Raw genomic sequence first — 72089 nt, 5'->3', positions numbered from 1 at the left:
GGGGTGATGAGTCCCGGAGATATTCATCTTGGTGTTGTTCGTCAAGGTTTTGGGCTCAATAGAGAGCCAAATGGTAATCATGGAAGACTGACATGTTAGGCGTCTCGGTGTAGTTCAAACCCTCCCCATCCCAGATTTCCTGGATGTGGTTATGTGTGGAATGTATGCGAAGTGTATGGGTTAAAAGCCGGTCAGCCTTATCCCCAAGCTCATAGTATGTTTGGCCATCATAGAAGAGTTTCTTGGCCGCTTCTTTCATCAATAGATGTTCTATATCACACCTGAGGCTCCGAAGTGCCTCAAGGTCCTACGTGATTCTCCTTCTTTATGTCTAGATTCCCCCTGCTGGAGTTGGATTTAGAGTTCTTGTTTGCAGAGCTTGGCCACCTTTTCAAAATAACCACCTTTGCTGCGTTCCATAGAGTCACTGGGGTCACCTCATCCGTGTCATTTTCAGCTAATTAGTTTTTGAACGTATCTTTTATGTGATCCCAAAGAGTCAGATAACGAAATTCTACCTTGTTCATAACCCAGGTTGTGGAGCACTGGGGCTTATGTCCATTCACACTGGAGCGTGATCAGGAAGGACATTAACATCGATCGCGGCATCAATTTTGGCAAGGAAGTAGTGATCGAGAGACCAAAAAGTAATCAATGCAGGAGTATGTCTTGTGAACGCTAGAATAGAATGTGTAGTTTTGTTAGCTTGGGTGAAGGTGACGCCAAGCATCGACTAAAGAGAGGTCAAGCAGACCCTAGGTTAGGGCTGAGGGTGGGGGGTCACTTTGCTGAGTATAGGATCGATCGATTCTAGGATCAAGTGGGAGATTGAGATCCCCACCCAAAAAGATATCTTCTCTTGTAAAAAGGAGACCCTCTAGAAGAAATTGACTATAACGCTTCCCTCTCACTGTTAGGTTCATATGCAGAGAAAATAGTTACAGGGATGCGGCTCAGGATTCCCCTATACCCACCAGCTGGCCATCTCCGTCTCTATGGGTGCTGTCTAGTTTGAAGAAAAGGCTCCGTCTGAGGAGTGTTGATATCCCTTTAGTCTTGCTGGAGTAGGAAGAGTGGTATTGGGTAGGATACCAAAAAGAATGTAAGCGCCTAGTGCCGTCTCGAAGCAAATGGGTTTCTTGTAGGAGGACGTGAGCCACTTTACGCTGACACAGCCAATTTGTCAGCACCGTACGCTTAATTGGGGTATTAAGGCCCTGGACATTCAAGTTGATAATGTGTAGGGTCATCATAGGCAGATGAGTGGTGTAGGTCCAACATCTTGGAAAGTAATTGGAACTGTGTGCATCCTCCCTCCATCTCCCAAAAAAGATACAGCGTGAGTGTGTCAGCAAATGTAAAAAAAACTATGAAATTAGCATTAAGGAACTAATGAAGAACACAAAATATAACAATTGAGGTGTCCTGCCAGGCCCCAGAGGAACAAGAGGGCCGGCAAGAAACCCCTAACCAAGTAGAATTTAGGTAACATGTAGTTGTAGGACATTAGTCCAGGAGATAAGGGGGCAGCTCCCTAAGTGTCACAGGCTCCCCTCTTACCCCATTCACTTATGTACAGTCATATTTGGGGTGAATCAAGGTTGACCAAAACAGTCGCCCCCTGGTGCTGCGCCTCCAGGCAGCCGTAAGAACAGCAACCAAATGCTACCAAGAGAGTTCAATGTGGGGTGCCGTCATTCGAAGAGGCTCCTCCAAGTTAGGAACCTTGGGAGGACAATCATTTTCATTACGGAGATTCTGCTCATCAATGATAGAGGGAGCTTGACCCATGTAGCTATGTCCTCCTCCACTCTACTTAGAGCTTTAACATAATTCTCCGTCATCACAATAGTATGGTCCGTATCTACTTGGATGCCTAAGTATCGGACAGACTCCGTGGTCCACTGTAGAGGGAATTCTATAGTCACTGGACCAGTAACTGACGTTAGTGGAAATATCAAGGATTTGGTCCAGTTGATCTTGATGCCAGATAATTGTCCAAAGCTGACCACCTCCTCTAGCACAGGGGTAAGGTGTCTCTCAGGCTCCCGAATATACAATAGCATGCAGTCAGCATAGGCCGATGCTATCAGTTGATAGTCTTGGAATCTCAATCCCCTGTGCCCATGATACTCCCTTAAGGCACATAAGAGGGGCTCAGCAACCAAGTCGTATAGCAGAGGGGACAGAGGCCAGCCAATGCGGGTACCGCAAGAGATGAAAATTGTCGGCGTGACTAAATTTCCCATTCCAATTCTAGCAACCGGGTCTTTATAAAGCATCTGCACTAATTGGATAAAGATCTCACCTGCTCTTATGCTTCCCAGCACTGCCTCCATAAATGCCTATTCTCCCGAATCAAACGCCTTCACAGCATCTAAGAAAATAGCAGCAGCTTTTATTTCTGGGTGTAAAAAGCTACCGTTAAGCCATCAACGCCAGGGGCAGATTCCGCCCTCATTGTTTTTAATGCAACACAGATTTCTCTAGGGTCCAGAGGGGTCATAAGGTGTTCCCTGTGAGCATCAGTTAGCCAAGTCATCTGAACACCCGCCAAATATTCCGCAGTTGCTGTGTAATTTTGTATTATCAGAGATCTATATAGATCAGCATAATACTCGGCAAATCTACCAGCAATCCCGACCGCGTCATGCACCAGATTGCTGTCACTATCTTTAATTTCTATGATGGAATTGGCTTCCTGTTTTGTGCGTTATAAACGAGCGAGCACAGCACCCGGGCATTCACCCTCACCATGGGGCATATCAACAACAACCGGCGATAATTATCGCTCAGCGCTCTTAGCGTGAGGATAATTATCGCCGGCTAGCGTGAATGTTTATCGCTGAGATAGCGTGCTATTAGCAACGCTTATCTCAATAGCGATAAAAATCTACACGCTAACAGGCTAACGTGAGATTATCGCTGGAAACCCAGCGATAATCACACGTTACCTTGTTGATAGGGACAGGCAAACTTAGCCATGATATCCTCCTTCCATAGGATATCATGGCTAAGTCTGAAAATTAGCAGACGTAAAAAAGCAGCGTTAACCGCGGTTAGCGCTGCTTTTTTTGTCTCCAACAGGGTTAGCGACATTCTTGATAATAGGAGAAATGTCGCTTAGCGACATTTCTCCTATTATTTTACTCTGGAACGCCCCCTTTGCATCTCATTAGAGATGCAAGGGGAAGCGTAGAGTAAAAGGGTGCTAACATGCAAATTTGCGTGTTAGCACCCTGTTGTTGATAGGGTGCTAGTTTTATCTCTGCTTTTTTGGCTTTTAAAGCCAAAAAAGCAGAGATAAAGCCCTTGTTGATATGCCCCTAGATGTGCTCGCAGTAGCGTATTTACCCAAGTGTTTAACCTCGCTGTCCTCTGCTTCGTGGTATTCCTCCAGAGTTTGCTTGATGCCCTCTAGCAGCTTAGTATCTCCTGATTTAAGGTGAGCCTGTTCCAGCTGTGCTATTTCTTTTTCTAACCTAGAAAGCCTGTCTTGGATTGAACGCTTCAAAATGCCCACTCCCCGAATATACATTTTAAACCCCTCCCAGGCAGTTGAGAACAAGGAGACTGACCCTATATTGTTGGTGAAGTACTGTTCGATGACTGTGAAATTGAAAATTTTAAAAAGGGGTGCTAGTGTTATGTAGATAAAAGCAAGATTAATCTGTTATAAATCTTATTGACCTTAGCTTAAAACTATGTTCTGCAGAAATAAAGATCTGGCTATATCATCGTGGTTGAGTTTCAGAGGCATTGAGGGAATACGCTGAGAATTGTAAGTGGTGGTGATATGTGGAGAGTGAATGCATGAAATGTGAATTATGTCCTCTTTCAACCATGATATGAACAAGAAGTTGATGAAAATGTCTAGTTTTAAGGCACACAGCATGGCTACTGTGGGCAAATGTTGCGATGCAGTTTTGGCTGTACATTGCTAATTCAATTTATTCTACTGAGAAACCGATACGGTGTGTTTTAGGTCATCACGCATACTCACACCTACAAAATGAAGCAGCTTCTACAACCGCATCATCACGCTTTTTTTGCACCTGTTTTTACTGTTGGCAGTCCTGCACCGCATCTTGCAGATGCTGTACAGCATCACGAAAAGGCATTGTTAAAGCTAAAGTGCCCTCAAAGCCAGAACTCTTGGCTTTGTAAAAGCCTGTTTATGGCTCTATTTGCAACACTTCACAACTGAAGTACGTTCCGTTGCAAATGATTAAGACCAGTTTAACTATGAAAAACAGCACTGTATGTTCTATATTGATAGGCTACAAATAACTGTAACTCTCATCCACTAACAACACCTTCAATGGAACACCTGTCCATATATGCCACCAAAGATTATGGGGATTTCTTAACCCCTCCTAACCTTATTCCCCAAACCTTTAACCCTGCACCCCAAGATGTTATAACTACACCCTGAATCCTAAACCTTAACATGATGCCCTTATCCATAGACCTAACAGCCAACCACTAACCTCATAGTCTTAATTACGGTGACTGCCTCTCTCCAGATCATTTCGGATCTGGTCTCCAGACCCAAACTTTTGTCTGATATCTAAATAGAGTTTGGGTGTTGAAGTGTTGTTTTGAGTCAATTGAACTAATTATATTAACACTTGGACAAAAAGATTTGTAGGTGAAAAGTTCAGGATATGAAACAGTGTGTGTAATGATCTGGAGTGACATGGTCCTCTTACTTTTAACTCTTACACCCTTCATCCGACAATCCATACTATTGAATCCTTTACACCATGCCTTTAAACCCTTAGGGGCAGATTTATGTTGCACTTGCGCCACTTTTGCGCCGCCGTTGCGTCACTTTTGTGACGCAGCAGCGGTGCAAATTCTGTGCCATGGTGCGGGGTATTTACAACGTGACGCATCTGGGAGATGCGTCACGTTGTAAAGCCCTGCGCCACATGTAGGCGTTTCAGGGCAGGTGGGGGCGTTCCGGCGCAGGAACGCCTCCTAAAAGTGGCTGAGTGAAATCTACAAGATTTCACTCAGTCACTTTTGAGCCCATGCTGCGTCAAAACCCTGCGCCTGCTTGAATCAGGCGTAAGGATTGACGCAGCATTGTGCAGATAGGGCCCCCCAGAGAATTGCTGGAGCTGCGTCGCGCTTGCGACGCAACTCCAGCAATGCGCCACTTTTACGGCACAGATGCGTGACGCATCTGTGCCGTTTTTGCCCCATGGTGCGCCGCATTATAAATGCGGCGCATTCATGATGGCGGAGCTGGGGCGCAAAATAACTGGCGCATCCCTGCAGATATGCAGGGATGCGCCAGTTATTATAAATCTGCCCCATAGTCCTTAAGCCTTTACCCCATACCATTACCTTCTATACCCTTCACTCTCAAACCCTATAATTTGTTCTTTTTACCCAGTCATCCCTTGGTTGGGGGGGTTGTTGGGGCACATTGCCAGTGCCCGCCCCCAGGGCCAGTGTTCATCTGTGGGCCACATCATTCTTGTTGATATCCAGAGTCCAGAAGAGGGACTCCAATGTCCCAGTGTCCTTTTGGGGGCAGTTTTGAAGTTAGTAGCCCCGGAATGGGGCTTCCAGGACATGGTGGGCCAATTCTCCTGGTACACAACACCGCTGCACCGCAGAAGAGAGGGCAGCTGCACAACAGGGGGCATCTTTAATCTTAGAGTCCCGGAAGAGGGGCTCCATTTTCCCCAGGCGCGGTGGCGCCAAAGGCTAACCTGCACGGCTGATGGCACTTATAATTTGTGCAGCTTTCCCTCAATGACTGCATTGCTGTTAATGTTTTATGCCCCCTACTAATGTGACTTAAGCTGATGTGGTATGCCTAATGTCACGCTTGTAGGCGAATGTTGATGCTTATTGATAATGCCTCATGCGTTAAGCCCCATTGTAATATGACTATGCCTGATGCCTTACACTGATGGTTTTTGTGCATAATATGCCTCTGTGCCCACATGGTTAAGCCGTTAAGAAGCTGATGGTCAGGCCTGCTGTTAGGCCAGGCTGTTTTAGGTTTATGCCTGACCTACTGTGCTTTTATGCCTGAGCTGACGCCTTCGTGCTGTTAATGTTTTCAGGCTAGGGAGGTTCGGCCTTCTGACTTGAGGCCTAATGCATTTCTACATGCAGTGTAATCCTGCAATGATGTTCATGCTTTTATGCTAATGAGAAATGCCCTAATGATGCCTAAAGACGTTCTTGTTTAAGTAGGTCTACCAACATCCTCCAGGTCTCACAGCGCTGGGATGCCCAAGGGTAGCCATGCGCTATATAAGAAAGTATTCATTCATTCATTCATGCCTAATGCCATGAAGTATGCCTAACATGTCTTTACACTGATGATATTGCATTTATGCCTCATCTGTTTTACTGCATAAGGTGGCTGCAGGCTAATGCTATGCGTAATGTGTTTCAAAACCTATGGAGATGCCCCATGCAAGTATGCCTCATGTCATGGGATTCATGCTTCCTTCTAATGTGATGACGTTTATGTTTATGCCTAATGCATTGATTCAGGATAATGCTTTTTCCCTAATGCCTGCATGGCTGGTTTTATGTTTAGGCCTAATGCTTTCATGCCTAATGGGTTCATGCTAACCAGGTGCCACATGCTAATGTGTTATATGCGTAATACTAATGTGGTGAAGCTTTATGTTCACGCCTAATGCATATTGCAATGTTACTACGTGCATGGTCTACCAGTACTTACTGGCTGATATATATTTATTATTGCTGGTCTTGCATTTACCCTAATTGTACTGGTGATGGTTCTGGCAGCAGCCCGATTGGCCCTGCCCTGTAAATAATTCCCCTGGATACTGCTACCTGGTGCCAGTTGGCACAGTGTTACAACTGTGATTGCCTTATGACGTGTTCTGCATAATACATATGCTGTCTTTTTCACCTAATCTGGTGTGGTCTCTTTTTGTAGTGCGCCTAGTGTGTCGCCTGTGAGTGTGCTGCGCAGATGCTTACACAATGCCTCCGAGTTTGGCCTACCCGCTCCGCACCACGCTACCGCATTTCTAACAAATGCTATGACAGAATACCACCAACTCGTCAGATCCACCAGAAGAACCTTCATCTGGAACAAAATCCTCGCTAACTCCAGCAACTCAAAGGAACTCTTCAGCATCATCCAGGAATTCGACAACTTAAACAAACAGACTCCAGAAACCACTCCTTGCTCCAGCAACGACAGCCAGCTGACCATCGCCGCCTGGACCCCGGTCATCACTGAAGATACAGCCACGACCATAAAGAGCACTCTCTCAGTAGCCCCCACAGACCCCTGCCCGCCGCACATCTTCCACAGAGCTGCCACCATTGTGCCCGAGGTACGATGCACCATCAATGCCACCTTCAAATACGGCACTTTCCCCGATGCTGGAAACACACAAAAGTCAAGACCAAAATCACAAGAAGATAATCAGCGCCCGGCTGACCGACTTCATCAAGGAGACCGCTATCCTCGACCCTTCCCAATCCGGATTCCGCAGCCACCCCAGCACCGAGACTGCTCTCCTCGTCGCCACAGATGACATCAGCACACTCCTCGAACAAGAACACACCCCACCCTCATCTTTCTAGACTTTTCCGCAGCCTTTTGACACCGTCTCCCACCGGACTATCACCGCCAGACTCCATGACACCAGCATACTGGGAACTGTCCTCAATTGGATCTGCTCCTTCCTTACCAGCAGAACCCAAAGAATCAGACTCCCGCCCTTCCTCTCCGAACCCACAGCGATCAACTGTGGAGTACCCCAAGGATCATCATTCAGTCCCATGCTCTTTAACATCTACATGGCCCCTCTTGCCGCCATCATCAGACAACATGGACTCAGCATAGTATCCTACGCCAACAACACCCAGCTCATCCTCTCCCCCATGAAGGAACCTGACGCCACCAGACTCAGCTTCCAGGAAGGAATGAAAGACGCTGCATCCTGGATGAGCAGCAGCTGTGTGAAGCTCAACCCAGAGAAGACAGAAGTCCTCGTCCTCGGGCCCAACCCTGCAACCTGGGACAACACCTGATGGCCCACCGCAACCCCCCACCCCCACAGACCATGCCCAAAAACTTGCCATCTTACTCGACTCCTCCCTCATCATGAACCACCAGATCAACGCCGTCGCCTCCACCTGCTTCAACACCCTCCGTATTCTTCACAAGACCTTCAAATGGATACCCTCTGAATCCAGAAAGACCGTCACCCAATCATTCATAACTAGCAGACTGGACTACGGAAAAGCCCTGTATGCCGGAATCAACAAATCCCTGCTAAGCAAAGTCCAGGCCATCCAGAACACCGCGGCCAGACTCGTCCTCGGCATCCCACGGCTTGAACACATCACCCAACACCTGCGAGACCTCCACTGGCTCCCAGTCGAGAAGAGATTAACTTTCAAGCTACTCATCCACGCATACAAATCCCTCCACAACACCGGACCCAAGTACCTCAACGACAGAGTCTCCTTCCATGTACCCATGAGAAACCTTTGCTCCGCCGACTTCGCCCTTGCCAAAACCCCATGCATTCGCAGAACAAGAGCAGGTGGAAGAGCCTTTTCCTACATTGTGGCAAAGACCTGGAACAAGCTCCCGATCAACATCAGACGCTCCCACACTCAACACACCTTCAGGAAAAGCCTCAAGACCTGGCTCTTCGGCTGACTTGGAGCTGTCCCTCCTCCCCCAGCGCCATGAGACCCTCACAGGTGAGTACCGCACTTCAAAATTCCCTAATTGATTGATTGATTAACTGATGTGTTTCACTTTTTGAAGACCTGCATGAAACTACCTTGATAAAGTTTGCAATTGTCAATTACCACAAAGGTTTACAGAATACCTACTCAATATCCACTGTTTTATCTGCACAGATGAAGTATGTTTTGTGTTCAATATTGTGTACAGAATTCAGAATGGATTTGGAGATGTCCTTGCTGTAAGAGTGATTCAGAGTGGGGCACCATTGCGGATATGATTCTTGGCAATATGCAAACTGAAAGAGAGGTTGAGAGATGAAGCATAAAGAGGTGACACTATAGGTTTAAATGGATTGGGTCCTTGGTTTAGTCTAAGTAGTTAAAAACTCAAAAGGGCGATGTCTGTACATACAGTACTTACATCCATTTTATCAGGTTAGAGGCTCAAAAGAAGAAAGCATTTTTATTATTAATGTCCTTCAAACTGCATTGTAACCAGGGAGACCATTTGTGATGACAAAGTGTCATTGTTATTTCTCTTTGGAAAGTTAAATTCCTCCTAAATAAACTGCTGCTATAAATTCTTCCAGCCCACTAACAAGCAGGGGATCATGCATTCCACACACTCAAGAAGAATATATTGTTGTTTACCTACATAATGGAATGTTCAATGGTAGGATCATGTCCATCACAACTCTAGAATAGAGCACCTTGGGGCTGTCAGCTACCCAGGAGGGTGAATGACAGGCGTGAAGAGCTAAACACATATGCACTTTTTCGGCTGGATGAATTATTCATACAGAACAGCACCTCCTCATTTGTTGCAATGAGGAAAATGTACATCAGCACAACAGCTTGCTTTTTCCGCACATCTGAAAATCTGTCAAGGGTGAGATAACCATCCACCCTATGGTGTAGGTAAATGCCAGCTTTTTATATGACATATTGCTTTCCAACCCGGAAGCCTCCAGACGCATGCCTCGTGAGCTCCCACAGCATTGCCTCAACATTTCTGCACCTGCAGAGCAGTTCTGTTGGTAGATCACTTCACAAACCAGTAATCGCCAATAAGGTTATGGTCAGATTTATTAAACTATGATGCAACTGAACACAGCAAGGGAAGGTGCTGTACTGCATTATGCCAAAGGAAGCGAGCCTTTTTTCTCTATTAAGATATGGTGCATTTCTGCTGTCTCATAGCACTGGCCCACTTCTGGCTGCACAGTGATACTAGAGTTGTGGTCGGAATAGTTTTTGACTAGGAACGGGTACCTTCCTGCACAAGATCTATTTTTCATCACCTTATTCCTTTTTGTATGTGTACTGCAGAATGCTCGAGCAGGTGACTGTGGGCCTCATGTAGGAAGCCAAATACCGGTCGGTAACGGCCGATTTTCGGTAATTATACCGTTACCGACCGGTATTTTGGCTTTTGAGATGTAGGGGGAGAATTTCATGATTCGGTATTTACCGAATCGGTAAAATTACCGAATCGGTAATATTACCGATTTGGTAAATTTACCGATTCGGTAAATACCGAATCATGAAATGAGATGTAGGGGGAGTGTGTGGTGGGTGTGGGGATTCGTTATTTACCACCAACTAAAGGTTGGTGGTAAATGACGAATAGGTGACAAAAAGCATTTTTGTGCACGTTTAAGTGTGCAATGTGGCAGACATACATGCCCTTAGGGCATGTATGTGCGCCACATGTGCACACATGGCCGAATCAGGGGTGCAACAGGGTGTCAATGTGACACCCTGCCACCCTTGCATGTGCTCCCCCATTACCGAATCGGTATTTACCGATTCGGTAATGAGGCATACCTTCCCATCAATGGGAAGATATGCCTCATTACCGAATCGGTAAATACCGATTCGGTAATTACCGAATTTTTCCGAATCTGTAATATTTACCGACTCAGTACCTACATTGCATTTACCACTTCATAAATACCGAATCGGTATGATTTGGTATTTATGAAGTGGTAAATGCCAGCCCACCTACATAAGGCCCATAGTGAGGTAAGGGTAGGCAGCTGGCTATGGTCCTAAAGGCGGGTGTCAGATTGCAACATAGGGCCTCAAAAATGGCCTTGTTGATAGGGGAAAGAAAGCTCCCAAACAGCAATATTTCATTTTGTCTAGGATAGCCTTTGAATTTTCCTTTGATCCTATGTAACTATCTGATGCACTCTAAGGTTACTAGGAAGTTTGTTAACTCATTTCAACACACATACACATTAGCAAGAACAAGACTATATGTCCCATACTTAGAGAACTCTCTTGGGCTGCCACACTCTCTTGTACACACTAACATAATTTCTACTTGCACTCAGTCTGTTCTGCCAGTTGGGTAACCTTTCAGGTGATGACTGAAAAGTAAGTTTTTAGTAATAAAATACTTTATTGTATTACTCATATGATTACAATAAAAATACAAGCATTTAAAAGAAGAGACAATTTCAATAATTAAAACTTACTATAAAAGTCAGTACACACTTCCTAATACAATATTTACATAAGATCACACAATGGTTTCCATTCATTGTCTATCCGTCAACCATTGTATAACTGTATTCTTTAAATCAAGTTATGTCATTTACCAAATTAAAGCGCAATGTGCTGTTTTGATAACATGTATCCATCCGATTTGTCATAGAGGATTGCGTACATGCGTTTCCCTGATGTGTATGCAATGTATAACCCTTCCCCTACAAGAGTTACACATGCTATTTAGTCATTCCTCTATATTATAAACATTTTCTGCTCGATCTATGATTTCAAGATTTGCTGAAGTGCTAATATGCCTAATCGGCAAATTCCTTCACTCTTTGTCTATAGATTGTGATCTTTTATATCACTTTAATTCTTCCACCAATTATTTAGGGTGCTAAAGTTCAGGGATATACGATACATATTTTTCTCGAGATTATACAGTTTTTTATTATTTTCAATTCAGTAGCATTAAAAAATCAGTATTATTTCCTGGTATAAAAGCTGTTGAAGCAATTAATACCTTATAGGCATGATCTAAAAATGTTATCATCCCTTTTATTGCACTGTCCTCTTTGAGCCTAAAATTTTATCAAACGGCCTCTCCAGTTGTTGTTATTATAGCATTGTTAAACAAGGAGCGTAAATATGTTCTCCGTATGGGCAGCAGCTTAGGACAGATACATATCAAATGTTCAAGTGTTTCCTCAAAAGTGCCACAAAGTCGACATATTTGTATACCTTTAAGTGCCTGGTGCCATTTCCCTTCAAACTCCCCAATCTGCATATAAAATAACCTAAATCTTAGAAATGTCCTTTTTATATAACCAGGTAGATTCCATTCTAAATATTCTTGACTCTGTATGGTATATGTGTCGATTATTAAATCCGTATGTGTGTATTTTCCAGCTTGTAGAAGATCTAGATTCCACTGCTTTATAGTTAACGTATTGCGTATTAGATTTTTCTGCACAGATCCGGCCATTCGCCCCATCTCCTGTATATCAGGCAAACCATAAGATACCAATTCCATCATTATGCGATACAGTTCTATGTCTCTGAATTTGTCTCTCCCTAACTCTTCAAATATTAGATATTTCAATATGAAAGGATCAAAAATTAACTTGGTGCCAGAAGATCTCATAAAAGCTACATTTCAAGTGTGTGACCTCTCAGACTGTTTCGGATCTATGATGCAAAATAAATTAACTCCAGCAACAATGCAAGCTGCTTTCCCAAACGCCCATCTAGCCTTTTCTGAAGGGTTCCAGGCCAGGCCACCTCCTACATAGAGTTCTCAAATGTAGATTAATTTTTCCTTTTCATTGTAACCTTTGCAGACACGTCGTAGCTGTCTCAAAAAATGTTTTTTTTCTAAAAAACACTTCATGATTCCATCAATTAAGTTGCCATTGTCTCTGTCCATGAAGTTGGCAGATGAAATTCACATGCACAGTCAACCATCCACTTCTAAAATGCCTCTTTCATAGTCTCCATCACATGCACATCTGTCATGCCATGCAAGAGACATTTTGCCATGGGCGTCCCATTTGTCAAGTATTATCAATGAGTATGCCAGTTCAGGAATTTTGTCACAGTTGTCCATTAGGCAAATACATGTGCCAACATTTTGCAATGAGTGCCTCTGTGAGCCAAGAATTACCTTCAATATGCCAGGGTCAGTGGTAGACTCACAGACATACACTGCATTCTCATTCACACTCACCTTCACTCACTCACACTAATTCTCATGCACTCATCCTCACTCATTCATTCTCACTCACTATTATTTGTTCTCACTCTTACTCTCATTCCCTCATTCTCTTACTCTCACTCCCTCGTCACTTATTCTCACTCATTTACTCTCTCTCATTTACACTCACTCACTCACACTCAAACCCTTGCACTCATGCACTAATGTTCACTTGGTCTCACTTTTTCTCATTCACTCACAAGCTGATATGGCCGGCATGTTTCATTAGAACGCATTATGGGTAGATAGTTAAATCAGAATTTAGTTGAAGTAAATCTGTGGTTGGGAATATAAGCTGTATATGATAAATTTGAAAATTACAAACACAGTAGTTTACGATGATAGTAACAAGTATAACAGATGTACCATAAAAAGCAACACATTTGGATGACATTATAATACATAGAAAAGGGGGAGGTGTACAAGGAAAGAAAAAAATGAGGAGACCAAAAATAAAAAACAAAATTGACATTATTGTATATTCTTAAAGTAAATGCAAGATTAACAACTATATGTGTGCTGTTTATTCCATGAAGTTTTACAGCAAACCATGTCAGCAGTATCATTGTGTTGAAAGGGTGAGAGATACAGATCTTTGCAGAAATTCTATTGGTGGTGTGCCTGTGTACAGCAAGGTGAGAAGCCAAAAATGTGAGGAAAGTGCTTAGAGATAGGTAGGTATATACAAAGGAGTGTGGAAATATACCTTTTTAGGGGTACACTGATGCAGGGTCACCCTTTTGTCCACGGGTCCAGAGACCAACAAAATAGAAATCAGCACTGAAGTTGGAAATAAATAACACGTTTATTAATCACTCATGAGTGGGACCATGTCCACACAACACTCTCAAGTGCTGCCTGGAGGTAGACCATTGAATTCACAGAACATAGGTCTTATATACAGGTTTTGTGAAGTGTAAGCATGTGAACAGAAATAGGAAGAACACGTTTTAGAAATAGTTATCAGCAAACAAGGACAGATGAAAAACCACATGGTCAGCAAAGTGGGAGGGGGAGCAGGAATGCTCATGGCAGCAGTAAATGATTGACAGTTAACATCTGAGACCAGGTGTTCTGGCAGCTACAAAATCTCAGCACGTACATTGCTTTTAGCTGGGTCAGGAAGGCAACTAAAATAGATAGCACAGGCAGAAAAAGACGAGCAGCAGAGGACTGGAGAATTACGAAGGAAACTTAAATGGACACCACAGCCAAAATGGCTGTCGCTTATGCCAAGTAAAATATTACACGTTTTCTACAAGAGAGTCCATTTCGTCCCTTTTCATAGTTTGGTAATACGTCTTCGATGGCCAGACAGTTCTAGGTATCACCATGCTAGAAGATTGTCTTTTCCTTATTCCTCAATACTAACAGGGATATCGTGGAGTAGGCTACCACTGAGCTAATACGTACCTATCTCTAAGCACTTTCCACAAATTTAGTTTTTTTCCTTGATGATATTGTGGTTGTCAATATGTTTCCTACGGTATCTTGTGAAGACAGTATTAAAACAAGATATTCCAGTTCGCCACCGAACTTCGAGAGTCCAGATGCACTTGCCGTCGCAGCAAAAAGGCCTGGAGGAACACCAAATCCACAGAAGCCCACAACAACTTCAGAGCCACCACCAATGCCCACCACCAACTCATCAGAAAAACGAGGAAAAATGCGATTGAAGACAGAATCTCCACTCATGCACACAACAGCAAAGAACTCTTCAACATCATCAAGGAGTTTGCCCAACCCACTAGCGAGTCCACCTCCCTCACAAGACCTCTGTGACAAACTCAGCACCTTTTTCCACCACAAAATCAAGAGCATCTACGACAACTTCGATGAAGACAACCAACACACTAAACCCTCACCAACCACCCCCGACACCCTGAAGCCAGTGATCGACAACTGGACAGCCCTCCCCACCGAAGACACACTGAAGACGATGAAGTAAATCCACTCCGGGTCCCCCATGGACCCTAGCCCCCACCACATTTTCAACAGAGCCGCCGACACCATCGCACCCATGCTCTGCCACACCATCAACCGCTCCCTGGCAACCGCCTTGTTCCCTGACGACTGGAAACACGCTGAGATCAACTCCCTCCTGAAGAAACCCTCGGCGGACCCCACTGACCTCAAAAACGACAGACCCATCTCCCTGCTCCCGTTCCCAGTGAAAGTCATAGAGAAAGCCATCAACAGCCAACTCGCCACATTCATCAAAGAGCACAACATCCTCGACTCCTCCCAATCCGGCTTCAGAAAAAACCACAGTACGGAAGCCGCCCTCCTCGCCGCAACAGATGACATCCGTACCTTACTGGACAAAGGAGAAACAGCAGCCCTCATCCTCCTCGACCTCTCTGCAGCGTTCGGCACAGTCTCTCACCGCACCCTAATATGCAGACTCCATGACGCAGGGATCCAAGACAAGGCCCTCAACTGGATCCGCTCCTTCCTCTCCGGCAGAACGCAGCAGGTCAGACTCCCCCCTTTCCTCGTGGACACTACACCTACCACCTGCGGAGTCCGCCAGGGGTCCTCCCTCAGCCTTACGCTCTTCAACGTCTACATGGCTCCGCTTGCCCCCATCGTCAGAACCTACGGACTCAACATTGTGTCATACGCAGACGACACCCAACTCATACTCTCCCTATCCAACGAACCTGACACCGCCAGACACAACTTTCGAAAAGGCTTGGTAGCCGTCGCCAAATGGATGAAAAACAGCTGCCTACAACTAAACACCAACAAAACGGAAGTACTCATCATAGGCCCAAACCCAGATGCCTGGAATGATACCTGGTGGCCCCCCGCCCTCGGAAGCCCGCCCACCCCCACGGACCATGCACGCTACCTGGGAATCATCCTGGACTCAGAGCTCTAAATGGATCGCCAGATCAACTCCGTCTCGTCCTCCTGCTTCCACACCCTCTGCCTCCTACGTAAGACCTTCAAATGGATCCCCCTTGAACACAGAAAGACCGTCACTCCCGCCCTGGTCACCAGCAGGCTCGACTAAGGCAACGCACTCTATGCCAGAATAAACAAAAACCTCACCCGCAAGCTACAGAACATCCAAAACACCGTGGCAAGACTGGTCCTCAACCTGCCAAGACACTGCCACATCTCCCAGCACCAGCGCACACTCCACTGGCTCCCCATCAAAGCTCACCCATGCTCACAAGGCCCTCCACGACACCGGACCATCATACCTGAATAGCCGACTCAAATTCCACGCACCCCAAAGGACCCTACGGTCAGCCCAGCTCTCCTACGCCATGGTCCACCGCACCAGAAAGACCAGATCGGGAGGCCACTCCTTCTCCTTCCGCGCGGCCAGAGCCTGGAACGGCCTTCCGCTCCACCTCAGACAGATAACATCGCTCCGCATCTTCGCAAGAAACCTCAAAACCTGGCTCTTCGACAGACCCCCTCCTTGATGGACTGGAACCTGCGAACCCCCCCATACCCCCAGCACCTTGAGACCCTTACGCGTGAGTAGTCACGCTTAACAAACACCTGATTTGATTTTTATTTGAACGCCCCTCCGGGATCTCTACTGGCTGCTGTTCACCAGAAAAATCCTTAATTATTTTTGCCTTGTCCTTTAAAATGCTAATTACAAATCAACCCTCTTATCAATCAAGATTACTCTCCATCTCACTTGGAGAAAAAGGTCTCTGGAGATGAAACACTGTGGCTTGAGGTTCTTGATTCAAATCCTCGGCTCAGATTTGCTAGAAAGTTGTGCAATACAACGCAGCAAGACAGCACTGTGCTGTGTGACAGGGAGAGAACTGGAATGTGCCATACCTACTAAGACCATACCTACTATTACATGTCACGTTCCTGCCCTCTCCCTGCGTTGGTGCACTGAGTGCTGCCTGGTGCCAATGCAGGCACCCTTGCACCAATGTGCAAGCGCGTCTGCGTTACTGGCTGGGTTGTTTTGTGCAGGAAGGGAATTCTTCCTGCACAAAAAATAATTGGCACAGGCATTTTACTCTTTCTATGTGTGCTGCAGAATGCAGTAAATAATGAGGAGAAGTAAGCATATTGATTAAGCCTGGGCAAAGCACTACGCTACGCTCGCGTAGTTTGCGAAGTTCGCGCTACTTCGCACTACGCGAATTGCACGTAGCACAGTGCGAACACGCGTAGCGTAGTGTCGCGTAGTGCTGCGGTCATTTTTTGCTTGCTCGCGGTCCTCAACGTCAAGTTGGCGACCGCGAGCAAGCAAAATGACATCCCGGCGAGACTTTTTCCTTGTTCGCGATCAGCAACATCAAGTTGGCGATCGCGAGCATGGAAAATAAACCTCCCGACAAGATTCCCAACGCGAGGAGGTCAGGTTTCTCATTGCGAGTGGTCGCGTATGCTCGCGACCGCTCGCGATCAGAAACTACATGTTAAATGTGAAGGACATCTAACCTGGGCTTCAATTGGAATTCCATAGAGCATATTATCAAGCCCATTATCGCCGTTTTAGCTGCAGTTGTCTGCTGCTAAAGCGGCGATAATTTTATCGCTTGGCTTGATAATATGCCCCCATGTGCTTAGGATGTCCACGCCCACACCACCCACAACAATGGAGTTCTGTTGATTCTCCCTATACCCAACTTCCTTTTAATTGTGTGTTTTTCGTTAAGTGGAATGGCTTTAGGTGCCAGAAATGTCTATATCTACTCTGTGCAGATATGGGTTATTTTCCTAAATCGAAGCAACTAGCATATTACATCTCGTACTGCCAATGTAGATTACATTCAGGACTGGCAGTGCCGAGACAAAGCTTTCCTCTTTTAGATTGGCATTGAAAGTCAAGAAGAAAGAGAAACATGCAGTCTAAACTCCCCCCATGGGCATAATCCCAAACACTTATATTTGAGGCGGTCCCTTTGATAAACATCACTTTGCCACGGTCTTCAATCGCTTTTGAATGTTGCTATAGAAACGTTGCTTTTTTTGGGAGACTGGTCTATTTTTTGCATGCGATTCTAATAAAAAAAAATGTCATTGTGTGCTCGATTCTCTGCTGAACAGTGTATGCAGTGACACAAATTAGAATATTGACAATGTATAATGTTGGAGCAAGACCACTCGATTGATGCTAATGCATCCTCCTTCCACAGGTAAAACTCTATTATAGATTTTTATGCGCAGATGTATAAAACTAAAGACTAATGCATATAGAGAATCCCATTTGATATTTCTCAATAGATGGATGTATAATTCTTTTAACCTCTAATTCTCACCCAGGGTGCTCTTGTGTGTTGAAGTTTGTGTTTCTATATGTAATGGGGACTGTGCCCACCTGACCAGGCGGATGTCCCACCTCTGCAATTTTTCCTTTTTCTCTGGGTTCCCCTGCATTTTGCACTTCTTGGCTCCCTGAAGCACTTCAAAGTGGAAATCAAGGGGCAGATTTATAAGCCCTGTGCGTCACTTTTGCGCCGCCGTTGCGTCACTTTTGTGACGCAGCGGCGGCGCAAAGCCAGCGCCATGCTGCGGCAGATTTACAACGTGACGCATCTAGGGAGATGCCTCACGTTGTAAAGCTTGCGCCACATGTGGGCGTACCTTCACAGGGGTGTGGAAATATGGATTTTTCTGGTCAGTTATGTCCCCTATCTTGGACCCCAACGGTTCTATGTGCATGTTACAAGTACATGTATGTTCCCTCTAGTTCCAGTTATGAAGACGCAAATACATGTGCGCCCACCGTTAACATGTCCTCTGTTGATCCGCCATGAATGGGCCGGATATTCCATTCCTAAGTACGAAAGGCCACCGCCTTTATATGGTTCACTTATGCCATTTTACAGTCCAGGCAAGTAGGCCCTGATTCTGTCATCAAGCTTTTCTTGCTTTCTGTCTCTGAAGCTCCAGTCCGAGCCTGCATCTGTGACCATGAACTTTGTCTCATCCTCTGCGCGGCTCACGATGCCCGACATCAGCTTGCTGCCTGCCAAGAACTGTATTTCACCTTCGGAAATTATCTGCTCCGCTCCCTGCCCAATGCATTCCTGTCTAGTAGCTTAAGTAAACATTCTTCCAGCTACCAAGCAAAGGCCCGACTTCTCTGTCTTCATACAAGTAATTCATAGCCCTGTTACTATGGAAGATTCCGCCCTCGCATCTAGTGTAGACACTTAGACGCTTGTACACGCACTAACCGTCAGTATAGTCAGTATAGAATAAGATTCTACTCTAAGAGACCTCTCTTTTGGATAACATAGTTCTTTAAACATAGGATGTTAGATATGATTTGGGATTAGGTTGACTTGACCCTCCAGACTTCTGTCGCCACATGTAGAGCTAAATGTCAAGTCCCCTTCACCCCCTAGTTGCACGTCAATCACACGTCATGCTGCTGCGCGCGCATTTCTGCCAAGTATTTCTGCTGACATTGCGAAATTCTTTCATGTAACCACCCTCTTATGACATCACATCTGATGACGTTCTGTAAACACACCCAGTTACGCCTATCTTTGTCACATATGAATATATTATCTCCACTATCAATTGTTACGCCTCTTGTATTGGCCTCACTGTAATGCTTATTGTATAAAGGTAATTGATTGTCAATAACGTATGTACTTCACTTCCTGAACCTTCGTGGTGATGGAACCTGGAGCAACCGATTATAATCGACCTCTGGAATAAAGCCCATTCCGAACCTCTAATACCACGGATTCTGCCTCTTATTTACTGAGCTATTTTATTATGTTTCTGTATCAAATTAAGTCCCGGTAATTAAATTATTTACCACATGAATGGCGCCCGAATAGGGACACTTTCTCATCTCACGCGCCGGCGGTGCGTTGCAGGCCCGGTCTCCTGCCACAGCTGGACGGACAATAACGCGTACCAGCAGGATTTCCTGTGTCTCCCTCCGGTCAAGCGGGGGCGACTGAGGCTGCGATCAACACCCAGACGAGGCGGTGAGAAGTGCGAAGTATCCCGACCAGAGCCTAGCTGAGAGAGCAAGATCCGAGGTATACAGAGGCCCACCAGTTTCCGAAGTCCCAAGTCGAGTCCAGTGTCCGAAGCGTTCGAGTCGAGTCCAGTCCGGTTCAAGTTCAGTCCAGTTTCTGAGGCCTTCCGTTTCCGAGCTACCCGGTGAGTACCATTACTGGGGAGGCGTTCTGGCGTGCACATAAGTTGTGCCGGTCCAGACGGGTTTGGGTACACAAATCCGGTCTGCACTGTTTCAGCAGTGTATCTGTACTGTTTAGCAGTATATCTAGTATATCAAGTATATAAATTCAGAATAATTCAGTTCAAGTCGAGTATCATGTTTAATGATTAAGTTTTCCTTAGATCGTCATCATCATTGTTGCTCAGTTAAATGTTAAATGTTAAATGTTTATAGTACGTTCTGCATATTGTGGTATGAATGACTGTTCATTATTGTGATTACTGTATTAAGTTTGTTCAAGATCAAGTATCAGATCAGTTCTCAATATGCCGCTCTTTTCGAAACTAAGACAGATCACAACTAGAAAAGGGGTACTCGAAGAAGCTGTTCCCATTCCTCCTAGGGACACTCCAGGGTACTTCATGTATCATAAACATGGCCTAGACGCCATATTATTTCTTGATCTATGGGTAGACTACACTAAGGAATTACCAGAAAGTCAGAGGTGGCCCGCAGCGGGGACCTGGGATGCAGAGTGCATCGTGAAAGTAGAGGAAGAATTATGGAAAAAGAAAGCTAGACAATCACAGAAAGACGCCATTGAATTATGGCGTAAAGAATCATATAGACGTACAGAAAAAGCACGTAGACAGGAAGAGAAGAGTAAAGAGAATTCCAATGAAGTCCGAGAAAATCTATTAATTAAAGAAGGTGCACGAGTGAAATCAGAACAAGTAGACAGACAAAGAAATGCCCTTATGAATGGTATGTATCCCCTTCTGGCTGAAGGATTACCTAAGGCTACTCCAGGGATACCAAAGGACTTGCCAACCCCATTATTTCCAATAAAGGTACATCCTAAGGGGCATCCTAGAACCGCAGAAGATGTTTTTCTTTCCTCATATTTAGATGACGCAGCTCCCGAGTATGCTCATCCCGCCCCACATAGACCGCCCGCCAGGGAGGTTCAACGCCAAGATCCAGTACCCGTATCGCTACAGCAACAAGTTCTGACACAAGTTCCGGCAAGCACATCTGTTTCTGCATCTGTCCCTACAGCTACTTCTATAGCTGTATCCACGCCTATAGTTGCTGTATCACGTTCAACGAATCCTTTCACACCCGATACCCCAGATGGGGCTACCGGAGGTGCTACCAATATCTTTTCTACGCCACCTAGAATAAATAAACTTACTTTTCAAGAGTCAGCACATTCACGTACCCCCAAACTCATAAATGCCCGTACGCTTAAGGAACTTCTTATAGATTGTAGATATGACCCTGTGCCCGGAAAAGAGAACGAAATGACCCTAGCATCATTACGTATCAGACGAGCCGCAGTGTATTTAGGAAAATTACCAGGAATGACTGCACATCTAGATAATATATATCATTTTGTCCAAACCGGGCGAGATTCTGAATGTATTAACAGAGCTATGGAATACCAGAAAGTGGAAATACAGGGGGAACTGTTGCGTTTCCTCATAAATTGTGTGATCAGAAATCAAGACCGACCGGGGGTAGACCCGGAAGCAATGCAGATCCTTACCAGATGGAGCCAGAATATATCAGAAGGGAGACATGATAAGCAAAACTGTATAATAGCCATGTGCCGAAAGATCCGTAAAGAAATAGAACGCCTACACGAAGAAAGATTAGCGGTAGACCAGTTCGAACAAAGCGAGGAAGAAGCATCAGGACTGCCCACAGGACAGTCAGAAACTATAGCCTATGTAGGTAGAAGAAGATCTTGTAATAGTACTAGATATCTTACTGATCCGATACGTCCGATGTGTCTAGAAAATAACAGGAAATTTCAAACACCAATAATAAATATAAGGTCTAACGAGCATTCATTCCAAGCAGCAGATAAATTACTCCGAGAACGAAGGGGTTATCATTTTCTCGATTCTATAGATGAACAAGAATTAGCCAGATCAGCTGTCCATTGGGTTGACAGTCCCGGGAAGTATAGTGATGACACAGTAGCACACACATTTTTGAATCTCACCCCAGATGAACAGCGTTTAGCTGGGATTTATATGATTCAACAACTTCTTATACTATATAAAAGCCAACATTCAGATCCTGGTCCCTTACCTGATATAATGACCGAATTACTCACGAATAGATGGAGAGGTTCAGGTACTAAGCTAATTAAAGAAATACTAGAATCAAGAAAGCAGTACATTCTTTTTATATGCCCAGAACATGTCTCACTGCCCATCAAGGAGAGAACCATGTATTACATGGACAGACAGAATCCCTTACGAGAAGTGCACCCAATAAAGGGCGAGGACAATGAGTTTAAACGTGTATATGTATATACGCCCATATCGAAAATAGAATTGTTGGAAATGAAGAAAGTGGTACCCAGTCATGACAAAGACCCAGCGGGTTTCCACCGAGAAATTAAAGACATGTTACTCATGGGAGAGTATACCTATCCCGACATTATGACAATATTAAAGGTATTGATGCCTGCTGGCATTTATGAAAAACTCAAGGAAAAAGAGTGGGAGGTAGGAGACCAAAAGATAGATTGGACAGCACTAGAAACAGAAGAAAAGGCCCGAGGTCCAGGTTCGGGGCTTGGGGACAAAACTAAAGCACTACCAGGTCTACTAGTACAGGTACTGCCACGTTTATTAACCACGAAAAAGGAAGACTGGGGTGCAATTTCAGCCTGTAAACAAAAGCAAGATGAAGACACTAGTGATTTCTATGCACGATTTGAAAAATGTTTTGGTATAAATAGTGGTATAAAAGCAAGTAGCGAATCATACCCACATCTGTTTGTGACAAAATTAGTTGAAAATTCCTTGCCCCAAGTGAAAAATAGAGTATTAAAATTCGAGAGTACCTGGCAAGGCAACACTCCATCACAAATGTTACAAATGTTACAGTATCATCACAATAGAATTAGAGAGGAACAAGATCATGAACAAAGACGCATGAAAGACACGAAAATGAAAATGCTAGTCTCCCAGACAGTTCCAGCTGAAGGACATAAAAAGGGTACGACACATTCTGGCGATTTAGCAGGACCTGTAAAAGGGACATGCAACTATTGTAAACAACTAGGTCATCATGTACACGATTGTCCAGTCCTGAAGCGTAATATCGCCACGGGCATTACAAAAGAAAGACCACGGCCACTTAGACAGGATCAGAATGAACAAGGAGCCTTGCAGCATGCACAGGCCATGCCAGCTCCACAACAGTCTATACAGTTTGTGCCAGCTGCACCAGCACTGCCTGTTGCTGCCACGCAAACCACGACACGACAACTGTACCAGACCGCACAGTATGACTATCCGGATTATCAACGATATGCATGAACAAGCCTAGAGAGGGAAGTTGACTTACCCCTTATCGAGATCCCTGTAGATCAAGAAGGACCTTATGTACATAGTGAATTATTAGGCCAAGACAGAAAATTTTTACTCGATACAGGGGCAAGTCGAACAACCATAAAACGTAGTGAAGTTCCAGGGGCACCCCTCTCAGGCTCACAGAATATTTCCCTTGGTTTTTCAGGAAAACCTATTGTTAATGAAGTGTCACAACCTCTTCCACTTACGATAGGACCTTTGACCCGAACTACAGATTTGTTGCTTACTAAATCATGTCCAGAAAACCTGTTAGGAATAAAAACATTGAAAGCTCTAGGAGCTATAATATGTTGTTCTCCGGAAGGAGTAAGATTGTTTTTACGTGATTTTAAAGGTCATTATGTGTCTAGAGACATGGATCCCCGATTGCAGACTTTACCTACGCATCTATGGGCACAAGGCCCTACTGATGTTGGTTGCATGAATATTACACCCTATCGAGTTACACTAAAGGCAGGAGTGGTACTACCACGAATGCGACAATACAAGTTACCACCAGATGCTGTAGTGGCTTTACTACAAATCATTGACGAGCTCATTGCCCAAGGAGTGGTTGTAGAAACGGACTCCAATGTATGTAATTCACCGATAATTCCGATTCTCAAACGAACAGATCCGAAGGCCCCGCCAGTATATCGATTAATTATTGATCTGCGCGAATTAAATAAGTGTATTGTGCCACAATTCCCTGTGGTCCCCGATATCTCATCATTACTGACAGCTATTGATTCCGAAGCCACATTCTTTACTGTAATTGATCTCAAAAATGCCTTTTTCAGCGTCCCAATAGATCCGGAAAGCCAATATTTGTTCGGATTTAGTTTAAATGGACGTAGCTTTAAATTCTCACGCGCACCTCAAGGATTTACAGAAAGCCCCAGCATCTATAGCCAAGCACTGAAACGAGAACTCGACAGTATCCACATGCCAGTTAACACTGCTTTGCTTCAATATGTCGATGATCTGCTGATCACCGCCCGAAGCGAACCTGAATGTGAAAAAGCATCACTGACAGTTTTACAATTTCTAGCCGAAAAGGGGCACAAGGTGTCCCCTTCTAAGCTGCAATTCTGTGTCCAGCGAGTTATTTACCTTGGTCACTCGCTGTCCAAGGAGGGAAGGCAGCTTACACCAGACCGCATTCAGTTACTAGCTAACATGCCAATACCCAAGACGCAAAAGGAGGTGCGGGCTTTCATAGGCCTCACTTCATATTGTAGGCAGTGGATCCCTCAGTATGCATTTCTAGCAAAACCACTCATTCAGTTGACAACACAGGAGGCAGCCACATCGACTGTTCTCCCTTGGACTCAGGAACACACACACGCTTTTGAAAGCTTAAAGAAAGCTTTATGTCAAGCACCTGTTTTAGCAACACCATGTTACAGTAAGCAGTTTACACTCTTTATTACAGAACGAGAAGGTACTGCCTTGTCAGTACTCACACAGGAACAAGCAGGAGCACACAAACCATGTGCTTATTTTTCTAGTACATTAGATCCCGTAGCTCAGGCTCTGCCTGCGTGCCTAAAATCAGTGGCAGCGACAGCTTTAGCAATCAGACAAAGCGATGCCATAGTGTTAGGACATCCATTAACAGTACAAGTACCACATGCAGTGGAGGTTCTTGTGAATCGAACGCAAACACAACATTTGACTATAGCAAGACTTACAGGGTATGAACTAACACTGTTTCAGCCACATATAGAAATCAGACGTTGTAACACATTGAATCCTGCCACACTTTTACCTGTAAATGGAACAGACCCACTAGGCCACGATTGTATTGATGTTATTACAATCACGACGAAACCCAGACAAGACTTGACAGATGTCCCATTGTCAGACCCAGACCTGACGTTGTTTGTAGATGGTTCATGTATGAGAGCAAGTACAGGAGAGTTAGTGGCCACTTACGCAGTCACCACAGACACTGAAATTATTGAAACAAATTGCATAAATACCTTGTCCGCTCAAGCAGCAGAGCTCGTCGCTCTGACACAAGCCTGTATTCGAGCCACAAATAAAAAAGTCAACATATACACTGATTCACGTTATGCATTCGGAGTCGTACATGACTTCGGCGTGCTGTGGCGAGAGAGAGGTTATTTAACTTCTCACGGTGCCCACATTCAGCACGGACCCCTCATTCATGCCTTATTAGATGCAATACATTTGCCCATTGCAATATCGATTATGAAATGTAAAGCTCATACGAAAATTACTGATATCATTTCTCAAGGCAATGATCTAGCTGACAGAACAGCTAAACAGACTGCTCAAACTCAAACATCCGATATGACAAAGACAATAGTCCAGACGCCAACACATTGTATGACGGTTAAAGATCCTACTCTTGACGTAATTGATATACAGACACATGCTACACCAGAAGAAATAAAGAAATGGACGGAATTAGGAGGGATCCAAACGGATCAAGGATGGTTGATGAAGGAAAAGTCTGTGTGGTTCCTTCCTGATTCAATGGTCCAAGTCATTATTAACACTATCCATAGTCCAGCGCATCTAGGAGAGAAAGCTATGCTAGACAGCATTCAACATATTTGGTTCAATAAACATTTACGAGCAGCAGCCAAACAAAAGGTTCGTACCTGTCTGATCTGTTGCCAGTTCAACCCAGGAAAAAGCGTTCCCGTAGAACAGGGTGGATTTCATCCTCCTGATCATCCTTTTGAAGTCCTCCAGATGGATTATATCCAGATGGAACGATGCAGAGGATTCAAATATGTTCTCGTAGTTGTGTGTGCTCTTTCCCGTTGGACGGAAGCATACCCGGTTTCAGATTACACTGCCCCGACTACTGCCAAACAGTTGGTTCGAGAATTCTTCCCACGATACGGTTTACCACGTGTTGTTCAGTCAGATAACGGCCAACCGTTCTCATCCGAATTAATGAAACACGTTTCACTTTTGTTAGGCTATCAGTGGAAATTCCACTGTGTCCGACACCCCGAAGCAGCAGGTCTCATAGAAAGACATAATCAGACTCTGAAAATAAGATTATCCAAAATATGCAGAGAGAAAGGTGTCGACTGGGTAGTAGCATTACCAGTTGCACTCTTTTACACAAGAATGGTAGCACACTCTCGAACAGGGCTATCCCCGTATGAAGTGATCTTCGGCAGACCACCAAATATGTGGGGGACGCCTATACCACGCAAAATAACTGATATTGACTGTAACATGCTGACAGATTACTTGGCTTCCTTGATGTCTGCACTACAATCTTGTCGTTCACAGGTAGCTGCAGCTTTTCCTGACAACACTGAGGTGAAACCCCATGACGTGGTTCCGGGGGACCTGGTCCTCGTGAGGAACTTTGACCGCAAAACTCAGCTGGAACCTAGGTGGAGGTCACCTCAGCTGGTGTTGCTCACCACAAGAACAGCCGTGAAGATCGAAGGCAGAAAGGGATGTATTCATTCAAGTCATATCAAGAAATTTCATGGACTGAAATCAGATGTGAATAGCACACCTTGTGTGTCTTCACCCATTGACTCAAAACTTCCTTTTGTGGAAAAAAGTGACTCCGAACTTTATAAATTAAAGCTCAGGCCCAATCAGTCGAGCAATTTGATTGTTTAAGTCCTCTCCAAGGTGAAGCGGTTGAATTGTCTCTGACATGTATCCCTTGGACCTGAATAGAGAATACACCCGAAAAATGTTGAAACGACAGGCGTACTGTAAATCACTGCGTAGTCATTGCATAGTGACGTTATTAATTTTGTTTTTCTCAAGTCTTTTAATAATTACTGCAAGTATATTGTTGCACATATATTATCCTATTTCTAGACATGTTTACAATGTTACTGCTGAACATTCTTTTAGTAAATTACCTCCGCTTGAATTGTCATACAGATTTGCGCTGCGCAATAACACTTTTATTAGTATGTTACATCATTCCCATCAGGTTAGCAATGCTACAAATTGTTGGATATGTGGCCGACTCCCTCCCTATCAGAATGATAAAGGAATTCTACCTCTTTTTCCATACCCGTTCACCCACAACGGCTCCTGTGGAGCATGGTTTAGTTTAATTAATTCCCAAGATTCGAACTCTGCAGTTTATCAAGACAATGGGGTATGGGGAAATCTGAACTTAGTTTTACTTAAGGTCTGCCACCCCAACAAGGAGGGACTTCCCAAAGGAACAGGAACTGATCTAGAAAATGAAGTATATGGATTAGGTAACTTTACGCTTAATCTCCTGATCTTGAATGTCGAATCCGAAGCTACTTCAATTTTGCCCGCTATGTCAATACTTCCAGTAAAAGGTGAATTATGTATAAGAAAGAATGGTTCCATACACATGGGCCATAGTAAATGCACCACTGTAGTAGAATTTAGTGATCAAGGCAAGTCTACATTTAGAGCTTCCCGCCATTCCTATTTCATATGTGGTCAGACGGCATATGTACGTTTGCCTCTAGATTGGGATGGTACCTGCTACATTGGATTCCTTTTGCCACCTGTTTTCCTAGCTCCTCCTGATTATCACAGAAATATTCATTTAGTACACAATAGAGAAAGGAGAGATCTCCCAATAGTCGATTACACTGAAACAGCATGGGAAAAATACACAGATTTCAATAAAGGTCTCTTTCCCTATATAGGTACCGTTACTAATAGTAAGCTGATACGTAGATTAACTAGAACCCTTGAAGCAGTAGTGAACGAAACTATTTCCGCCTTAGGCAATTTAACAGAAGAGCAGTCTGCTATGCGGATTGTTGTGCTTCAAAATCGTCTTGTCCTTGACGTCATCCTGGCTGATAGGGGCGGAGCTTGTAGGGTCATCGGATCAAGCTGTTGCATATTCATACCAGAAAATTCGCCATCTGTATATAAGGCCATAACCCGTCTTCATAAGATTGTAAGCCAGATACACCAGAATCCAGGCACCTGGACTTGGTCCGGTTGGTTTTGGAGCGTGATATCAGCCTGGGGATGGAGAGTCCTATCCTTCCTAGGTATTGGCCTTCTCATATTATTCAGTTGCTGCTTATGCCTGCAATGTGGACCAGCGATTTGTGGTCTGTGTGCCACATCGTGCATTCCACATCAAGATTTTCATTCAAGATCCCGGAAGAAGAAAGAAGAACAAATGATGCTATATGAACAGATCAATGGATTAATGAAGATTGATATCTCTTGACGGGCAAGTAGGGGACAAGGAGGGAATGTGGAAATATGGATTTTTCTGGTCAGTTATGTCCCCTATCTTGGACCCCAACGGTTCTATGTGCATGTTACAAGTACATGTATGTTCCCTCTAGTTCCAGTTATGAAGACGCAAATACATGTGCGCCCACCGTTAACATGTCCTCTGTTGATCCGCCATGAATGGGCCGGATATTCCATTCCTAAGTACGAAAGGCCACCGCCTTTATATGGTTCACTTATGCCATTTTACAGTCCAGGCAAGTAGGCCCTGATTCTGTCATCAAGCTTTTCTTGCTTTCTGTCTCTGAAGCTCCAGTCCGAGCCTGCATCTGTGACCATGAACTTTGTCTCATCCTCTGCGCGGCTCACGATGCCCGACATCAGCTTGCTGCCTGCCAAGAACTGTATTTCACCTTCGGAAATTATCTGCTCCGCTCCCTGCCCAATGCATTCCTGTCTAGTAGCTTAAGTAAACATTCTTCCAGCTACCAAGCAAAGGCCCGACTTCTCTGTCTTCATACAAGTAATTCATAGCCCTGTTACTATGGAAGATTCCGCCCTCGCATCTAGTGTAGACACTTAGACGCTTGTACACGCACTAACCGTCAGTATAGTCAGTATAGAATAAGATTCTACTCTAAGAGACCTCTCTTTTGGATAACATAGTTCTTTAAACATAGGATGTTAGATATGATTTGGGATTAGGTTGACTTGACCCTCCAGACTTCTGTCGCCACATGTAGAGCTAAATGTCAAGTCCCCTTCACCCCCTAGTTGCACGTCAATCACACGTCATGCTGCTGCGCGCGCATTTCTGCCAAGTATTTCTGCTGACATTGCGAAATTCTTTCATGTAACCACCCTCTTATGACATCACATCTGATGACGTTCTGTAAACACACCCAGTTACGCCTATCTTTGTCACATATGAATATATTATCTCCACTATCAATTGTTACGCCTCTTGTATTGGCCTCACTGTAATGCTTATTGTATAAAGGTAATTGATTGTCAATAACGTATGTACTTCACTTCCTGAACCTTCGTGGTGATGGAACCTGGAGCAACCGATTATAATCGACCTCTGGAATAAAGCCCATTCCGAACCTCTAATACCACGGATTCTGCCTCTTATTTACTGAGCTATTTTATTATGTTTCTGTATCAAATTAAGTCCCGGTAATTAAATTATTTACCACAGGGGGGGGTCGTTCCGGCGCAGGAACGCCTCCGAAAAGTGGCTGAGTGAAATCTACAAGATTTCACTCAGTCACTTTTCCGGCCATGCTGCGTCAAATCCCTGCGCCTGCTTGAAGCAGGCGTAAGGATTGACGCAGCATTGTACCGATAGGGCACCCCCGAGCCTTGCTGGAGCTGCTTCGCGCTTGCGACGCAACTCCAGCAATGCGCCGCCCTTCCTCCATCAGATGCATCACGCATCTGTTTATCCTTGTGCCACGATGCGCTGCATTGTAAATGCGGCGCACCTATTGTGGCGCAAGGGTAAACTTGCGTGACGCATCTTCCCTGGCGCATCCATGCTGATTTGCAGGGATGCGCCAGGGAACATAAATCTGCCCCCAAGTGTTCCTTATGGGTACTGTTGGTGTGCTCTGGAACTGGAACGATTGACAAGAGGTGGTGTATTCCTGTAGTCTAGAGTGGCTAAGTGCCATTGACCTCCGAAGCAGAGTCCTGGCTTGTGGCAGGATTTTTCTCTATTTTGTGGTGCTAGGATGATGCCTACTGGACACCACTCGTTTATCTAACTCAAGGGAATGCTTGCGAACACTAGATAACATTTACAATTATGATAGTGAACACTGGAATGAATGTGAACGAGAGACTGACTACAATCACTTTTGGTGCGCCTGTGATTAGGGATACCCTTAGATGATTGTGAGACTTATTAAATGGGAGGGGAATGTAAAATAGAGCCTAAGGGGCATATTATCAACATACTGCGATAAATATCGCAGAGCACGCTTAGCGCGATTTTGTTTAACGCCGTGTATTGCAAGATTTTATTGCTGAGATAGCGCGTTATTATCAACGCATATCCCCATGGCGATAATAAATCCTGCGATAGCGGCAAATTCCGGGCATATAGCTGGAAATCCAGCGTAAAAACGGCAGCGATAAGCTAATCCTTGGTGATAGGAAGATGTGGACTCAGCCGTACAATCCACCTCCCATTATATGTATGGCTAAGTCAGAAATTTTGCAGACGCTAAATACCTGCGATAAAGGGTGCATAGCGCGATTTTTGCTGCAGGCTTGTTAATACCGCAAAGCCGTGTTAGCGACTATTTCCATGTTGTTTTGCTCCGGAACGCCTACTTTGCATGCCATTAGTGATGGCATGCAGGGCGATAAAAAACCGGCAGCTAACTCACGGAAACTAGCTCTAGCACGGGTTAGCGCGAGCTTGTAAATAAGGCGATAGCAAAATTACCGCGTTAGCGGCACAAAAATGCTGCTAACGTGGCGATATTGCCCTTGATAATATGCCCCTCTGTGTTGCTCACAGAGAAACAACAGGGACAGCCAATTCAATATGTGATCTTCTTCCCTCTTAAATTTTGTCAGCAGGATTTGTTTGGAGGGAATACAAAAGGCTTCCTGCCAGAACTGATTGCTGGAGATTTTTCCTGCGTGATGTCATGTGGGGACCAGCCATACATTGTTCTAACCAGGAGAGAAAATCTGTCCCACATGACTAGCTGGAGGTTAAACTTTCTAGATGCAGTGGCAGTGAACTGACGGTCAATGGTCAAGAGCAGGTGTCTGCAGAGTCGGTCCTGGAGGGCCAGATCCATGCCAGATTTTTAAGATAACTACACTCATCTAAATGGAAAAATGCAAAAAACTTGGCATGGATCCGTCCCTCCAGGACCGACTTTGGAGATCTCTGGTCAAGAGCATAAAAGCTACATGACACATAATCAACTGGCCCCTGCTGTGGTGTATGAACATGAACCCCTATGTCGCCTGTTTACCCAAGGTTAGAATTAAGCCAGATGGCCTGCAGAAACAGTGCTAACCTGCCCAGATGTTGCCCCTTACCTTGCGCGCGTAGAATTACTTAGGCAGCCCAGAATAAAGGTTCATCCCCACACTCTGTGCACATTTACATGTAAACAATGTTCCAGAGTAAGAGGTTCTGCAGGGTTTTCACGCTAGCCAGATCTTGAAAACTGTATGAGGCAGTACAGGGCCCTGGTGTGCCCTCTTTGTGCTTTGCCAGAGAATCAGAGGCCCATCTTCCTCTCAGTCAGTACCAACATCTGAGACCTGGTATCGCTAGGATCAATGTAGTGTGAGATATTCATATGTTATGGTACTCAAACATCCACACCCACAGCGGGGAGATGAAATAATGAAGTAATATTATCTGATCTCACAACTTCCAACCACAAAAACCAAGGAACTTGATTTTACCCAGCTACAATTGTTTTTTTTCCCCCAAGCAGGTGTGATTACTTACACTTCATGTTCGGCATAACAAGCTTATTGATTGGGATCAGTGAGTGATCACAAAGAGAATATTAAAAATGACTGTTTTGGCAGAAGGATACCGATCCTCCATCTTCTTACAATACTTGAGAACAACATAACGTTTCCTAGTCCTTCATTATTTTGCACACCATGTCACCCCAGTTAGGACCCAGTCATATGTAAATCAGCCTGAAATGCCTTGGCCAGTACTTACCAGTGGCTGAGATTAGTTGAAGCATTCCATCCATCACTTTTTTTGTATGCTTCATTGTGACTCCCTAAGTGCAAGGGGTATGTCAAGACATGGTTCCTGTGCTCACTGTGCTAATGAAATTTCACATCAATATTTGCTATGGAACTTTATTTAATTAAAAAACAAAGGAATAAAAAGAATATTTTTGTACTCAAAATTAATAAATTATTTATTGTACTGGTCTGACATAGTATTTTTAGATCATAAACGTTTTGTTTTGTTATATGCAGATTTGGAGAAGCATTTATGTTTTTTTGCTTTATTCAGTGTGCCACTAGGACCAGCTCTACCTGGCTGATGAGCCCTACCTAATACGTGTATAACTGGTCCTAGGTTGCTTGTGTTGCGGTTCAGGGAAGACCTGGACTGGCAGTTCGGGCTGGACTGTTCTCATTGGAGGAGAGTCAGGACTGAGTTCCATATGGCCGGTTCTGAAGTGGCTTGGTGTGGAAAATAACAATGGACTGGAATGTGGCCCTGAGTAATTACCAGTGGCTGAAATTAATTCAAGATTCACATCCATCATTTTTAGGTCTCGCCTGAGACAGCGCTTTAGCGCTGCTCTCGCGAGAGCTTTTGTAAATGGGGGATCTGGAAGTGCAAACGAGTGCTTTCAGGCCTCCAAATACAGTGCATGTGCGCCGGCCGGGCGCGCGCTCCATTTGGAGGCCTGAAAGCACTCGTTTGCTTTCACTTTCGCGGGCCGCACGGCAGTAAAGATTGGCAGTAAAGATTGCAATCTCTTTGTTCCCAGCATCAGTGAGATGCAAATGAACAAACAGCGTGAGGCCAAAGGTCTTATTTTTTTAAAAACAAACCAGGTCACTGCTACAGTGAAAGGAACAACAAGCATTTACAATGCAATAGGTCTCGCATTTACACGAGTTTGAGCTATTCACATTGCAAATAACAATGCCTTTTATTTGTGTTTTCGTTTTTCAAACATAAATAAAAGGCATCGTCATTTACAATGCCAATAGCTTAAACTCGCGTAAATGCGAGACCTATTGCATTGCAAATGCTTGTTGTATACGTCTTGTATAGAGTGACAACATTTTCCTGATCACATTTCAACAGGCACCTAAAAGAAGTGCACTTTAGTGCCATGTCTGGAATGCCTGAACTGCTGGGACACTGTTTTATTTTTAACATTTGTTTAATATATTTGCATATTGCATATGTTTGCAAACAAATGATGAAACAAAATTGCAAACTTTCCAAGTCCAGCTCTATAATCCAATGCTTCTTTCGTTAGAGGCACTGCATTGTTTGTGAGGAAAATTAGGACTCAAGCCCCTACATCTTTAATCTCACTGCCTGAGGTATGCCTCTTCTGCTGCGACATAGTAAATGTAAGATAAACGCAGCTGTGGGTACATTACTTTATATTGTAGAAATGTTAGTTCGTATCATGCAAGTTACAATAATATTCTGAATTTGAAACGGCCAAGACGTGTCCTGAAGTTAGGACAATGGTGCAGAGTTTAAAAAAGACTGAACATTATATAAGTAATGTGTATTCTGGCTAATGTTCCTCAGAATGGACACTGTTTCTGGTTCATCGGTCTTTTTAAAGGTCTTTGTGATTTACAACTTTTTTTGGATGAAAAAGGAGTTTACTTGAATTTCTGGTCGAATGTTAGAAGACCTGGCTGATCAAATTATGTGGTGATGGTTTGAGGTGAGTGACATTAAAATACCTAGGGCAGAGGAAATGGGAGCCTTCTGTGTTTTTTTGTATTTGTAGAGCATGTTCTGTGTAACACAGGCTCATTCAACACAAGTCCACGGAGATCTAATCCATGCCAGATTTTTAGGATCGCCACCACAAAATAAAGCTGCATACCGTGTCAAAATAAATCAAACTAATGTATATGGTGATTGGCTATACTGAAAATCTGGCACATATATGGATATCCTGAGTTTATGTTGAACACTCCGGTATTGTTTAGGGCCTGGTTTAGAGTTTGGTGGACGGGTATTTACTCCATCAGTGTGACAGAGCAGAGTACTGCGTCATACTAAGGGAGTACCCGCCTGATAAAGTTTGAGATGTCCGCTGCCTCAATGTACATCTCTTCCATTTACAGGAATCTCCATTACGGCAGTTTCTGTGTATGCATTGAAAGTTAGACGGATGGCTCCTACAACATGATGAAGCCATGTGGCAAAAGAAAATCCAACATGTTGGACCAGGCCCTTTCTTCACCTCACCCCCAAACTTTTTGTCTTTTTCCCTGCACTTTTTGCTGCATTTGTTTTTGTTGGTCCTAGAACTCCAGTGGCGCAGTGACCCCAGGACCACTTATGGGCATCGCCTTCCCACTTAGGCCGACAAAAGTTAAAAGAACAAATGATTGCCGGAATGCTGAACAATTCAAACATTCAACCCCCGTCCATCATTTGTCCTTTTCGCATTTGTCGCCATAAGTGGGATGGGTATGCCCAGACGTGGGTTCTGTGCTCACCATGCCACCAGAGTCAAGCTATCCTGGCTGATGAGGTGTGTTACCCCAAAACCGGTCCTAGGATGCTTGTTTTCAGACCAGGGAGGACCTGGCATGGCAGTTAGGGCTGGACTCTTCCCATGGGGAGTAAGGTCAAAACTGATTTGCATATGGCTGGGTCCAAGCTGGAATGGTGTGGTGAGCAAAAAACAATGGATTTGGCCCAGATCTCTGTACTGGGGTGAGTGTTTGATATTGTTGAGCATTCCGTCCATCTTTTGTTCTTTTTGCATCTGAGTTAACCCTGACTGCTTTTTGTGCCAAGCTACTCGGGGTTAAGCATAGGTTAGTTTGGTGACTTTTTGTGGTTCACCCTGCAAGGGATCTTGGCTGTTGCTTGACCAGGGCTCACATCCCAGTCAACCAACAGCCCAATTTCTAACAGCAGGATTTTCTTTAAAAAGAATATTTTTCTTTTTTTTAAATAACCCCCTCACTATGAAAGTTTTTTCCCACGCCTTGGGGTCATTTTACAGTTTTTACTGTCCCTAACTGCTAAGTTTGACTTGACAGTGCCAGACAGGCAGGATGAGTGGACAAATGACCAAACCTTTGGCAGCCCTTGCTCTGTTGGCCCACCAGATGAACATGTCAGTGTTGGACATGTGGAGTATGTTGTCTGCTGTCAACATACTGAATGTCCACCCGAATGTAAATGAGGCAGATGGACCTTCAGTTTGGTGGAGATGGTACTCCGTCACGATTGTGACTACTACAAATATGATTCAGGCCTTTAATTTTTTGCTGGCATTACAGCAGAGGAGGCAACTTAGATTCAAATATTTTAATAGGCGACTAAAATTTACGTTGATCTCATATGCAGTCTGTTAATGCATACAGTAGATACATAGGGGGCAGAAGATATTACAGGCTTGTATGACATATAGAATTATAGACGAATAATTGTGAATTGCGGGGATGCTTTTCAATGAGGGGTTCTGAGTGACAGCAAATAAACAATGAGAGCAAAGCATGAGTTTTCTATGATGTCACTCAGAACCCTGAGGTGAAAACCATCCCAGTAACTCTAAATGACCTATCTATAATTTTATGTTATGTATGGTCCTCAAAGTCATTTTTTCCTGCTTAGAAATTTCTAGGCTGGGGGCGTGGCTTGGACGCCAAAGAAGATGGCCGCCGGATCGCGGAGCTCCTCACTGACGTGAAGACCGGAGCTTCCACCAGGCATCTTTTCTCTATCTTCGGGACGGTGCTGACGCTGGCAAGATGATATGAATCATAGCGCTTTCATTTGAACCCATTTTCGACCTTCAGGGTGAGCTGTTTCACTCTCTCTCAGCGCACTTTCGTTCGCGCTCGTTTCTGTGGCCGCCATTTTGTTTTTTACCTCGGCGCAGAATGTTATCTCCTCAGATTTGGCTCGAGGTCATGGCTTTTTTGCTTTCTACCTATGCAAGGTCGCTCTCTTTGTTTTTCTGAAGATTTGCTGTTTATAAACAACCTGTGCAACGTACTTTTCTAAATGCTTTTTGCCTCATCTCTTTCCTTTTTTCACTGACTTTCATCATTTTTGGCTGGACTTCTGCGTTTAATCATTTGTGTATCCACATTTCTCCACACGTTTACATCTTATTGTGTGGTTTACTATGGCAAAAGCACGTGCACTCCGTACTAGCTCTACTCTTCTACTCTGGGTGACAACACTACGATGAGTGATCCTAACCCCTTCAGTGTATTACAAGACAATACGGAAGACCCTGAACCTACGCAGTTCAATGCCGCTACTACTCAGTCCAACTTACCTCGTGGTAATCCTAAACAGTTGCCTAAAAATTCATCTACCACTTCTACAAAACGTGTCAAAAAAGACCCACCGTCTCCAACAGGCTCTACAACGACGTTATCCATGGAACTTCTTCTTCAAGAAATTCGCGCACTTAAACCTCATATGGAAGAGACCAACATTCGTCTCCAGAACCTTGAAGATAAATGGTTTCAAATGGAGCAACAGTCCTCACTGCTTTCTCAACGCGTTGATTCCATTCAGTCTGTCACGTCTCAAATACCACAGTTAGAGGTCGCTCATCTCAAGACTCAGATTGAGAATTTGGAAAATCGAAATAGGCGTAACAATCTACGCATTTATGGCCTTGTGGAAGGAATTGAGGGCTCCGATGCGCCTTCTTTCTTTCAGTCTTTTCTACCAACCCTGCTGGACATTCCTGAATCTCCAAAACTGAACATTCAAAGAGCTCATCGACTAGGCCCAAATTCTAAGTTTGCTTCCTCTACTTCCAAGCCTCGTGGTGTCATTCTTTACTTTTTAGAATACACAGACTTACTTAAAGTTCTTCATGCAGCCAAAAGTAAAGGGAGAGTGTCCTGGCAAGGTAATAATTTATTTTTTGCTCAGGATTATGCGAAAGCAACTGCTGACCGGCGGAAACAATTTTTGGATATGAGACCTGCACTACGGAATCTCAATGCTCGTTATGGCTTGTTTCACCCATGTCTTATGAAAGTCACCCTTAACAACAAAACTACGACCTATGAAGACCCAGCACGTCTACAAACCTTTCTTGACTCTTGTATTGAAGACAGCATGGAAATTCCTCGTACTTCAAAGACCTGAGGATATTTAAGACTTATAACTTATACCTTATAGCTAAGCGAATGCTTTATCTTTTCTAAATGCTGTTGGTTTATATTAATTTTGTTCTTCTGTTTTTCGTCATTGTATGTGATCATAAGTTTCGTATACCCTTTGTAATTGGTCTTCCTCTCCCCTTTTCTTTATTTTAGAAGCAGCAATATATCGTCGTCCTTCCGCGAGCATATCTCCAATGCCTGGATGGTGTCTTCGTTTTCCGTTCTGTATCGGGGTACCCTGCGTTTGGTGTGCTGTTTTCCTCATGGGCTTCCACCATCCCCATTTGTCCATGTCTTTTTGTGGTATGTGCTTTATTTATTCTTTCATCTCGTTCTTCTCTACTTCTGTCCTCCTTGTCTTTCCCCCTTTCTCTTTTGTTTTTGCCCTCGCCTCCCTATCCTATTTTCTATGTTGGGCTCTCTGTTATTTCTCTCATATCTTGTATTTCTTACCTCAGTCCTGCCTCTTCTTCTTCTTTCTTTTTTCTACTTACGTTCTTGTAATAATCTATATCTTCTTCTCTTGTTCTTCCTTTCCTCACTATACTCTATTTCTTAGCTCCTCAGTTTCTGTCTTATACCTTTACCTCTCTCTTTGGTGTTATTACTTCTCTTTTACTTGTTTAAGTATGTCTATCTTTTCTCAACAGGTTTTTATGATACTTCCTTCTGGTACTAATTTAACGTGCATTGTACAGTTAGTACACATTACATATGACTGTCTCTACGATAATTGAAGAGTTAGTATTTATATTTAGATGACTTTGAATATTGTATCGTGGAATGTCAAAGGCTTGGGTTCTCCCATTAAACGCCAAAGGGTGTTATCTCATATTGCTACTCTAAAAGGAGATATTGCGTTATTGCAAGAAACTCATATAACTGAATGTGAATTAACTAAACTACGTCGTCAATGGGTAGGCCATGTCTATGCTTCGCCTGGTTCAGGGAAACGAAATGGTGTGACTATACTATGTCACAAACGTTTAGACATTCAACTTGTGAAGCAAGAAAATGATTCTGAGGGTAGGTGGGTTGTTGTATCATTATTGATTAACAAAATCCCCTTAACCATTTTCAATATTTATGCTCCCACAACTTTGGACAAAACGTTTTGGCCTCACCTTCTTTCGTCTTTAATGCAATATACAGATGATTACTTAATATTGGGCGGAGATTGTAATATGATTTTAGACCCCTTTTTAGACAGGCGATCCAAATCCCGATTTTCTCCTTCTTCCATGCACAACCAGTTCGCTTCCACTATTCAGCAAAGATCTCTGGTAGACTCCTGGAGACTTTGTCATCCTACAACTCAGGAATACACATACTTTTCCCCGGCACATTCCTCCCAATCCCGAATTGATTATATTTTTATTTCCAAACCTCTCACACAACATATTTCCCATTCGGACATAGGATCCATTCTAATTTCAGACCATGCACCAGTTACTTTAAGTTTAGATTTACTTCCCCCCAACAAAGGCACTAAACGTTGGAGATTTAATAACTCTCTATTATTAGATCCCAAATTTTCATCATCATTTCTGGAATTTGCAACCTTATTTTTTGCTGAAAATGACACTCCCCATACATCCCCCCAACTCATTTGGGATACTTTTAAAGCTGCCTCAAGAGACTTCATTATTTCATTCGTGGCCCGTAAGCGTCGAACATCTATGCAATCTATTCAAACACTTAATTCACAAATTAAGAAATTGGAACATTCTTATTATATAACAGAAAATCAATCTACGCTGAATGATCTTATTAAAGCCAAACTCTCTTTTAATAAACTCTCTACAGAATTTGCAAACCTAATTCTTTTAAAGTCCAGTGCTAAATACTATAACGCTCAGAATAAATCTGGCAATTTACTTGCCAATTATCTTAAGGTCAAAAAAGAGCGCAGAAAGATCGATTCTATTGTAACTTCTAATAACACAACTGTTCACATGGATAAAGATATTCTCTCAGAATTTGTCAATTTCTATCAAACGCTCTATACTCCTGAGTTTTCGCCCTCTTTGACTGACATTTCTCATTACTTATCCACTATCCCCTCCCCGTCTCCCCCGGATGTTGATTTCTCCTCTTTGGACTCAGATATTCTCCCCAGTGACATTCTTAAAGCTATTCATTCACTCAAAAAGGGCAAAGCTCCTGGGCCAGATGGCTTTACCATGGAATTCTACGCACACTTTGCCTCTTTCCTTGTTCCTAAATTACACCAATTGTTTTTATCTTTCATTTCTTCTGGAAAATCTGAAGGCTCTTTTCAAGAGGCTCTAATATGTCTTCTTCCTAAGGACAACAAAGATCCTACTTTGTGTAAAAACTATAGACCCATTTCTTTGATTAATTTGGATTATAAAATTTTTGCAAAGATTCTAGCTCTTCGCCTAGACAATATCTTACCACGGTTAATTGGCAGAGAACAATCTGGTTTTATTAAAGGTCGTTATTTATCAGATAATACTCGTCTCTTTTTTAATGTTCTTAGTAAGTCCCATTCTTACCCAGGTTCTTTAGCAGCCATTGCATTAGACGCTGAAAAAGCTTTCGACAGAGTCAACTGGCAATTTATTTTTTCCACACTCCGTTGGTTTGGTTTTGGTCCCAAATTTATTGCATATATCTCATTATTATATTCTTTTCCTAGATCGTTTATTTTAGCCAATGGCCTTATATCCTCTTCTTTTCCTCTCCATAGAGGGGTTCGACAAGGTTGTCCCCTCTCTCCACTTTTATTTATTTTAGCGTTAGAACCCTTTTTAACAAAAATCCGTTTGAACTCTAACATTACAGGCTTCCCTTATGCAGACAACAATTTAAAACTTTCAGCGTATGCTGATGACATTCTTTTATTCATCTCAAGTCCTCAATCATCTATTCCAGCCTTTTTATCAGAAGTTTCTGCTTTTGCTCTAGTCTCGGGATACAAACTCAACATTGACAAATGCGAAATTCTCCCTCTAAACAAATATTGTTTTCACGCTGATTTTGTAGATTCTTCCTTTCACTGGAACACTTCTAAAATTAAATATCTGGGTCTATGGTTCACTCCCTCCCTTAAGGATACTGTGGCTCTAAACTTAAAAAACTTACAGCTCACTTTGAGTAACTCTACATCAAGATGGCACCCTTTATTCTTATCTTGGTGGGGCAGATTAGATTCGATTAAAATGATGTTAGTTCCGATAATCTTATTTTACTTAGCCAATCTACCTGTTAATATCCCTAAATCTTGCCTCAAAAAAATCTATGGTATCTTATCAAAATTTTTATGGCAAAATAAACATCCTCGGATGTCTCTCTCCAAACTTAAGCAACCTAAGCATATGGGTGGAGTCAATTTCCCTGACCTTTCTTCCTATCACACATCGTTTTTTCTCAAACACTCTTCGTTTCTACTATCTACAGATCTGGACACTTTTAATCCTCGTCCCTTATGGGTAGAGTTAGAATCTTCCTTTTTCCATCCATTTTCCTTTGAGGAATTTTTGTCCTTAACTCACATCCCATTGAAAATGTCACTCCCTATTCTTAAGGATGCCCGAAAAACTTTTCAGCCTCTTTTGTTTGGAGGTCTTGATGATCGTTCCCGTTTCCTAAATTCCCTAATTTGGTACAATAAACATATTAAAATCAAAAATAGGACCCTTTTTTGAAGGATTGGCTAGCACTTGACCTTAAGTGGACCCATCAACTATTTCAAGAAGATGCTTGTATTCCCTTCTCTGTACTTTGCACCCGCTTTTCTCTTCCCCCTTCCTATCTATCGAAATACCGACTGTTGACTTCTACTGCTTTAAATTCCTTCAATATCTTATCCTCAGTCCATATTCATACAACATCTTCTCCTCTCACACTTTCTTCTCTACGTACCCCAACCTCGGCATCCACTATTTATAAAAAATTAAGATCTACATCTCTTTCCCGTACTAAGTCTACAACGGAATGCAGTTGGGAGGTGGATTTGGGTATATCTTTTTCCGTTTTAACATGGGAAAAGATCTGGAATAAAATAAGGAAGTCGTCAAGAGCAGCTAATACCACACAAACTTTATTTTTTCTTTACAATAGACTCCTAATTACTCCGGCCAAATTACATCGTATAGACCCTACTGTTCCTTCTACTTGCTGGTCATGCCCTGCCCCCAATGCAGATCTTTACCACATGCTCTTTACTTGCCCTCCTGTTCACGCCTTTTGGATCAGAGTTTGGCAGCAAATTAACAAAATTTTTCACACACATATCCCTTTTTCTTATGCTCATATTTTCCTAGGTAGTATTTCAGAGGTATGGTCTTCTCTCGGATCCTCCACCTCTATTGTGGACTTACTTTTAGCCGTTGCATTTCAACAAATTACAAAATCGTGGAAAAATGCCTCTAACATTTCATTCCAAGCCTGGTGGTATGGCGTCTGCTATAATCACAGATTAGACCGAGCTTATGTTTATCCAATTGCTTTGGCCATTAAACGAGATCTGTTGTGGTTACCAGTCACCAATTTCCTAAATGACTCTGCTCGTGCTATACCTTTACATACTCCTTGTAATGAAGAAGTATCCAAGCCTCCATGAATTTAATAGAAAATTTACTTTATCTATTGTTAATATTTTAATGTATAATGCACGTTTGTTATTCATACTATTCTTATCATTCGCCGAAATGTTTACATGCTGTATTCTAGTTACGATACCGCTGTTTATCTTCTGATTTCCCCTCTCTTTCCCACTTTTCCCTTTCTATCTTTCTTTTCTTTCTCTCCTTTTCTTTCTTTCATCTCTCTTGTTCTACAACCAATTTTGGATTTATATTACGGTATATGATGTACTTTGAATTGTTATATTTCTTTTTTATATCCAATAAACTTTTCTTTAAACTCAAAAAAAGAAATTTCTAGGCTGATGCAAAGGACTGATGCTGGAGCCATACACAACATAGCCTCTCCTCCCTGCCCCAAATGTGAAAACGTACCGTCTGTGCCATCTTTAACAAATCCCCACCACCTTCCCATCATTCCTTCCCCCTTCTGCAGCTGTGCTATATGTTTTCAGTCAAAGCAGACAAGCAGCGGTGCGCTGACAGGCTACTACGTCATTGCAATGAATTACCAGCTTTAGAATCTGGTGTAAATAATAGGGAAGCTATGCAGAACAATTCAAATAGTAATTGCAGGGCTGAGATACAAAAGTGGATTCAGAGAGATTTTATCAAATGCATTATAGAAGTGTGCTACACAAAATTGGCCATTAGCAGGAAAACAGAGTGCTCTAAAGTGAAAGGATGCCTCCAAAAAGGTGTGTTTTCAATTGAACTCTGCATGAGGCTTTTGGAAGAGCAAATGCCAACAGCAAAGTCATTGCAGGAGTGTGGAGCAGTTAAGGAGAATGTATCTTTTTGGACTCTTTCACTTGGTCCTGGATATTACAAGGAGATATTCAAGGGCTGATGGCAGTAAGAGTGAGGAACTGTACCATTTAACCATTACTAGGTGGTAAATGGGGGTAAAGAACTCCAAGAATATTTGTATGAGGGAAGGGTTTGTAAAAGTAAGTGGCTAGTGAATCCTTCCCAGAAGAGAAGAGACTGTTTTTTTTTGTTTTGGCAAATTAATGTTCTGGCAGTGAGTTGGATTTTTGGTTGACTTCCGAGTTGCTACTCTGATATACCGACATATAATATTGGATCAGAGAGTTCACAGCCCACCAACAATCATGAGGGAAATTTCAGCTAAACTGAGGTACCAGTTTTTTAAAGGTTTTTGCTTCGAGTTTCAATTAGTAAAAAGTCTTTTTTGAAAGTTTCTAAGGAGTTTCAGTTGATAAGACTGCTTGACCATAAATCTCAAAGTTCAGTCCTAGGATTCCACACCTTCTTTTTCATGGGCACCATTTTACAAACAATCATTGACAGTTAGTAGGTCACACTGTGATACCTAATGGCTTTGCCAATGCTTTTATTTGAGGTAGATAGCTTCAGCGAAAAATCATACATCCGCAGTGGCCATCTTGGAATGGGCTTTGAAGCACTGCGAAACAGGTTAAAGATGGTCATCACAGACACAGCGCTAATGTTTCTTTAATGAATACATATACCTTACATATACCTGTTTCCCCATGGGGGAGCAGGTTAGGAGATTGGGAGAAGAGTAGATTTTACTTATAACGCCAGTTCCCCCATTTAGGCAATTTGTATGATCATGGACTTATCTTGTTACCTCTTACAGTGTCCCTGGTTCTTCTGTTTCACTTGGGCATGCAGGAAGAGAGGGGGCAGAGATAGAGACAGAGTAATAGTTCTTTCAACTGAAAACAAGCAAGGTCTGAGGTCAGCAGTGGAAGGATATAACATCCAATCAAAACAAAAGCTCAGGGATGGGACAAACACAATAGCAATGAAAGTCATTGAATGAGGAGCTGGAAAATCTAATTGATACTAAAGTTATACAATTTTGATTGAGAGGCTGACAAAGTTCGCACATAAGTATCTCAAATATATAGGAAACAATAGGTTTCTCAAACAGACCACTTAAGCTGTCTGTAACCGAGGCATAAAGTGTGCGAGTGAGATAGTAGGCATGGGTTTTCTTTACCATGTGCAGAGGGCATAGCTTCAAGCTTTCTGTTTTCAACCTATTTTGTTGGTGGCTGCTCTTACTAATCAAACACTCTGTTTGAGAATTGGTACTGCTGACCTCTTGCACTAAAGTAAAATTGTGTATTATGTGCATAGACCTGAAAGTGAAGACATTTACAGTGCAGGTTTATGAGGTGTTTGTAGCATTTTTTGTTTGAATCCATGATATCATATCCTGACATCGTATGACGTGCTCCATGGTAAGCCTAAAACTGATCAATAGGTATTGGGTCGAGAGGATATTTTATGGGCTGAGTGATTTCTCCTAGTTCTAATAAAAATGTATTACATTTAGAGGTATGCACAGTCAGATGGTTTCCTTACAAAATATGCATAGGAATATTTTTCGAGGGCCATTTCTGTGTGACAATCGCGACTTTTGCAAGCTTCTTTTACACTAGTTTTATTTGTGTTGAGACACTCCCTGAAAAGCTAAGCAAGGTATGCACTCACATACAAAGAACTTGGGTTACCAGCACTGCATGGTTTCAGAACACTTTAGGAAATGCAATTGCATACAAAATGGGGACTTGGGGGGCAGCCACCCACAGGGAGGTCTGCCACCTGGGGTTTTTGGGAGAGTGAAGCAGTCCAGCAACTGGCATTTTTTGTTTTGGGCTATAATATTGTCCAGCATACCCAAGGGAGATAAAGGGAGCTATTTCTGTGCTCACTGCCACCATTTTAGGTACAGGTGACCTGGTGACTGGTGGCAGGGAGTCCTTAGTGTGACCTTTTTGTGTCAGGTTATTAGTATTGGGTGTTTGTTGCAGTGCTCATGGCATCTGCAGAAGCCAAGGTTGTGGAGGCAATGTGCTTCCTGCGTGAAGCAGGGTGTATGTATCTGGTCGTGGGGAAGCCAGGGTCTAGTGCGGCCTACCCAACTCGCCCGGCCTCGGACCACGTGGCCGTGGCAGTGAACGCCTGTTCGCCGCCTAGGAAATTGCGAGCGGCTGCTGGGGGTGACTGAGATGAGTGTCAGAGCCTGCTCTACAACAAGGTGAGCAGTCCCACGTAGAGGGGCTAGGATGGGGCCATTCTGCATGGTGCAGGCCCTGCCGTAATAGTGGTACAGGCTCCTGCGGTCACGCAAAGGAGCCAGGGTTGAGGATCGAGGAGGGTGGTACAGTGAGCGAAAGGGCTCATGATGAGGAGGCTGCAGGCCAGCCTGTAGATCAGATGGCAGTGGCCTGACCACATGAGGTCCATGTCTACAGATCAGCTGCAAAAGGCCCAAAAAGGATGCAGGAGGCTGGCGCAGCGTCTCCAGTGGGGAAAAAAGCTGCTGGAAAGAGGGTGAGAAGCAGGGGGACCGCAGGAATGAATTTCAAGGGATCCGCTTTTACAGGGCCCTCACAGCAAACAGTGTTGGTGGATGGGGCAGGAGCCCACAACAATGCAGAGCAGGGACCTGGGATTTGGGAGGGGCCCGAGTTTACAGGGCCATCACGGGAGGCAGTTGTGATGGGGGAAGGCAGGTAACTTCATGGTTTTGAGGGGGGGTGGATCTGGTCTGGGGCTCTGGGATTGGCTTCAGAGGGTCCTGGAGCTGCAGTCACGCTGGGCAGCAGGGGAGAAGGGAGGCACTGGGAGGGGTGGGAGAGCAGCAGAGTATTGGGCTGCAGCGGTCAGAAACACAGATTAGCTTGCGGTGGGGACCCCTTTGGCTCGTGGCCCCGCCTCTGCGCTAGTTGCTGCCATGTTGGACTAGAGTGGGGAAGAGGACTAGGGGATGACTGGGGAACAGGGGGAGACTGGGGATCAGAGGGCCTGGGTGTCCGGTGGTGAGGTGGATCAAGGGAAGGGAGGCTGGTGGGGAATGGTATTCTGGGGGAGGGCAGGAGTCAGAAGAGAGTGAAATGGCTGGTCCAGGGTTCTTGAAGGAGAGGGGCTTGAAGGAGATGGTGTCCGGGCTAGGTTGGAGCAGGAAGCCAGTACACCAGTCCTGTCATCTTTTTTGCAGGGTGAGGAGCGTGGCAAGTTTTTGGACTTGGGAGAGCTTGGTGTGGCTCACGTGCACTGAGGTGAAGAGATGGCAGAGCCCAGTGCAGTTTGCCGGATGTCTTTGGGTGACCCCGTCGCAGCCAGCAGAAGCAGGTCCAGTACAACCTCAACGGCTCCACCAGCAGGAAGGTCATGGGTGGCCTCTAGCATCACTGGTGGATTAGGAGGAGGACAGCCTTGAGGAAAGCGAGGTGTGGGAAGGAGAAAAGTCTGTGGAAGCACGGGTGGGTGCATGGGAGCGGGGTCTTGCTAATGTGTTCTTGTCTAATGTGTTGCAGACAAGTGCGGTTCAGCACAGTACAGCGTTGGGTAATCGAAGGCCAATCGTGAGGCAGCAATCATCTGTAGAGGCATCAACCTTGGAGCAAGATAAAGACCTGGATGACGGCATGGGTCCGGTCATGGTGTTCACAGCTCTAGACGCGAGGGATAAGTAGGGGGGCAGGAAAGTGGGTAACAGCAGATATGTAGCAAACGGAGGTTATCACAGAGAGTGAGCAAGGTGCACAAGGAGCAGCGTCTAAGGTAGTGGATGTAGCAGTATTGGGGGCAGTGGAGGGAGTGCAGAAAGGAAAGGGGATAACAAAGAAAGGCTGGAGAGGAAGGAGCTCACGATTAAGCGGTAGCCTTATATGGGCGTGACAAAGCCCTTGGGGGTGCTTTTGATGTTGACAACTAAGGAAAGAATACAGAATGGTGAATATGTGGAAATGCTCAAGTTATTACTTATGGAAGTGCACACAAAGCAGGGATCTAAGGAAGAAGAGTATTAGCTGGCGAAGAGACCGAAGATGCCCCTGACTATAGAGAATTGGACCACGGAATTCTTAATTTACGCTAGTGTATACTGTGAGAAGTATCCAGAGCACTGTGTGGCCTTGTTCAAGTATATGGAAGTGATCTGCAGTGCTCAGGTCACTGAGATGGGCCAATATGATGAGGAATTCTGGGCATGGTTGGCTTGGGACCCCGGGGCAGAGTGTGGTGTGTTAGACATTGATCTTTGGCAACACAACATAGGAGCTGCAAAGTCTGGGAAGAGGATTTTCACTGCTAATGGTTTGTCGATAGTCTACCTGCCCTTTCAGAGACTCCCTCCTGGGGAGGGGTGGGTCTGGCATCCAAGGGGCAGAGCGGGCAGGATTTCGTTTTGGCACTATAACAAAGGGAGTACTGCAATTTTTTTACATGAGTGCTTCAAGTGTTTGGACAGGCACCCACACATAAATTGTTACGGGGCTACGAGCGGGTACCTATGGACAGAATGCAAAACAGTGGCAGCCCTACAATAGCAGTCAGGGGACACATCAGCAGCAGTCATACAGCAACAGAGGGGGTGGGTGCACAGGGTTCTGGTGCACAAGGCTCGTAATCCGGTTAAAGGGGACAGGTTGGAGCAATGGTTGGGTGTTTTATGATTGGCCAAAAGAGGCGAGGGTGGGTTCAAATGGGGTTTACGATTTGGGTACAATGGCTCTAGGGTTCAGAGATGGGCGATCGATTTGCAGTCCACGAGGGGAACACAAACAGGCAGTGCAGGACAAATTGGACAAGGAGATATTGGATGACGGGCCCCTTTGACAACTGGCCAATGGAACATTTGATGGTGTCGTCCATTGGTGTGGTGCCCAAGAAAAATATAAGGGCAGTTTTGGTTGATTCAGCACCTCTACTGGCCAGAGGGTGGGTCGGCTATTGATTTTATTTCTGAAGATATGACATTAGTGTCATATTCCTCAGTGGACGTGGCCATGTCACTGGTGGTGCCCAGGGGCAATGATGGCAAAGTTCAGCGTGAAGTCAGCCTTTTGGCTGCTTCCTGTACATCCTTACAATTTTCAACTATTGGGCATGCAATTTGAAAGGAGATGGTACATGCACAAGCCACTATCAATGGGCTGCTCAATATTGTGTGCACTGTTTGAATGCTTCAGTTCATTTCTGCAATTGCTTTTCACATGGCACTCGGGTCAAAAGCTAGTGACACATTACTTAGATGTTTTCTTTTTCGTGGGGACACTAAGCTCGATGAACTGCCAGTGGATGCTTGTCTCTAGGAGCTCATTGGTGACTCGGGCGTGCCTTTAGCACCGGAAGAGACAGTAGGCCCAAGAGCTGTGTTGTCATTCCTTTGGATCAAAATTGGTTCTCAAAGAATGGAAGCGAAATTACCGCCGGACAAAGGAGGAAATGCAGGCTTTGCTGGCTGGCATGCTGGCATATGAGAAGGTGAAAGGGAAGGATATACAGGTGCTGCTGGCAGCGAGCACATTTTGCAGGAGGCTCGGTCTGGTTCTGTTAGGTGTCTCGTTGCCACATCATCATGTGCCCTTGTCAGCGGGGGTCAAAGAGGATCTCAGGCTGTGAAGTTTTTTTTCTTGAACTCCTTTAATGGGATTCCATTGTCAGGACAGGAAGATTTGGATTGGGATGTGCAGATATTCTCGGATGCAGCAGGAGATCTGGGTTTTGCCCTTGTATTGGCAGGGGCGTTGGTGTGCTGAAGAATGTCCGCAGTAATGGAAATCAGGGGGATAAAGCATTTTTTTAACTCTTCCCTTTGGTGGTGGCTGTCACGAGGTGAGGAGCGAAGTTGGCTCACTGGAGGGTGCTGTTTAGGGTGACCAATATGTCTGTAGTCCAGGTTGTGAATGGACAGTCTCCCTTGGATGAGCAGGTACTGAAGCTGATGCGTCTTTTTGTGTTGGGTTGCCTGCTGTATGATATTTCGTTCAGAGCACAACATGTGCCAGGAGTGGACAATTACATTGCGAATGTTTTCTCTCTTTCACAGTGGGAGAGATTCCATGGGTTGGTTATGGAGGCAGATGCTGAATACAAAAATTTCTCACAAAATGTGAAGGTGGAGGAGGGTCCGAGGGACGAATTTAAAGACCTGCTACAGTACAAATCCCCTGGAGGCAGATGCCCATGCTGGAGGAGTTGTAGTTGGTAGGAAGCACAGGATGGTACAACTGGTGGGAGAGTCTCTAGGTGAGTCAACAAATTCAACAAGGGCAGAATTCGCGGCATATGGGGTGCAGCACAGGATGGCGGGAAGACTTTGGCCGGAGGACATGATCCAGTTCATATTGGATTTGACAGGCAGGGGTTTATTGTGTGGGACAATTGCAGGAAAACTGGCAGGTGTTTCTTTTATGAGAGTTATGAACCGTCACCTGGGGAACTGGGTCGGAGGATGCTTGAAGGTTGGGCGAGAGAACAGGGACATTCAGAAAGACTCAGGAGGCCACTGACATTGCAGTTGTTTCCTAGGGTTCTGGGGTGTCTGTGTCGCAATCTCACCTGGATTTTCCGCAAGAGGAGGTCACGATGCAAAGTCCCAACTTCCCTATCCCTGAGATTACCCAAGGGTTGTCAAAGTAAAGACCGACAGAAGGGGTTGAGGCGAAGGGAGGTGAAGTGAAAAGAGAGAAAGTCCACAGATGATAGTGCTGCAGGAGGTGCGACTATCAGGACCTTCTGAATGTGAAAGAAAACAAAAGGGGATCACAAAAACACTCCCATAAATAGGTTTCTGATGCTCTCTATCAGGTGTATATCTCACGTAGGAACCCACAAGCTGTATGAATGCCCCTCTTGTGTCTTAGCATAGAGTTCACAAGGTAAATTGGTAATTCCATATATCTAAAAGGGGAAAAAAGAGACACAGGTGTATTAGGAACCTAATGTCACTGTAGCACTTCTTGGTATTTTAAGTGTACATCAGTCATGTCATACCTCACGCATTAATTATGGCTTCTTGACTTAGGCTCATAAGGCATGGCTGGAAAATACAATATATTGAGAGAGAACAATAAATATCTATATATATATATATTCACTTAAAAAACCATAGGTTTCACACATGTTATAGTTAGCTGGACATTTCACTTGTAAAAAACCAATGAAATTCCCCCGTTATAGTTAGTGCAGGCAACTATAACTCACGCGACCGCAATCCTCTGCTGATGACGTCAGATATTACATCACTGTATTTAGACACTTATTTACCCATGTCTTCTTCCATTAATCTGTAGCTATACATATATTACAAATATTTATTTTTCATAAAGACACATATGTCATCAGTGATGTAATATCTGACGCAAGGTTTTTTAAATGCTAATTCGTAACTATAACGTGTGTGAAACCTATGGTTTTTTAAGTGAATTTGTACGTTTTTTTAAATGCTAAGTTATGTATTTTTTTTTTTTTTCAGGGTTTTCACCGTGCGCGCGTATAGATATTGATATGCTTTTAAATGCTATTTTCTCAGGAAATACTGAACAGATTTACACCAGACCTGCAAAAGGCACTTCCTTGACCTTATGGCTACCTCTCTGCCAAATTTCACGTAATTCTGTTCAGCCGTTTGGGCTGTAGCTGCGACTAAAGGTCCTATGGGAAAATGCATGGGGAAAACGCGTTTTGGGACCCCCCCTTTTTCTCGGCCCCCGCTTGATGAATCACCCCGAGACTTTCAGGGTAGGAGTTGAACGGAGCGCCCCATTAGTTTTGAAAATTTCGCAAGGATTCGTCAACCGGCGCCAAAGTTATTCAAAATAGAATTTTGAGATTTCCTATGGAAACTAGGTTGTAACTATAACTATCTACTGGCGACCGCCAGTAGATAATATATCGAAACTCCAAATCCTGGCCCGGCAATAACTTCAGGAAACCACTCGTCAAGAGCCTAAGCTCATTCCCAGCACTACTGGAGCAGTTTTTACCGACAGGAGCAGCCCTTCAGGGATAATCGACACCGCTGCCCGGCTAGGAAGCCCCAGCACATCCCGCGGCCGCAGAGGAGGGAGAGGCGCTGGCCCCGGGACTGCGAGGACCAGCACACAACAGCTCCAGCTGGTCCTCTTCCCGTGCGAGCCGCGCCCCCTCCCAGTGCCACGCCCCCACCTGAGCGCGATAACTCCTCGCGGCACCCGCTTCGCGGGTGCCACTCGTCAAGAGCCTAAGCTCATTCCCAGCACTACTGGAGCAGTTTTTACCGACAGGAGCAGCCCTTCAGGGATAATCGACACCGCTGCCCGGCTAGGAAGCCCCAGCACATCCCGCGGCCGCAGAGGAGGGAGAGGCGCTGGCCCCGGGACTGCGAGGACCAGCACACAACAGCTCCAGCTGGTCCTCTTCCCGTGCGAGCCGCGCCCCCTCCCAGTGCCACGCCCCCACCTGAGCGCGATAACTCCTCGCGGCACCCGCTTCGCGGGTGCCACTCGTCAAGAGCCTAAGCTCATTCCCAGCACTACTGGAGCAGTTTTTACCGACAGGAGCAGCCCTTCAGGGATAATCGACACCGCTGCCCGGCTAGGAAGCCCCAGCACATCCCGCGGCCGCAGAGGAGGGAGAGGCGCTGGCCCCGGGACTGCGAGGACCAGCACACAACAGCTCCAGCTGGTCCTCTTCCCGTGCGAGCCGCGCCCCCTCCCAGTGCCACGCCCCTACTATCAACCACAGCATAAAGGCAACCCCTGTAACGCGTATCGCGGGACGCGTGCGGGGCGCAGTCCAGGACGAAGACCGGACAAAGAGCGGGCCGTTTGAGGCCGTTCGAGGACATAGAGGACTGGCCTGGCCCACCCCCTCTTTGGTTCCTGTTATCTGATTCGTCCCTTCTCCATCAGTAAGTACAATGTGGGCACTGTAACTGATATATCATGAGCACACGGGGCAGTCGCAGCAAAACTGCAATGGGGCTGAGCAAGCCCACCGGGACACTGGATGATTTCCTCGTTAAGACTAACCTAGCAATTGATGCTGAAATCACCAAAATGCAAAAGAGGGTGTCAGACGAGCTTGATGCGGCACGTAGGCTTTCTCAGACTTTTGCTAACTCCAAAAAATCTTCCCTAGGGAAAATAGCGTTTGCTGCATCCCCACAACATGCTTCTTGTCCTTCCCCATTGATAATTATGGCCGATGTTCATCATGCTTCCCCACCATCTTCCCTTTCATTAGACGCAATATCGACATTAACAACTGGCCTCCCAAAAACTCTCGAGGGAGTCACTTCCACTGGACCTGGAACTGTCATCTTTTTGGCGGATAGTCCTGACCCCCCTGACCCCTCTCCCCCAGCAGTACAAAATAAAAACAAAGCTGGTTCAACTCTTAAAAAGAAAAACGACGCAAGATCTGCCTATGCCCGCAAAAAACAAAAAATTGCGAGGTCACAGTTTTTTAATAATAGGCGAACACTAGCCACCACTGGGGGGATCAAACAAGCCCCAAATTTGGTTAATCAATCGACAGGGGTGGATAGCGAACATAGCAATTTTAACGTAGTCCCTGACCCTATCCAAGGGCCTTTCCCCACATGTGGTGAGAAACCTATCCAGGGAGGGCAAAGTGAGTCAGAGAGGGACAGAGACAAGGGGGGTGACGACGAAGACTTTCTTAAGATAGTCTGGGGTACATTAAAACAATTACTGTCACCTCTGGAACTTAGGCTTTCTCGTATAGAGAATAATCTCCTTGAGATGGACAAGACCTTAGTCTCCCTGGCCACTCTTAGCCTAAAACAACTGGAAGCAATTTATCCTCATATTGCTGAGAGTACTTCTCAGGAGAATGACGATGCCATTCACCAGGTACCAGAAACTAATGCTAATGCTAGTTCCCTTGTTCCTGAAATTCCAGCTCCGGCCTTGTCCGTACCCCTACCAAAGCCAATCACAATATCCAAACCCTGTTTTAAGCCAACTGTTCCCTTTCCCCCCTTACCAAAAACCCCAACATCAGTGGTAACAGGCTCCGAGAACCAGTCCTTATCCAACCCTATCCCTAAGGCCACTCATAATCCAAATAAGATTAATGTTCCCCGTACTGCGTGCATAACTAACCAGTACCATGGCCGCCAGAATTTTCGTGGGGGTTACATTGATCTTCCTCCTGATGCCGGGCCTTACGTCGTTATACTGGCTGGTGTACCACCACTTGACCCACTTTCTAGGGAGACCCAGTGGTCCCTAAAGAACAAGGTGATCCACTGGCTTAACACCAATAGGCAGCTCCCCAATACCGTCAGGACGAGGGTTCTAATGGTCAGGAGAGTGCCATGGGTGGGTCGTACCCATAAATCTATCCCAGGTGACTGCATAGTGGTCTCATTTGCAGACCCTCACACAGCCCAGCATATCACTACCTGGGATTCACAGGATACTGACCAATCTATTGTCACCAGACCCCTTACCTTTTTCTATCCTCCAAAACAGACGGTCGAGCTACCTGGGGCCTGGTCAATAGTCCAAAATCGCAGACGGAAAGGACATGGGGATGGTTGGCAACCTTTTAATAACTGGTGGGAAGGAGCACCCACCATGAACAGGTTCGAATGTCTGGATCAGGTGGATTGACTGGGAATTAGTGCTGCTATAATCCCTACTAACGCTAAAAATCCCCCAACGGAAACCACTCCGAGAGAAAAATCAATGCCCATACCCCTAGTCCCAATCCACACTGGGTTAGATCTAAACCCCCCTGTACAGCGCCCTCTTGCACCACAGGTCAAACTATCGGTAGACTCTGAACACCTGCAAGCTCGGATAGGTACTACTGGGAACGCGGGGCCTCATCAACAGGAAATCAGTAACTCAATGCACTCTCTCCTTTCTTGGAATGTCGCAGGCCTCGATAGTAAGATCACCCACAAGCCTTGGCTGGAGATTGTGCAGAAGTACGGCATCCTATGCCTACAAGAAACTTGGCTTATTGAGGAAGTGCATATGTTGGGTTACCGAACTTTGCATACCCCAGCGGCGCCATCAGCCAAGGGTCGCAACAAGGGGGGCTTGTGTACATATATATCCAATATAGGGGACGTAAAAGTTTACGACTTTCAATCTAATCAGTACTTCCAAATTATATCATTTAAATGGGGCACCTCGCAAAAGGTGATTCTTGTGAATTTTTATAATAATTTGCTAATTGGTGAGGTGGAACCAACGCTGCACGTCATGATTCATCATATTCATAAGTTGAGAGATCAAGCTTCGGGGGACTACATAATGCTGTGGGTGGGTGACTTCAATTGTCCCGTCTGTCCGTCTTCTGAGTTAGGTTTGTGCGGCCTTGCAGATCTCGGGGAGGACGGTCCCTTGCACTTTTCCCACACCAACATGGGGTCTCTTCTTAACAATGTTATATTTACCTTTGACCTCACCTTTATTAACCAGGCATGCTCGCCCCAGGTTCCCTTTGCTCCAACGTACCATGGAAGAGGTTGTAAATCTACAATTGATTTTGCCTTGATATCACCCACCTATCCTGATTTTATAACATTCTGGGAAACGGGGGATGACCCCATGAGCGATCATTATCCTATTACCTTCGGGGTAAATCTCATGGAGGGCAAAGTAAAGGAACCTAGTAGGGTTCTATATCCATTTGAGGTTACCCTATCTAAGACCAACGGGTATGTAATTAAATGGGAGAAAATAAATCCAACATCTTTTTTCAAAACTTTCTATCCTCCTGCTCCACGGATATACTTGCCTGCTTAGAGGAAGACACTGACCCAAAGAGCATCATGGTTGCTTTTTCCAATATTCAGTGCCACATAAAAAATGCACTGACTAGGAATTGCAAAGACAAGGGGAGGCATACTCGGGGTTGGTTTGACTCTAGATGTACATTAACATTAAAAATCTTAAAGAAAGCTTTGTCTGCCGACCCCAAAGATAGAGTGCAAATTCGTCGAGCGAGATATGATTATAAGCTGGCAATTAAACAGCGGAGGGCGAAATTGAAGCAAGAGGCCTGGGAAGCCTTGGGGGAAGCTGCTGGGAATAAGGACAGTTATGCCTTTTGGAAAGTTATAAGGTCTGTTTATAACTTAAAAGACAGAGATAACTCTGTAGAAGTGGCCATAACGGCTGAGCTCTGGGCAGAACATTTTGGTAACCTTTATTCCAGCAACACACAGGGTAATGCCTCGAACCCAGGCAATGTGAATTTACCACCAGATGGCATTACTCAGGATAGTAATCTTACTGTTTCCCCAGCACCTCCCTACCCTATTGAACTGGTATTCACCACACTAGAAGTGGAAGACGCCCTCAGAGAAAGTCCCTTAGGTAAAGCCCCCGGCCCTGACCACACCCCAGTGGATCTCTATAAATCAGAACCGGACTTCTGGGTTCCCTTGTTAACTAATGTACTTAACATGGGAAATAAATGCGGTTTTATTACCACCTGGTCGGACGCAATTGTAGTCCCCATTTTTAAAAAAGGAAATAGGGACGACCCTGCTTGTTACCGTCCTATATCGTTATTGGACGGACTTATGAAAGTCGCTGGCAGGATCATCCTTAAGAGGATACAATATTGGGAAAAAGAGAAGAAGGTTATCTCGGAGTTCCAATATGGGTTTCGAAAAGGACTAGGGACATTGGAGCAATCTTTAAATTTGTCCCTATTAGTTTCAAAATATACACAGGCCAAAAAAGGGGATCTATTTGTTACCTTTGTCGACCTCAGCTCCGCATTTGATTGTGTGGATCATGCGATGCTCTGGTCGACATTGGAAGACATCGGGGTGGACTCAGCTATCCTTATATTTATCAAAGAATTATATAGAGAAGCGGGGGCCAGAGTAAGATTTGGGACCCAGGGGAAATGCTCACAAAAATTTGCCATAAACAGAGGGGTGAGGCAAGGCTGCATACTTGCACCCTTGCTTTTCACATTTTACATAAACTCTATCGCTGTAAGCTTAATAACACTGGCAAGCGATTACCCGGCTGTTAAGGGTAGCCCCGTACCTATTCTTTTATATGCTGACGACGCGGCAATCATGTCTAGGACAAAAATAGGTTTGCAGAGAGCAGTGAATGAATTTTCATCCTACATGGATAAAAGAAATTTAAAGGTGAATATTTCCAAAACTCTCTCCATGCCCTGCTCTCAAAAGAAAAATAGACCATCATGCTCAATATATTTAGACCAGCAAAAGATTGCTATTACAGACACCTTTTGCTATTTGGGCATTGTGTTTGACAGGTGGGGAAGGTGGAAACATGCAGTGTCAGCTAGGAAACTCGCCTTTAGCCGCGCCATAGGTGCTTTAAGAACTTTCGCAGCCAAAATTGGGGGTAAACCCATCCAAGAAATGCTACAGGTCTACCGGGCAAAGTGTATAGCAACGGTCACATATGGCGCAGGTCTCTGGGGTTTTGAGAATGTGTCCGCATTACAAACTTGTGAGAACATCTTTATTTGTTACTTACAAGGTGTGCCCAAAACCACGTCGACTTTTATGATTCACATTGAGACCGGCGTAAAATACCTTAGCGACATCATAAAAATATCACCTTGTCTGCTTTGGCATAAGATCTGGACCACAGAGGAGTGCTATTTGAATAGAAATCTCATAGAAGACTGCATGGGTTTGGACGGTGTAGCAAAAATTAAGTGGCTGCGACACGTACAAGCGATGTTTACTAACATTGGACACCCTGAATTTTACAACGAACCAGAGACCTTACAAACCTTGACTAGACCGGCCCTCAAAAAGCTATTATCTACACACTTAGAGAGCGCTAGATGGGATACCGAGAAACTTAAAGGCACAACCCTGAACTATCAGCAAATCACCCCTACTGAAGGCCTACAATTTTACCTTGGAACTGAAAAGGCACCCTATGTTCGCATGCTCCTAACTAGGCTGCGCCTAGGGACTTTCTTTCGTTTGGTTACTTTCCCGAAACAGAATGACTGGGCCTCATTGAAATTAATATGTCCATGCGACGACCATTCCACACAAAGTAACATTCACATCATGTTCTTTTGTAATTTGTATACCCGTCCGAGGAAATTATTCCTCTTACCCCTACTTAAACGCTGGGGGATAAGAACATGTAAATCTGCATACCTAAAAATTTTGCTTTTAGAAGATGTGGATGTTATTTGGGTTGTTTCTCGCTTTTTAATGTCAGTGATGAAATTTAGAAACTCTATGAGTTAACTAACACATGTCAACCTTGACTGATTAATCCAAATGACTGTCGTACTTTTTTAGCTCTTGCGAGAAATGTTTTTTATCCATTTTGGTAACTTGTTTATATGGAAAATGTTTTTATAATTGTCTGCATAAATTGTATTTGTATGCTTTTATGATTTTTAGATAAATCGAATAAAGCTATTAACTAACACAGGCATGGACCTCAGCGTACTCAGTACAAATCACGAAGACATCAGGATGATGCAGGAAGCAGTGAAACGTTTATTGGTCGACAATCGCCACAAAATGATCAGGCATAGTGCCTGCCATGACGCGTTTCACTCGCATCACGCAAGCTTGATCACATGACGTGTCTCGTGATCTAAAAGCAATTCAAATAGGAACACAAGGCAGGGAAGGTGCACAACTGCCTGTCAACACAAATAAACACCGTGGGAGAAAATAAAATAAAAATAAAACGCGTAGGCAGCACTATGTGGGGAGCTGATCTGTGTGTGCAGCCTTGTGCTCGACCTAACCTCCGGCGAGTGCGATCCATCCGGAGCGGCAACCTGTTTTTTCAGATTATTGTGGCCCAGCCCAGGCCACGGCTTCGCACCACCACAAGATCCATGTGGGTCTGCCGTAATGTATTTGCATATCGGAGCGGAGCTGGAGGGGTCTTTTCAATTGACAAGGCGCAACACGGAACATCGTTTGTCCCATGAAATATTTTATTGACATTTGCCAAGGCTGAGTCCATTGGGATATGTTAAACAGGACTTCCAGTCCCACAATGCTAGTTGGCTATTCACCTGAATTTTAATAAGGTTCTTATCAAGCAAAACAAAGAGGGGACTTACCTACCAACAACTGATGCCTTTCATTTGTTTCACTGCCCAGAGGAAGGGAGGTGTCCTGAAACGCGTAGGCAGCACTATGTGGGGAGCTGATCTGTGTGTGCAGCCTTGTGCTCGACCTAACCTCCGGTAAGTGCGATCCATCCGGAGCGGAAACCTGTTTTTCAGATTATTGTGGCCTAGCCCAGGCCACGGCTTCGCACCACCACAAGATCCATGTTGGTCCACCGTAATGTATTTGCATATCGGAGCGGAGCTGGAGGGGTCTTTTCAATTGAGAAGGCGCAACACGGAACATCGTTTGTCCCTCGAAATATTTTATTTACATTTGCGAAGGCTGAGTCCATTGGGATATGTTATACAGGACTTCCAGTCCCACAATGCTAGTTGGCTATTCACCTGAACTTTATTAAGGTTCTTATCAAGCAAAATAAAGAGGGGACTTACCTACCAACAACTGATGCCTTTCATTTGTTTCACTGCCCAGAGGAAGGGAGGTGTCCTGAAACACGTAGGCAGCACTATGTGGGGAGCTGATTGTGTGCGCAGCTTTGTGCACGACCTAACCTCCGGCGAGTGCGATCCATCCGGAGCGGCAGTCTGTTTTTTTCAGATTATTGTGGCCCAGCCCAGGCCACGGCTTCGCACCAGCACAAGATCCATGTGGGTCCACCGTAATGTATCTGCATATCGGAGCGGAGCTGGAGGGGTCTTTTCAATTGACAAGGCGCAACACGGAACATCGTTTGTCCCACAAAATATTTTATTGACATTTGCGAAGGCTGAGTCCATTGGGATATGTTAAACAGGACTTCCAGTCCCACAATGCTAGTTGGCTATTCACCTGAATTCTATTAAGGTTCTTATCAAGCAAAACAAAGAGGGGACTTACCTACCAACAACTGATGCCTTTCATTTGTTTCACTGCCCAGAGGAAGGGAGGTGTCCTGACACACGTAGGCAGCACTATGTGGGGAGCTGATCTGTGTGTGCAGCCTTGTGCCCGCCCTAACCTCCGGCGAGTGCGATCCATCCGGAGCGGCAACCTGTTTTTTCAGATTATTGTGGCCCAGCCCAGGCCACAGCTTCGCACCGCCGCAAGATCCATGTGGGTCCGCCGTAATGTATTTGCATATCGGAGCGGAGCTGGAGGGGTCTTTTCAATTGACAAGGCGCAACACGAACATCGTTTGTCCCACAAAATATTGTATTGACATTTGAGTTTGAGTTTGAGTTTGAGTTTGAGTTTAAGGGTTTTGTAAAGCGCTCATACACCCAGCGGTTTCTTGGCGCTAAATGACTACTACTGCTCAAGGGCAGGAGAGTATGGGAAAGTGAATCGTTCAAGAAGAAAAGGCTTGGGTGAAGAGATAGGTCTTGAGGCCCCTACGGAACATAGGGTACTGGGAGCAGGTTCTCAAGTAGATAGGAAGGGAGTTCCAGAACGCTGGAGCCGTGGTCGAAAATTTGGAGCCCCCCCACTTCTTACGTTTAAAACGAGGGACCACAAGGAGGTGATGAGAGGAGGAACGGAGTTCTCGCGAGGGAATATAGTCTTGGATGGCTGTATTAATAAAAGCCGGGGCAGAGCCTGTCCGGGCTTTGAAGATGGTACATGCAAGCTTAAATAAGGTGCGATGCCGGACAGGGAGCCAGTGCAGGGAGACCAGGAGGGGAGTGACGTGGTGTGATTTTGGTAAATTGAAGACCAGTCGAGCGGCTTGGTTTTGAACCAATTGAAGACGTCTCATGAGATATGCAGGCATGCTGTGAAAAAGGGCATTGCCATAATCTAGGCGAGATATCACCATGGCCAGAAGTATTAGTTTAAGCGCATCAGGGGAAAAAAAACGTGAGACTTTACGAATTGTCCTGAGGGAGAGGAAGGCTGAGGATACAACGGCGGAAACTTGAGAGTGTAGGGAAAGTTGATTGTTAATTTTGAACCCAAGAGTTTTGACAGCAGGGACCGGAATAGGTGGGGTACCTAAGGAGGAGGGCCAAAAGGAAGAGGACCAGGGACTGGCGCAACCACCTGTCAACACCAATTCCGTTTTATCGGGATTGAGTTTCAGGTGGTTGAAGTTCATCCAGTCCTGGATAAAGGTCATAACGAATTGAAAATTGGAAATTGACTCGGAAGAGGAAGAAAGAGGAAAGATGAGCTGAAGATCGTCTGCGTAATTGTACACAGAGACCTCCAACTGCTGTAGGGCAAAAATGAGGGGGGCAATGTAAAGATTAAATAAAATGGGAGACAGGGAGGATCCTTGGGGGACCCCGCACTGGACAGGCCGAAAATCAGCTGAGTAATCACCCAGACGAACCGCCTGAGTCCGACCACTCATGAAGGAGGATAGCCATAACAAGGCCGTCCCTCCAATTCCTGCCGCCTCGACACGTGAGAGTAAGATGGTGTGGTCCACCGTGTCGAAAGCGGCGGAAAGATCCAAAAGGACCAGGGCCTGTGGTTGATTAGAATCCATTCCCTGACGCAGGTCATCCAGGACAGATATAATTACAGACTCAGTTGAATGAGCAGGACGAAAACCGGCCTGTCTCGGCGCCAAGACACTATTTCTTTCCACAAACACAGTTAGGGTTTTGACTACATGGCGTTCCAATACCTTAGCCAAGAAAGGTAAAAGAGAAATGGGGCGGTAATTGGCTGGATCCGAAGGATCCGCCCCGGGTTTTTTAAAATCGGAACGATCACTGCCGATTTGAGTGCAGGAGTAACAAAACCCTGAGATAGCGAGCTGTTAAGAAAGGTAAGGGGCGGTGAGGGGCAGTGAGAATAGATCTGCTTCAGAATATGAGCAGGGCAGGGGTCCAAAGGGGAGCCAGATTTGACTAGCGGAAGAATTGAGGAAAGTGAATCATTCGTGAGGGGGGGAATAGAGTCAAGGCAAGCTGTAGTTGGCGGACAGCAAGGATCAGAGAAGGCCGAGGAAGGGGGGGGAATCTTAGCTTTAATTTTACTAATTTTATCAAGAAAGAAGGAGTTGAGAGAATCGCATAGTGGTTGTGATGGGGAAGGTTTGAGTGAGGCGCGATCGGAATAAGCGAGATCTTGAACGATGGAGAATATTTCTCTTGGCCGATTCTCTGCAAGCTGGATTTTAGATGAAAAGTAATTTTTTTTGGTTTCCAGTATGGATTTCTTGTATTGTACTAGAAGGGCAGTGTAGCGGGTTTTAACCGCAGGACAGTAGTTCCGCCTCCACTGGCGTTCCGCTTGACGAAGCTGAAGTTTTTGAAACTTTAGATCGTCAGAAAACCATCGGTTAGCATCTTTAAGTCGTTTAGATGAAATGCGCTTTAAAGGAGCGATGGTATCGCAGCCAGCCCGCAGCCAGCTGGTGATGGCTTCTGCTTGTCCAGAAGAGGGCAGCCCGGTAAGGTTGGGGCTTGAAGCAAGAAGGATGGTAGATAAGGCCTCGGGATCGACGCGGTTCCATGATCGTGCCCAGATGTTTCTTACGGGAGTGGGCTTAGGTAAAGAGGGGAGGGATAGAGAAAAAGTGATCAGAGAGTGGTCTGACCAGAGACAAGGGGAAATAGAAAGTGAGGTGACCGGGCACTCACGATGCCAGATTTGGTCAAGGATGTGTCCCCCCCTATGCGTGGGGGCATTGACAGCTGAAGTGAAGTTAAACGACTGAAGGGAGTCTGAGAACTCTTTGGAAGTTGCGCATTCCGCAGGGTCAGAGGGCCAGAAGTTGAAGTCTCCCAAGACTATAATGGAGGAGTGGTTGACAACCAGGGTCGCCATTAGGTCTTGGAAGTTGGGGAGAAACGTTTGAGAGGGGGACGGAGGTCGGTAGATAAGGACACACGTGAGTGGGGGAGTAAGAGAAAGTGAGCGGGCAACTAAACAGTCTGATGTTCCCAGGGAAGGGGAGACTAGGGTTTGAAACGGGAATTCTTTGCGGGCGATCAGGGCAACCCCTCCACCAGGCCTACCGGAAGAGCGGTCCGCTCGGATAGCGTAGTAAGATGGGGGGAGTATTGCCAGCAAGGGAGGAAGAGAGCTGTCCGAAAACCAGGTTTCAGTGAGGAATAGTAGGTCAGGTTTGTGTGATTCGAGTAGGGTGAAGAGATCGAGCTGGTGTTTAACTGCCGATCTAGTGTTGAGGTACATAGCAGTTACCACTGTGTGGAGGGGGCCAATAGGAGGCAGGGTTGAAGGGTGGTTAGGCGAGGACGAGGACACAGTGTTGGAGTGACTTAGGTCATGAGAAGTTGCTAGTCCCAGACTGGTGATTCGGGCTATGGTGACATCAGCCAGTGGTGGCCACTTACCCTGCAGATCGGTCAGTTGCAGGTGGGAGTATTGAATAGGGGGGGCAGCGTGACTGGCCTCTGGCCTCGGCCGGTCGCGGACGGGCGCAGACGGGCTTTCCTTTGGCGCGCCTTCGGCGCGCAGACGGCGCGCTCGCTGCGCTCGTCCGCTGCGCTTCCGGGGGAAGCACATTTGTAATGGGGGATGGGGCAGTGGGCGTGGCCTCTAAAGGGGGCGTGACCTGAAGCTCGAGCGAGGCGCTGAAACAGCGTCCCACGCCTGCAAGTGGCGAGAAATCGTCCCGTAGATAGAGCCCAGAGCCTGGGGGTAAGTGAAGTTTTAAAAGATACAACACAATTTTTCACTTTTTAAAAACGGAGCAGTCTCCCGGCTTTCCGCCTCAGGAGCAGTGTGTGGTCAAGTGAAGGCGCTCGCAATCAGCGTCACACTTATACTGGAGGGCGGTGGGCGTGGCCTCTAAAGGGGGCGTGGCCTGAAGCTCGAGCGAGGCGCTGAAACAGCGTCCCACACCTGCAAGTGGCGAGAAATCGTCCCGTAGATAGAGCCCAGAGCCTGGGGGGTAAGTGAAGTTTGCGAAGGCTGAGTCCATTGGGATATGTTGAACAGGACTTCCAGTCCCACAATGCTTGTTGGCTATTCACCTGAATGTCATTAAGGTTCTTATCAAGCAAAATAAAGAGGGGACTTACCTACCAACAACTGATGCCATTCATTTGTTTCACTACCCAGAGGAAGGGAGGTGTCCTGAAACGCATAGGCAGCACTATGTGGGGAGCTGATCTGTGTGTGCAGCCTTGTTCTCGACCTAACCTCCGGCGAGTGCGATCCATCCGGAGCGGCAACCTGCTTTTTCAGATTATTGTGGCCCAGCTCAGGCCACGCTTCGCACCACCACAAGATCCATGTGGGTCCGCCGTAATGTATTTGCATATCGGAGCGGATCTGGAGGGGTCTTTTCAATTGACAAGGCGCAACACGGAACGTCGTTTGTCCCACGAAATATTTTATTGACATTTGCCAAGGCTGAGTCCATTGGGATATGTTAAACAGGACTTCCAGTCCCACAATGCTAGTTGGCTATTCACCTGAATTGTATTAAGGTTCTTATCAAGCAAAATAAAGAGGGGACTTACCTACCAACAACTGATGCCTTTCATTTGTTTCACTGCCCAGAGGAAGGGAGGTGTCCTGAAACGCGTAGGCAGCACTATGTGGGGAGCTGATCTGTGTGTGCAGCCTTGTGCACGACCTAACCTCCGGCGAGTGCGATCCATCCGGAGCGGCAGCCTGTTTTTTCAGATTATTGTGGCCCAGCCCAGGCCACGGCTTCGCACCACCACAAAATCCATGTGGGTCCGCCGTAACGTATTTGCATATCGGAGCGGAGCTGGAGGGGTCTTTTCAATTGACAAGGTGCAACACGGAACATCGTTTGTCCCACGAAATATTTTATTGACATTTGCGAAGGCTGAGTCCATTGTGATATGTTAAACAGGACTTCCAGTCCCACAAAGCTAGTTGGCTATTCTCCTGAATTTTATTAAGGTTCTTATCAAGCAAAACAAAGAGGGGACTTACCTACCAACAACTGATGCCTTTCATTTGTTTCACTGCCCAGAGAAAGGGAGGTGTCCTGAAATGCGTAGGCAGCACTATGTAGGGAGCTGATCTGTGTGTGCAGCCTTGTGCTCGACCTAACCTCCGGCGAGTGCGATCCATCCGGAGCGGCAACCTGTTTTTTCAGATTATTGTGGCCCAGCCCAGGCCACGGCGTCGCACCACCACAAGATCCATGTGGGTCCGCCGTAATGTATTTGCATATCGGAGCAGAGCTGGAGGGGTCTTTTCAATTGACACACACTTCTATACACACAAGTTTGTGGGTATTGTCAGTATGCGACAAATTGCTGCCACGACAAGTTTTTTTTTAACACATATTAGAGTGTGATAAAGTTATACAAACTGCATCACTCACACTGTACAGGCATGTTTGTTGTTGTGCTCATCACCCTCGGGCAAATTTGACACAGGGGGTGACGTCACTACTCACTATGGGCAATTGTGGATACCAAATGAACGCTAAAACAATGGTTGGCTTTGTTGTCTCTTTGTTTTTCCACAGATGGGGTGATCATACATAACTAGACGTTGTGATAATAGACAAAGGAGCAGCTATCTGCCCTTTTTATAAATAGTATAGGGAAATTCCCGCACTACAAATCCCAGGGGGTACAACGTCATCGCCCTGAAGAAAGTCCAGCACCTTTAATGGGCAACAAGTGGACTGAAACATGTTGGCACTAGGGTCTTAGGACCATAATATCCCAATATCCCTGGCAGATTCAAGAATTAAGGGAAACTGGGATCTGTCTGTGGATTTTTAATCTTTATCCCCCTGGCCAAACACTTCTCTAAGAGCTCCCTGAAATACAGTCGAGCCCACCCTGACTTCTAGGCGTCAGGGTGCCCGATGATGAAGCATGACACCACCAGGGTGTGTAAGGGAATATAAAACAAAAGGACTTTCCCACTTCCAAGTGGCTGATGATCCACAGCTTCAAATAGGGATTTTCCACCACTGTTCGTTCAGGATCCATCTATAACAATAACCGGATAATACGGTTAGGACATCAGGGGAGTACTATTTGTGAACAAGAGATTAAAGCCACCATTGCATCCAGACTGGACTATATTTGGGCCTCTAGAAGGTTCTGATTCTCCTCTCCATGCTCTTCCTGTAGCTTCCCTGCCATTCCTTGATCGAATCTCATCTGATGAGTCTTCATTATTGAAAAATGAATCATAGCTTAAACTCTGTGCTTGGTCCATCACGCGGGCCATACTTCAGAATGGTCCCTCTATCTTATTACCAAGTTAATCATCAACCATTGCACCTATTAGACTGGTCCCTCTATCCTAGAACCAAGTTCATTATCAACCAGCCTATATATCAGACGGATCCCTCTATCTTAGGACCTTGTTCCTCATCAACCAGCATATCCATCAGGTTGGTATCTTTACCTCAGTACCAAGTTCTTCATTTGCCAATGCATTCATCAGACTGGTCCATCTGTTTCAGGTTCGAGTTCATCATCAGCCAGTTCATCCATCAGACTAGTCCTTGCTTCTTAGGACTAGGTTCATCATCTGCCAGTTCATTCAAACAACCAGTTCTTCTATCAGGGACCATGGTCATCATCAGCCCGTCCATCTATCAGACTAGTCTCACTATATTAGTACCACGTTCAATATCAACTTGTGCATCTATCAGACCTGCTTCTCTATCTTAGGACCAAATTCATTATCAACCAGTGCATCCATCAAATTGGTCCCTCCCTTTGTTTTAGGACTGAGTTCATCATTAACCATTGCATCCATCAGACCAGGCCCTCTTTCTTCGGATAAAGTTAAGCATTAACCCCTTAACTGCTGGGCCTCTTCCCTTACCGCCACCTCGTGCTTTTTAGAAATTTCAGGTCGTTTGCACCCAGGGTTCCATTACATTTTTCCACATAAGGTATCCATGCCAAATTTGCTTCCTTTTTTCCATCATCCTGGGGATTCTAAAAGTACCAAGGGTTTGAGGATTCCCCTGGAGGGTAATGAGAAAATGTGCAAAATATAGCAACATTTTGAGTTTTTTGAGAAAAATAGGAAAAGATTCGCTGGATAAAATAGTTTTTTCCTAAGAATGGCATCAACAAACAGCTTGCTGTGCTAAAGTCACCATCTTCCCAGCTTTCAGGAACATGCAGAGGTGAATCAAAAAACCTAATTTTGTACCACAGTTTTGACATCTTTCAAAGAGGTACTCAATTTTTCCTATTTGTTGTGCTCTCAAACCTGTGTGAAACCCATGTTATAGATTTCTAAAATGTAGATACAATTCTGAAATCAGCAAGGAGGAATATGTGTAAATCCCTCAAGATGTTATGATTCACAATGTACCCCAATATAGGCCTGGGTAGTCACCTAACCATTCACCTACATTTACCCTGCCATTGTACTACATACTGGATTTTGTGCTGACCTTTTACCTACTTAGGTGCTGCACAAATGTTATATGGTTTTCTCCAAAAAACTAGCCTAATTTATTATTCATTAAGATTCTCGTGGCCTCAAGAAAAACACAGAATACTGATGATTTGCTTGCCAATGGGGATGCTCCGCCGATAGAGGATTACACCTCTTGGGGTGCAGTTTTCGCTGCCATCTACACCAGAACTTGTGGCATGCCTTCAGTAGCAGTGATACCAGAAGTATTAAGACAAATACAGAATGAATATGGAGCGGAACCAGCTCTGAACTTATGGATGAAATTTTTAGGCAATTTCTGACAGGTATCTACAATTATGTTAGCAAATATAAAAGGGGAGGCAGCAGCTGTTGCTATACGGGAATGCACTCCTGCACAACAGGAGCAAGAATTACCTAAAATAATCAAAGAAACATATGCCGAATTAAGTAGAGATAATTTGGGAGCTAGAGCTACAAAACCACAAGTAATGGGGAGTGCTGAAAAGGATAGCTCCAACCAAGCACCTGATTCTTCTTAAAAGAAATGGGATAATACATAACAGAAAAATAGAAAGAATAGATCACAATCTAGGGGTGGGTCTCCTCAACAGGAGCTCTCCGAAATGAGGTACAACCTTAGAAATCATGATAATATTAAAAAACCTGTCAGGTATCAGGATATTGATACACGCTTCTCTCGCTCCTTTCAGGGTACATCGAAAAACTCAGAGAGGGAAGGACGTTCAGAATACTGATCTGAAGAATGAACAAAGTCAAGGGGCACACAACGCAGTTCAGACTTTATATCACAAAAGAAGATAAACCAAAATCAAAACCTCAATTTAAGAAGAAGAAAGTAGCAGGACTTAAAATAAGAAATACCCAGGCTACTGAGGACTCAACTTCTGAATGGGGGATGAGCTCTGACGATGCTAGACAGAGCAGCAGAAGTAACAATAGATCACCAGAACCTGATGGGATTTCTATTGACAGCGGCGTTGATTGAACATATCATGGTGGAGACATTTCCCCAAGCCTCGTGATAAAAATAATACCTCACTTGTGTGGGTTGGCCTAATGCCCGCGACAAGAAACGGCTGAAAATACAACAGGGACGCATCACATTTTTCTATTGAAAACTGATCCTTTTTTTGCAAAGTTGGTAACTGTAGGTTTTGGACCCTAGGTCAGTAGGCAGCTACGGACACCTAGCAAACTTGTACATTTTAGAAAGTCAGCACCTAGGGGGATCCAGGATAAGGGGACATGTATGGCTCTCACCTTGGATTTTACCCAGAATTCCTTGAAAACCTCAAACTTTGACTAACAATACATTGTATCCTCCTATTTCCATGATGGAAAGTTCTGGAATCTGCGATGAAACACAAACTTCCTTCTACCTGGGATTCCCCATATCGCCCAATAAAAATTGTACCTCACTTGTGTGGGTAGGCCTAGTGCCTGCGACAGGAAACGGTCCAGAACACAACATGGACCCATTACATTTTTCCACTGAAAACTGACCCCTTTTTTCAATGTTGGTAGCTGTAGATTTTAAACCCTAGCTTAGCTGGCACTTAGGGAAATCTAGCAAACCTGCAAAAACTAGACAAGCAGAGGGGCACAGGGGTGCATGACTTGTGTGGCTCCCACCAGTTTATTTTACCCAGAAGCCCTGTAAGAATCAAACCTTGGTAAGAAACACATATGTTCCTCACATCTCTGTGACAGAAAGTTCTAGAATCTTTGGGGAGCCACACATTCTCTACCACCCTGAGTTCCCACCTGTCTCACAATATGAACAGTACATAACTTGTGCGGGTGGACCAAGAGACCATGACACAAAAGGCCCTAAAGTGCTACACATTGAGAGATAAGAAATAAGGGTAGCTGCTTAATTTGGGGCTGTGCTGTGACACCACCCATGCAAACCTATGAACCACAGACATTTTTGAAAACTAGACAATCAAGGGAGTCCAGGGTGGTGTGCCCTGCATGGTTCCCACAAGGTTTTCTTACCCACAATGCTCTGCAAGACTCAAACTTTGCCTGAAAGGGCGCATTTTCCTCCGTAATCCACGGGAATCTACAAAATTCCTACCACGCAGCATTACCCCACTCGTGCCGATAAAAATGCTGTGCCTCTTGTGTGACCAGGCCTAGTGCCCGAGACAGAAATGGATCAAACCATAGTCAAAGGGTGGTCCCTGGCCAGGGCTCCCATTGACCCTGGTTTGAGCCATTCCTGTAGTGTGTGCCTTCCCACCTGACCTGTCTGACTAACTGCTCGATCTGGTATAATTGCAGAATTATAGAATTGCAGAAGTATTCTTGCACGTGTTGCTTACAGGATGCCTTACTGAAGTTCCCAAGAGTCCATGGTTTCTAAAGAATTTAGTCAGATGGCTTTTGTTCTGATGAGACCCGAAGACTAACTACAGGTTGAATCGTCGATATCCCCTCACTAAATTGCACCCCAAAAATGTTATGGTTCGCCAGATATACAGACAGGATCTCTGTTTACGTTAGTTTGGTATAAAATCATACACAACCTTGGGCTCTGTTCACTGTCTTGTTCTATGTTGTTGTAAACATATTAGTTCATTGTCTGAGCACTGCGTCATCTGCACTCATTTTGCCACATACTGAGTTGTATATCGTCCTACTACCAAAAACATGAAAATCAACATCATGCAAGATAGTGTGTCCTGTATCCTTTTTCAATATCACTGATTAGGAATTAAGTTATCAACTGAGTTTGCACACTTTAAAATCAAGTAGAAGTGTTGGTGAATAAGTCCCACAGGACATTGGCTTATTACACTTCCTCTGGCTCTCATGGGCAATCAGGGTGGTCTCTGTGTTGGATACATAAGTTCCCTAAAAAGCATTTTTTTTAAAGTCAAGACTTTATGTTTTTGCCTCACAGGGTATTTCGTGACAACGTGGCTTATGTTCCGTCCACAATTATGTGCATGCTTTGCATGTTGCCATCTGGATAAGGTGGGTAAACAGCTTCTTATAACAAGTGCAGGTTTTACAAATCTAATTGTATGGCTAAAAAAACTGGTCATTCTTATCCACTCTGCCCATCTACTTGTTGTAATCAAGTATACAGATGGGCTTGGGACCGTGGCCATATAACCCCAAACCGTGACTGGGGAAGAGCTCTCATCATGAATTGTAGTGAGCATGTACACATCACGCCTAACACAGAACTTGACAGCGAGCACTTTGTTGGAATGCAACGCAGTGATCTGGGTGTTTTGGAGGTTCTTACAAGCATGCTCCTGTGGGACTCCTTTGTGGCAACAACGAACTGTACTGCATACCACAATGCCAGCATTGTACAGCCCAATGAACAGTTCTACTCTTGTATAGAGGTTGTCTACATAAAGGTTATAACCTTTGTGAAGGAGTGGCAGGACAAGCTCCCATACAATCTTTCCTGAGACTCCTAGTGTGGGAGGGCAGCCTATCGGGTTTAGAGTGCAATCCTTCCCTGTATAAACTCTCAAGCTGTACACATAGGCAGTAGGGCTCTCACACAGCGTGTACAACTTGATGCCATAGCAAGCTCTTTTGCTCGCAATGTACTGCCTGAACAGCAGCTGCACTTTATACAGAATCAAGGACTCATCAATCACTATATTCTTTCCAGAAGTGTAAACCTCTGGAAACCTGGCAGAAAAATGTTCCATGACAAACCGAAATTTGGACAACCTCTCATGGTCTGGATGGTCCTGGGGCAATGCAGTAGAATTGTCATTGAAATGCAGCATGCCCTGCAATAGCAAAAACCAATCTCTGCTCATGTACGGTGCAAAGATGGGGGTTACCCAAAATGTGTTAATAGACGAGTAGGACTGCAAACTTAGTTTATGCACTAACCCCATTTTGCATGAAAGGCCCCAAAATAATTTCAACTCCTCAAGTGAGGTGGAAATCCATTGGTGTGCCCGAGAAGGAAGCCCTCCATGCTCCATAAATTGTTCGGCACACAATTTTTTTTGCCGCACTATTTGCTCAAGAAAGTCAAAGAGATGGAAGTAGAAAATTGGCAACACATTGGCATATTAACTTTACAACCAGCGTCTACAGTGCAAGATGGAATTTGGGGCTGAACTAATTGGGGGGCTGCGAGAGAGCACTCCAACTGTGCTTGCTGTCGCACGTGCCTGCTCTCTGGGTTGGTCTAACATGTTACGGTTGCTCCACTTCACAGACTATACTTGCGAAGGGACAGCACAAATACCACCATCATGTCCCTCAGAATCACTGGAAGATGAGTAGCTGGATAGAACGCCGCTGACAGAAAAATCACTTCCAGATTCTGCTCCATTTTTCTCTTCCTCAGATACACTCAGTATCTGCTGTCTCTGTCTCTGATCCTGCTTCAGGGCTGTCCTCCATAACCCCATTAGGGCCTGGACAGCAGTCATCCACCAAGAAGCCATCTCTGCTCACTAGCTAAAACTTTCCTTCTAAAATGATGTCCTACGTAGAAGGCAGAAGTATTGTTCTAAATCATTCGGTGAGTGTGTGCATCTGTGAGACGTGTGCAACAGTAAATAAACAAAAATTTACTTTTTTGGTGAATATGCCGATTCTCGAAATCTACAAAAAAAAAGACAAAAAAAGACACAATATTCCGTCACCTTGCCACATACCCAATTCCACAGCATACTTTTGGCATGACATATAAAGTTAATTGTTGGGGGATATGCTAGCCCACTGCCAGAATAAAAGTAATTTCCTGAAGCTACAAATCTACCTTAGATCTCAAGAAGCACACATTCACATAATTGCCCCTGCAACTTTGTCAGCAGGTGTGCTCCTTGTGAAATCTCAAAGTGCTATCATCAAGGTCACCGTAATTATGGGTAAGAACACCAACTTATGAGACAGGATGACTAAATTATGTAGCATAATGCATCACATTTCTTTTTATAATGTCACTTTTATCTTTTTCATTTGTAAACTTGTAACATGGTATACGATCTGGCCAACCATTTCATCTCATTAGGACCAGCTTAGCAATCAAATGCATTAATAAGTTACAAATTAATTCATCATTTTAAAAATAATTAGTTTTTTTATTTCAAATTAAGTTAATGCTGTAACTTTTCATACTAGTCTACATTTAAAATAAATATATAATGTTAATATTAAACATATGTGGTCTATTTTTATAAACTTTAATAAACATTTTAACTTTTCCCTATATTTTACCATACAGAGATCTCTGCCAATGTGTGAAAAGTTACAAATAGTTTATTTACACACATAAATTAAGCTCTGTAGTGATCAAGTCCACAGTTGTGATGATTTATGTAGGTTTGATAGAAGATGGTACAAGATCACACGTAGATAAAAAGAGGACCAGATGAGGATCTGTTCAGGTCCAGAGGGAGACCCCACCAGGAGCAGCTAGCAGGCAGCTCAGCCCAGTCAACTGTCATAACTCACTGCAGATTCCAAACATTCTGACAGCATCATCACATGAACATTCTACTGGTAGTAGACTGGCATTGCATCAGCATAAGCAGGATATAACATATCCCCCTTTCTTATACAGGAAAACATAAAGCTAGAAACATAAGAGAAAAACCTGAGAAAGTGAAAGCAAAGTGATTATACAAAAACAAGGAGAACAACGATCATAAGAAAAGCAGTGTGAGAACAACCATAGAGAAAAGCAACCAGAGAGAAATTAAGAAACAGAGAAGAATCAAACGTAGAAACCATC

This window comes from Triturus cristatus, chromosome 9 (genome assembly GCF_964204655.1).
Source record: "Triturus cristatus chromosome 9, aTriCri1.1, whole genome shotgun sequence".
Taxonomy (NCBI): Eukaryota; Metazoa; Chordata; class Amphibia; order Caudata; family Salamandridae; genus Triturus; species Triturus cristatus.
This window is presented reverse-complemented; position numbering follows the sequence as displayed.